At 34.7% G+C, this 72089-nt stretch overlaps 5 protein-coding genes across 9 annotated transcripts in view; 2 read left to right on the top strand and 3 right to left on the bottom strand.

The window, feature by feature from the left end:
• Positions 1-2382, bottom strand: part of LOC116114056 — a 5258-nt gene extending 2876 nt beyond the window's left edge. Inside the window, exons 1-2 of the mRNA XM_031400212.1 lie at positions 2139-2382; positions 1-1063 (exon numbers count right to left, since the gene is read on the bottom strand). The exon at positions 1-1063 is cut by the window's left edge and continues 48 nt beyond it. Coding sequence (XP_031256072.1) covers positions 1-960 — 960 coding nt within the window. The 5' untranslated portion in view covers positions 961-1063; positions 2139-2382. The remainder of the gene's footprint in view (positions 1064-2138) is intronic.
• Positions 2383-16237: 13855 nt separating this feature from the next.
• On the top strand, positions 16238-33901 carry LOC116114020 (serine/threonine-protein kinase EDR1-like). Of its 5 annotated transcripts, XM_031400173.1 has the most exons (18): positions 16238-16410; positions 18014-18410; positions 21103-21306; positions 22848-23036; positions 23192-23451; positions 23583-23702; positions 23871-23960; positions 24560-24655; positions 26054-26146; positions 30889-31006; positions 31120-31166; positions 31248-31420; positions 31568-31691; positions 31800-31819; positions 32059-32215; positions 33134-33422; positions 33515-33587; positions 33680-33901. In XM_031400173.1, the coding sequence occupies exons 2-18, from the start codon at positions 18162-18164 to the stop codon at positions 33760-33762; spliced, it is 2385 nt and encodes a 794-aa protein (XP_031256033.1). In that variant the 5' UTR covers positions 16238-16410; positions 18014-18161; the 3' UTR covers positions 33763-33901. The 5 variants fall into 5 exon arrangements, with proteins under 5 accessions (XP_031256033.1, XP_031256032.1, XP_031256029.1 ...); XM_031400172.1 differs by having other exon boundaries at positions 26060-26146; positions 31120-31420; XM_031400169.1 differs by having other exon boundaries at positions 31120-31420.
• A 284-nt stretch (positions 33902-34185) lies between these two features.
• LOC116114027 (F-box/LRR-repeat MAX2 homolog A) lies at positions 34186-36454 on the bottom strand. Its single transcript, XM_031400177.1, has one exon. It carries the CDS (start codon positions 36304-36306, stop codon positions 34192-34194), a length of 2115 nt encoding a protein of 704 aa, XP_031256037.1. The 5' UTR covers positions 36307-36454; the 3' UTR covers positions 34186-34191.
• Positions 36455-50890: 14436 nt separating this feature from the next.
• LOC116114025 (protein LIGHT-DEPENDENT SHORT HYPOCOTYLS 10) lies at positions 50891-54856 on the bottom strand. Its single transcript, XM_031400176.1, has 2 exons — positions 54165-54856; positions 50891-50928 (listed from the first exon to the last, which is right to left on the bottom strand). The coding sequence occupies exon 1, from the start codon at positions 54716-54718 to the stop codon at positions 54191-54193; it is 528 nt and encodes a 175-aa protein (XP_031256036.1). The 5' UTR covers positions 54719-54856; the 3' UTR covers positions 50891-50928; positions 54165-54190.
• A 14875-nt stretch (positions 54857-69731) lies between these two features.
• On the top strand, positions 69732-70341 carry LOC116114055 (phosphoenolpyruvate carboxylase 2). Its single transcript, XM_031400211.1, has 3 exons — positions 69732-69847; positions 69974-70216; positions 70324-70341. The coding sequence occupies exons 2-3, from the start codon at positions 70049-70051 to the stop codon at positions 70339-70341; spliced, it is 186 nt and encodes a 61-aa protein (XP_031256071.1). The 5' UTR covers positions 69732-69847; positions 69974-70048.
• Positions 70342-72089: the final 1748 nt, after the last annotated feature.

Below are 72089 nucleotides of genomic sequence, written 5' to 3'. Positions count from 1 at the left end.
CAAAGAAATTGGTTCCCGCTCTTGCAGCCTCATCCCAGGCACTGGATTCATAAGGCAAAACGAACTTTTCAAGCAAAATCGAGGAAGTAACCCACAAACTGAAGCTGATGAGCTTTCAGGTACATCATAATCATCTTCATCATCACTTTCTTCCCACCTCTCATCTTGAGCGTGAAAATGTAAATTGTTTGAACTGTATTGTTTAGGAGGCTGTCGCTTACTGATATCAACAATCTTCTTTATCTGTCTTGGTTGCTCACACACAATAGGTTTCTTTCTAGTAGTATAATGTGGTGCTTCTGAAGCAATTGCCTTTGCTGCAGGCAAAAATCGACCCATCATGAAATCCCGAGTCTGCGGATCGGTTGAGAATGTTCCTGTAGGTTTCACTTCTGCATCATCCAACCCGCTCACACCACTTACACTACAGTTCAAGAAGAATGATTCAGTGCGGGAAAGTGTATCAAGTGCATCCACAAAAGCCTCATCACCATCCTCTGTGGTAGAGCTTTCTGTCTCTTCCATCCCCTCTTTGGAACTCTCACGTTTAATTGCATTCTTGTCAGCAAGTGGAACACTTTTAGAAGTGGTTCGAACAATTCCTGTCTGGTAACATTTACTGTTTGTACCTTCAGGAGCTTTGTCCAAAGGCTGCTTTTTAACATTCAAAATCCTTCCAGGTGGAAGCTTTGGGGCAATGGGAGGTCGCTCAAGAGCTCGAGTTTGTGATTTGCTTTCATTCTTGGGCCTTCCTGGCGTTTGCTCCCACACGAAAGGAACAGTTCCTGGGTTCCTGATTGGACCTGATTTCAACTCTGATTTGTAAGCAGGAAGAGGAGGTATTTTGGGAACTGAATTAACTGTTTTTCTTTTAACTTCAGCTTCTGAGGTGGTCACTATTGATGAGAACCGCCTCACAGATAGAAATGGCTGATTAAAATCCAGTTGCTTTTCTTCCATCAAATTCGTCAGTAACATGTATTTCTTTCAGCAGAACACCAATATTGGACCAAATCACAGTCCAAATGTGCAAGATTCAGGTACAAGAGATTATAGATGCACCCTGGTAAAGAATCAAACAAAGAAATTTCTGTGAATTCCATTTCCAGTTGACTAAAAGCCTAAATTCAAATCACTAAAGAAAAACTAGTCAGCAATCAAATTCAAATATATAACCTAATAAAAAGTCAGAAATTTTTATATTCCTTATTTTCTAATAAATCAGGATTAACAGTAATAAAGGAAACAAGTCAAGCAAGTATAAGTTTTAAATTCAACTGAAAACTGGCTCTAAACCAATGAGACATCCTGAAATAAACCTCAGACTCTCCTCTGAACCCTCTAATTGAAGATTCAAAACCTGTGTTTGTTTATTAGAGGAGAGGATTTCTCCCATCTTTTATCTCAATTTTAAATTTTATTTGACTGATGGAGCATTTACACACTTCATCAGAATTTATCTTCATCGTTGTAATTTCAAAACCTCAATGCAACAGAGCACCAGTAGTATTTAGCTTATACAGATAAAGAGTAACATTTGTTGGGGTTCCACATTTCACTTTCGCTAGTTTAATTAGCAATCAAACTGAGGATTAAGCACTGTACCATCAGACTAACAAACTTCCAGATAAACGAAACTCAAGAAAGTGATCTGATTGTATATCAAAGGAATTAATTGCTGGTTCCCTACACTTTAAAGGCCAGTAAGAATCTATAATCCAAGTGACATAACTAGAGCAAATTAACAAAACAGAAAATCAAACAGAAGCCCCGCCAGAATGGAACTAAAATCTTTCATTAGCCACCGAGTTGATCAAAAACCTTCTCTCTTTTTTCCTTTTTGCAAACCTATTATTATATCTATGCTCAAAGGTCACAAAAAGTTCGAACAAACCAACAAACAGCTTTCAAGAACTAACAACTACAAGTCTTTATTGCAGAAACACATATCTCCGCAGATAAGTAAAGAAAGAAATCAAATTCTTGAATCAAACACCAAAAAAGCAGAAAAAGCAGATCTCATTAACACATGCATTCTACTTGATCAAAACAATAAATAAAGAAGCACCAAGAACAACAAGTCATTGAATGAAAGAAACAGTAAAAAAATAAACTGCGGCCAGAGAAACTAAAATTACCTTTTAGAAGTGGTCGATTCAGACAACAGGCAAGGTTAATTTCTCGGCAAGAATAAGCAAACTGAGAGCTGCAAAACCCAGAGAAAGAAGAATTGCCCAAAGAATAAAACCATAAACATACAGAAGAAAGGAGGAAACTTTAGAATAGACACAGAAAGAGAGAGAAAGGAAGGGAGAAAGAATAAAGAGGAGAGAAAGAGAAGAATAGATTTATTTGTACGCTTGTGCTTACTTAGTTCTGGAGCTGAGGTAAGTGTTTACCCGCCCTTAATGGAAATTCTCAGTATTAATTTCTTTTAAAAAAAAAAAAAAAAAATTTGTTACATACTTTTGACTCAATACTTTTTAGTTGTCTTTCTGGAGTAATTTATGTACACTTGTGTTTTTGGATCATGTGAGTACAATTATTAAATGAGTTGGGGTCTTGAATGTCATAATCAGTTGCATCATTTGAAGTGTGAAAATCTTGTGAAAAGTTGAACGGTGGCCCAGCGTTACTCAATTATTGGGTTTACGATATTTGAAAAATCATGTCGAAAGCAAATGATGATGAGATTTTCTTCAATTTTTGCAATTTAAATCAACTTTGGAAAACACCGGTTGCTTTTATAGTGGTACGATATAATAATCAAAGCATCGGGTTCTTTTACATATTCTTTTTATTATGTCTTTCTTTCTAATATTATGAAAGCAATGGGATTGTCGGTTTTGTTATCCAAGTCTTGAAATTCAAAATTTTGTTAAATAATAATGTCTAAATTATGAGATGGGTGGAATGTCATAGTCACTCATTAACTAGATCCTTTGATTTACCTACTTGTAAACTTTTTTTTTTTATTATTATTTTAGATAAATATTCAAGAATAAACCCGTAGTGGATTATCAAAATTTTAAATTTTTTATTTTAAAATATATATAAATTGTATTTATAATATAGGAGAAGTTTGTATTTCCCACATATATCTAAAAGATTTGAGACACAAATGTATGCATGTCTTGACAACAAATCTTAAATAGTAAACTTAGATATAATTGAAATTTTTTTCTCTAAAAAAAAATGATTATATTATATCATGTCATTTGCTCCGTGTTTATCCTTGTCCATGTTTCATAATAAGAAACTAATTAAAATTAGTATCGACCCACCATATTTATTTGTTCATATAATTTAACTAAGAGAGCTCCACCATATTTATTTGTTCATATAATTTAACTAAGAGAAGCTCTACTAGTGAGGCTTTTAATTTTCTCATAATAGCCCAAATTATTAACAACATAAATTGTTCATATAAGTAGTATCAGTGAATGGTACCTCTCAACCATAAGTATAATTGAATGAATAATAGTATCAGTCAAGGCTGGGAAAGCTTGTCAGGACTTTGAATGTTTTAATGGGAAAGAATAGATTCTTTAATTGATAAAACGGGTTGAGTTACAACATACAATATGGGATATATTATATTGTAGCAGCATACTTTCTTTTATTAAAGAAATCCATCGCAAATCTTTTAACTGCATGGCTGTACACCTTGCGTGCATGTGGGCTGCTACTGCTACTAGTCATACATATTTATTCAATGAGTAAACGACCTTTTCCCACCCAAGGTTTGCCTTAACAACTTTCTCACCCAAAAAGTTTTAAAATACCATTTTCCACCCAAAGTTAAAATTCTATTACTATCCAAAGCCGATTCCGGCCGATTCCAGTGGCAAAAATTCTCTTGTCACCATCATTTAAACTTTCAGTCTCTTCTCTATAAAACCCATTTCACTCCGACACCTGATTTCTCGCTGATTGTCGATCATCGCAAAGCTAGGGTTTTCTGTTCTTAGCTGATTTCAGCAGCAAATATTAAATCGGTTACCACCATTTGATCTACTAGCTTCCATTCTATAAAACACATGTAAACGATAAAATTTACAATTAAACTTGTACAGACAGAATCTTGTGATGTGAGCCACTGATAATCTTGATGGACCTGCAGAGGGTGCTCTTGCGGTTGAGGGGGGCTTTAGTAACGTCGGGATATTGTTGGAATATGCAGAGGGCTTGGGAGTGAGAATACTGGAACTTAGGGGTGATTATTGGATGCCTAATGAGAGGGTTTGCCTTTGTTTATATAGTTAACCCAAGAGGTCCGAATCCTGGTAAGACTATGAGTCATACTTAATATGAGAGTTCTCCTTTCTGAAGGAGACTAGATTTCTTACCTTTATTGATTCAGGCTTTCCTATGTGGGTAAGATCTGGGATCTTGTTAGAAGAGGAAATTGCCTAAGATTCTGATCCTTATTGTGGATTGTTGTGGGCGAATGGGTCGGACCCAGTTCAGCTTAACTCGTGGGATGTCCCAACTCATAAAGCAGGCAGTTCATAAGGTATTCTAAGTGTGGGCTCAATCAGGATCGGGCCAAGGCCCTGGGTTGTTACTTATTTATGATGGTATTTGACCTTGTCAGGTTCAATACGATTTTTTGCTCATACAGTTTGTCCCTTACTCTCTAAGTTAAAGGGTATTTAGCTTAGAGAGTAAATTCAATTACTCATATTCTGGATATGGATGATTCATTACTCCTATTTGGAGGATTTGACTTCATGGGTGCCTTATCTTAGAGTGCTTGGTTCTCCACGCATATGGCAGCATTTTAAGCCTCCAAAGCCTGATATTTGTTGTTGCTTTCCTCCACCAATGTGGTGAGAGTCGCAATCTGTGACGTGACATCAGATACTAAAGTCTCTGTGTCATTGGTCATGATAGCCGAATGGGGAGGAGAAGCAACTTCAACAAGTCGTTTTGGAATCGGAAAATTACCATTATAAACGATAAATTTTACAATTAAACTTGTGAAGATAGAATCTTGTGACGCGAGCCACTGACAATCTTGATAGACCTATGAAGGGTGCTTTTGTGGTTGAGGGGGGCTTTAGTAACGTTGGGATATCATCCGAATATGCAAAGGGCTTAGGAGTAAGAATACTGAAACTTAAGGGTGATTATTGGATGCCTAATGAAAAGGGTTTGCCTCTGTTTATATAGTTGACCCAAGAGGTCCGAATCCTAGTAGGACTCTGAGTCCTACTTAGTAGGAGAGTTCTCTTTTCGGAAGGAGACTAGATTTCTTGCCTTTATTAGTTCAAGCTTTCCTCTATGGGTGAGATATGGGATCTCGTCAGAAGAGGAAATTGACTAGGATTTTGGTCCTTATTGTGGACTGTTGTGGGCGAATGGGTCAGACCTGGTTCAACTTAACTCGTGGGATGTCACAACTTATAGAGCAGGTAGTTCACAAGGTATTCTAAGCGTGAGCTCAATCAGAATTGGGCCAAGGCCTTGGGCCGTTACCTATTTATGATGCTATTGGACCTCGTCAGGTCTAATATGATTTTTGGCCCATACAACACCTCTTACTTTGGCTCCTAGTAACTTGTCAAACACCGACTAAGAAAGTGAAGTGTATTTTGAGTATTAACGATATACAAACTTTGGGTGAGAAAGTGTTATTTTGAAACTTTTTGGGTGGAAAAGTGTTATTAAGGCAAACCTTGGGTGGGAAAAAGTTGTTTACTCTTAGGAGGCGTTTGGTTCAGGAATGTTAGATTACTGGAAATGTTGGATTACTGGAAAGATAGATTACCTTGGAAGATTACTGGGAATCTTTAAGAAAATATGTTTGGTTAGTTGGTGGGTATGTTATATTAATATGTTTGGTTATAGGGAATAAATTGGTGGGTATGTTATTTAAATTACTAAATTGTCCTCCTTTTAAATATTAATATAATATTATTTTTATTATTAATTTTTGAATAATTTTTTTAACCCCCAATATTTCAGATTTAGCTAAAACACCCTCGCTTATATAAAACTTTAATTTATGACGAAATCACCCCCACCTCCTGCCGCCGCCTGCCGCCACCGCGAACCACCGCCAGAAAATCGTCGGAATCCCTAAAAAATAATAGATCTGGCCATTTCCGGCCAGATCTGGTCTGATATGGCCGTTTTTTGCCATCAATATGGCCGGAAACGGCCATATCGAAGCCTCCCGGAGTCTCCCATAGAATTTTCTTCTTTTTTAAGGACTCCGGCGATTTTTCGGTGGTGGTCCGTGGTGGTTGGCCCACTGTCGGCAGTGGTGCTGGGTGGCAGTGGTGGTGGTGGCTGGGTGGCAGTGGTGATCTGTAAATAATTTTAAATATAAGGGCATTATTGTCCAAAATTTTAATTAAACAAAGGTAAAATTGAAATAGGATATTAATGTAAATTTGTTTTAAAGTAGGGGTATTATTGTCTAAAATTTTTATTAATAAGGGATAAAATTGTAACAAAAAAAGAGAACCTATGGTAATCTCAGAATACCTAAGAAAATGGAGTATAGATTACCTCAGTATTACCAATAGTAACTACTATTGGTATTTGAAGATTACCGGTATCTATATTACTTGACAACCAAACATGATAATCAAGTAATATAAAATGACATTATCCCAGTAATCCAACTTAACCCCCAACCAAACACCCCCTTTATTATATACTGTTCTTAATCACCTCATGCTTAAAGTCAATTCAAAATGATGCTCCAACCCTAATTATTTATGGAATCAAATGGGAAGGGTGAATAGAAAATGTTTATCATGATTATAATATATTCCACGCTATAACAATTAATCGTGGCAAATAATTCTATGTTTACTTGATGGATTCGATATAATCATCATTAATTTCCATCATGAATTGGTAATAATCATGTAATACAATACAATACTATCAATATCAATAAATTATCAAGTAATTATTAGTGAATTATTGATTGCCTTTCCTAGATTAATCCATTCTTGATTAAAGTGCGCATTTTTAATATTTCAAATTTTCAATCTTTACCAGCTAAATTAACTCGAATCAATTACCAATCTTAAGTGAAGCAAACTTTTTTTATTTAAATTAATTGACCGCTCTTAGTTTGCGAACACTTCTTACATACATTTACGGAAAAAAAAAGGGTTGAATTCTTGGGACTTGGGAGATATTTTTTGCTCGAGATATACTAATAAATTAATAATTATAATAGTAATAAATATGGCTTTGAATTTGGAAAATACGTACTTCTACTTTTTCTCGACTTCCACACACAGAAATTAGTAGCTGTGGACTTAAACTCTCTTGACGCGTTTTCGATGCATCAACTTCAAGAGTCAAGCACACATATTTTTATGGCCATGTTCACCAAAATGAATGAGATAAGCAAATATTTAATTTTATTAAACATGTTTGATGTTATGTCTGTTTCATAGGTTATCATCTCATATACGCTACTACCAGTCAATAACTTATATGTTTACGTTAATAATGTATTAAAGAGGTACCTTTCGAAATCATGATGGGAAAGATGTTGAATCTTGATATTCTCCATTATCTATACTCATACGGTCATACTCCGAGTCGGTGAGCCCAAATTTCGACACTACGACCTGGACTTGTCTACGTGAAAGGTTTATCAATAAAATTAATAGAGGAATATATCGAGGATCGAAGGTCGCGATACAGAAGCTCAAAAAACATCTTCAATAATACTCTTTATTTAAGGAGTATCTTCATTAATTTTTAAATATAAAAAATATAATTTTTAATTAAATTTAATAGATTTTTTAAATTTAATAAATATATTCTTTATTTTTAAGAAATAGATTTAGTAGGAGAGATAATTAATAAATAAAATATATAGAAACTTATAGTTTATTAATTAAAATTAAGATAGAGAGTAAAATTTGACTCTCTAAATATGAAGAGTCAAACTCACTCTCTAATTTATATTTTAAAGATAAAAAATCTGTTAGACTCTTGTTTTTATTGATAGACTCTTTATAATAAAGAGTTTGGGTCATATAAAGAATCCTTTAAAGATGTTCTTAGCATAATGTTTGTAAAAATTAGGCTCCATTTGATTGGTTTTTGTGAATACTATTATTAGTATTCCCAAAAAAGTTAAACAGTGAAATGCCCAAAAACTCACAATATTATCCAATATTATTCAACTTTTTTGAAACCCCTTAAATTTGTTAATTTAATTAAATATCCCTAAATATTTTTTAAAAAATTACAAAAACACCCCTAAACCCACATTATACCAAATTCCGGCCACCACTGTCGGAAGTTGGCCAGAATCTGATATAATGGCGCACTACTGGCTGAATCTAGTCGGTAGTGCGCCGATCTAGCCTTTTCCGGTCAGATCCACGGTGGATCTGGCCGGAAAATGCCATACTAAGGCCAAAGATCTAGCCGTTGAAACGGCCAGATCTTTGGCTGTAACCGACATCAACGACGGCCAACATATGGTCATCGTTGACCATCAACGATGGCCGTATCTTTGGCTATCGTTGACGAGCAAATGCAGCCAGATATGGCTGTCAATGGCCAGATCTAGCCGTAGATCTGGCCTTTACCGGCTAGATCTACCGTGGATTTGGCCGGCAAAGGTCATATCGGCCCACGATCGGCAAGATCCAGCTAGTCATGCGCTGATACATCGACTCCGGCCACCCTCCGGTGGTGGTGGCCGGCTGTGATTATTCAATGGGTAGGTTGGGGGTGTTTTTGTTAACTTTCAAAGTTTTATTATAGGAGTGTTTAGTAAATAAACAAACATAGTAGATATTTTTATTAATTTTCAAATCCTACATCGTAATACCCATCCAATTCAACTTTTTTCAAAAAACTTTTCTAAAAACTACAAAAAAGTGAACCAAACGGAGCCTTAGATATTGATGTTCAATTTGGTTGACTATTTAAATCAATGCCCTACCCTATAAAGTTTCAGCCTTTCATTTGGATGTCAAGATTGCAGGATATCAAGTTTTGTTTTTCGATGTGTTATAAGAAGTCACGTTAAACGAGCAAAACTGCAAAAGCATGATTGATTACCAGAAACATGGCGAATATCATCGAAAGTGTTATTGAAACTTTTTGGTGGAAAGTGTTATTAAGGCAACCGCTGTGTGAAAAAGTTGTTTACTCTTAGGAGCGTTTGGTTCAGGAATGTAGATTACTGGAAATTTGGATTACTGGAAAGATAGATTACCTTGAAGATTACTGGGAATCTTTAAAGAAAATATGTTTGGTTAGTTGGTGGTATTTTTATTAATATGTTTGGTTATAGGGAATAAATTGGTGGGTATGTTATTTAATTACTAAATTGTCCCCTTTTAAATATTATAAATATTATTTTTATTATAATTTTTGAATAATTTTTTTAACCCCCAATATTTCAGATTTAGCTAAAACACCCTCGCTTATATAAAACTTTAATTTATGACGAAATCACCCCCACCTCCTGCCGCCGCCTGCCGCCACCGCGAACCACCGCCAGAAATCGTCGGAATCCCTAAAAATAATAGATCTGCCATTTCCGCCAGATCTGGTCTGATATGGCGTTTTTTTGCCATCAATATGGCCGAAACGGCCATATCAAGCCTCCCGGTCTCCCATAGATTTTCTTCTTTTTTAAGGACTCCGGCGATTTTTCGTGGTGGCTGTGTAAACTTAGATATAATTGAAATTTTTTTCTCTAAAAAAAAATGATTATATTATATCATGTCATTTGCTCCGTGTTTATCCTTGTCCATGTTTCATAATAAGAAACTAATTAAAATTAGTATCGACCCACCATATTTATTTGTTCATATAATTTAACTAAGAGAGCTCCACCATATTTATTTGTTCATATAATTTAACTAAGAGAAGCTCTACTAGTGAGGCTTTTAATTTTCTCATAATAGCCCAAATTATTAACAACATAAATTGTTCATATAAGTAGTATCAGTGAATGGTACCTCTCAACCATAAGTATAATTGAATGAATAATAGTATCAGTCAAGGCTGGGAAAGCTTGTCAGGACTTTGAATGTTTTAATGGGAAAGAATAGATTCTTTAATTGATAAAACGGGTTGAGTTACAACATACAATATGGGATATATTATATTGTAGCAGCATACTTTCTTTTATTAAAGAAATCCATCGCAAATCTTTTAACTGCATGGCTGTACACCTTGCGTGCATGTGGGCTGCTACTGCTACTAGTCATACATATTTATTCAATGAGTAAACGACCTTTTCCCACCCAAGGTTTGCCTTAATGACCTTCTCACCCAAAAAGTTTTAAAATACCATTTTTCCACCCAAAGTTAATATTCTATTACTATCCAAAGCTGATTCCGGCCGACTCCAGCAGCAAAAATTCTCTTGTCACCACCATTTGAACTTTCAATCTCCTCTCTATAAAACCCCTTTCACTCCGACACCTGATTTCTCGTTGATTGTCGACCATCGCAAAGCTAGGGTTTTCTGTTCTTAGCTGATTTCGGCAGCAAATATTAAATCAGTTACCACCATTTGATCTACTAGCTTTCATTCTATAAAACACATGTAAACGATAAAATTTACAATTAAACTTGTACAGACAAAATCTTGTGATGCAAGCCACTGATAATCTTGATGGACCTGCAGAGGGTGCTCTTGCGGTTGAGGGGGGCTTTAGTAACGTCGGGATATCATCGGAATATGCAGAGGGCTTGGGAGTAAGAATATTGGAACTTAGGGGTGATTATTGGATGCCTAATGAGAGGTTTGCCTTTGTTTATATAGTTAGCCCAGGAGGTCCGAATCCTGGTAAGACTATGAGTCCTACTTAGTAGGAGAGTTCTCCTTTCGGAAGGAGACTAGATTTCTTGCCTTATTGATTCAGGCTTTCCTATGTGGGTGAGGTCTGGGATCTTGTCAGAAGAGGAAATTGCCTAAGATTCTGATCCTTATTGTGGATTGTTGTGGGAATGGGTCAGACCCAGTTCAGCTTAACTCGTGGGATGTCCCAACTCATAAAGCAGGCAGTTCACAAGGTATTCTAAGTGTGGGCTCAATCAGGATCAGGCCAAGGCCCTGGGCTGTTACCTATTTATGATGCTATTGGACCTTGTCAGGTTCAATACGATTTTTGGCTCATACAGTTTGTCCCATACTCTCTAAGTTAAAGGGTATTTAGCTTAGAGAGTAAATTCAATTACACGTATTCTGGATATGGATGATTCATTACTCCTATCTAAAGGATTTGACTTCGTGGGTGCCTTATCTTATAGTGCTTGGTTCTCCACGCATATGGCAGCATTCTAAGCCTCCAAAGCCTGATATTTGTTGTTAATTTCCTCCACCAATGTGGTGAGAGCCACAATCTATGCCGTGACATCAGACGCTAAAGTCTCTGTGTCATTGGTCATGATAGCCGAATGGGGAGGAGAAACAGCTTCAGCAAGTCGTTTTGGAATCGGAAAATTACCAAGGCCCCACGGTGGGCGCCAAATTGTAAACGATAAATTTTACAATTAAACTTGTGAAGATAGAATCTTGTGATGCGAGCCACTAACAATCTTGATGGACTTGTGAAAAGTGCTCTTGCGGTTTAGGGGGGCTTTAGTAACGTTGGGATATCATCGGAATATGCAGAGGGCTTAGGAGTAAGAATACTAGAACTTAAGGGTGATTATTGGATGCCTAATGAAAGGGTTTGCCTCTGTTCATATAGTTGGCCCAAGAAGTCCGAATCCTAGTAGGACTCTGAGTCCTACTTAGTAGGAGAGTTCTCTTTTCGGAAGGAGACTATATTTCTTGCCTTTATTGGTTAAAGCTTTCCTCTGTGGGTGAGATATGAGATCTTGTTAGAAGAGAAAATTGACTAGGATTCTGATCCTTATTATGGACTGCTGTGGGCGAATGAGCCAGACCTTGTTCAACTTAACTCGTGGGATGTCCCAACTCATAGAGTAGGTAGTTCACAAGGTATTTTAAGCGTGGGCTCGATCGGAATTGGGCCAAGGCCTTGGGCCGTTACCTATTTATGATGCTATTGGATCTCGTCAGGTCTAATACGATTTTTGGCCCATACAACGCCTCTTACTCTGACTCCTAGTAACTTGTCAAACACTGGCTAAGAAAGTGAAGTGTATTTTGAGTATTAACGATATATAAACTTTGGGTGAGAAAGTGGTATTTTGAAACTTTTTGGGTGGAAAAGTGTTCTTAAGGCAAACCTTGGGTGGGAAAAAGTTGTTTACTCTTATTTAATTATATACAGTTCCTTAATCACCCTCATGCTTAAAGTCAATTCAAAATGATGCTACAACCCTAATTATTTATGGAACCAAATGGGAAGTGGTTCAATAGAAAATGTTTATCATGATTATAATATATTCCACGCTATAACAATTAATCGTGGCAAATTAATTCTATGTTTAGTTGATGGATTCGATATAATCATCATTTAATTTCCATCATGAATTGGTAATAATCATGTAATACAATACTATCAATATCAATAAATTATCAAGTAATTATTAGTGAATTATTGATTGCCTTTCCTAGATTAATCCATTCTTGATTAAAGTGCGCATTTTTAATATTTCAAATTTTCAATCTTTACCAGCTAAATTAACTCGAATCAATTACCAATCTTAAGTGAAGCAAACTTCTTTTATTTAAATTAATTGACCGTTCTTACTTTGTGAACACTTCTTACATACATTTACGGAAAAAAAAAGGGTTGAATTCTTGGGACTTGGGAGATATTTTTTGCTCGAGATATACTAATAAATTAATAATTATAATAGTAATAAATATGGCTTTGAATTTGGAAAATACGTACTTCTACTTTTTCTCGACTTCCACACACAGAAATTAGTAGCTGTGGACTTAACTCTCTTGACGCGTTTTCGATGCATCAACTTCAAGAGTCAAGCACACATATTTTTATGGCCATGTTCACCAACATGAATGAGATAAGCAAATATTTAATTTTATTAAACATGTTTGATGTTATGTCTGTTTCATAGGTTATCATCTCATACATGCTACTACCAGTCAACAACTTATATGTTTACGTTAATAATTTATTAAAGAGGTACCTTTCGAAATCGTGATGGGAAAGATGTTGAATCTTGATATTCTCCATTATCTATACTCATACGGCCATACTTCGCGTCGGTGAGCCCAAATTTCGACACTACGACCTGGACTTGTCTACGTGAAAGGTTTGCAAAGTCATCAATAAAATTAATGTAGGGATATATAGAGGATCGAAGATCGTGATAGAGAAGCCCTGGTTAGCATAATGTTTGTAAAAATTCGATATTGATGTTCAATTTGGTTGACTATTTAAATCAACGCCCTACCCTATAAAGTTTTGTTTTCGAAGTTATAAGAAGTCACGTTAAACGAGCAAAACTGCAAAAGCATGATTGATTACCAGAAACATGGCGAATATCATGGGCTTAAACTGTCTCAGCCAGGGCTTTGGGCAAGTTCAATGGGCTGGGTTGTTGGGTTAAGTTGAGCCTGCAATTAAAACAACTTGACAAAAACCCATTATTTATACGTAATATAAATTTGTTTGTTAGGTGGAGGTGGAGACGTGGAGTGGGCTTTCATTTTGTGTGAACATGATATTCTGTTTTGACCTTCATATCTGGTTGCTATTGTGTCTGCAGATTAAACGTTACGTCTCCATTGCCAATTACACCAACTACAATACTTAAAACACATTTCTAAGCAAATACAAACCTCTATTCTATTCTCCACTCATCACGCTTATGTTAAAATTTGTGCCTTATTATTTCCAGTTGACCAGATTCTGAAGCTTCCTCTATCACCGTGTGAGCTTTTGCTTCATCAATTCATACATATATTTCTTCAAGAAAGGCGCTCACAGGACAGGAATCTTCTAAACTACTCTTATTGAATGTGAAACAGGTTATAATTCTGAACATTTTGAGTTTGATTAATCAGCTCTTTACAGCTTACAATTATAAAAACTGTTGCCAACCAACCTTAGGTTTGTTTGAGCTTAGCCCAAGTTCAATGGCTCCAATTCAGTACATTGTACCAACTTTTTATTCATTATTAAAAAAAGAAAAATGGTGTGATAAATTAAGGAAACAGACAATTAGGGGAGGCGTGTGGGTGAGTCAAAGCCAGCCTGATGAAACAAAGCAAAAGTTAGGTTAGGATTGGCGTAACGTAAGTAACTAATTTCGTGTATACGAACTAGTCTTAAGTTGACTAAATAGTTTGTGTTGACGCAGCTTCTACATGTATAATATTCCCCAGTTCAACACATCAAGACAATTGTGTTTCTATGGTTCATCATCATGGACCCTGCTTTACTGGAATATGTATTCTTGGTAGCTACATGTTTTGAACACATGTAAAATACTATACCACTTTCTGTATAGATTTGACTCGAGGCTCCTTTTGAAATAAGTATGTTACCAAGTACATATTTTACACATGGGGAAGACCAGTAAATTTCTGAAAAAAATAATTAATAAAACGAGGTTCTTTTCATTTTAACTGTACATTTTTACGAAGATGATCAGCATGATGTGATTAGACAGTGAAAGAGTGTAAAATAAGAATTAAATAAATAAATTGATATTATTTAATTAATGTAATGTGTAATATTTTATAGAATTGTATTCAAACCTACTGTTTTGGACAATACGGGTCCTTGATTTCTAGTTAAGCCGTCGTTACTAGTGCTAATTGACAATAAACTTGTTCAATAAAATAAGTTTTGGTCCACATTTGATTAAAAGATTGTCTTACATGGCTTCTTCAATCTTCCATTAGGAAACGAGATTGTCTTCTAACCAACCACTTTGAGTGATTTTTTTATAATTACGTATTTAATGTTGTCTATAAACTTTATACTTATTCGCACATCAAAATTTGAATTTTAAACCTTAAATGTCGCATGCTCATGTTTTAGTACGAAGGAAGGTAGAATTTTTTGACATCCTTAACACCAATGTCTTGCCATGGTGGTTGTTAGCTATTACACTTGTAGCAATAACACATGCTTTGATTTCAAAAGTGTTAAACAATTGAATTTAATTATGTTAAATATCTTCCTTTAGTACAATTATGTTGTATTTGACTATGACACTTAACTTTTGTTAGATGACTGTAACTTATAAAATCGGTTTAAATCACGCCAATATATATTTGATTGAATCTACATAAATAATAATATTTTGAATTTATTAAACATCTTTTAAATTGCAAAGTCAAGTCAAGCCTATGTCAACACAATTAATGTCTCTCTATACCAGTTGTCAAGCCCATATCCCTAAAGATATTATCACCAACTTTATCTCATTTCAAAGAGATGAATGAACGAGAGTCTTCCATGTATCAAGGCAGCTTGTAAAACACTCATTGCATTGAGTGCAAATATGAATAAATTGGCATTTCTCTTCCCGAAGAAGGAAGGCGAGAGGCTGGGCTGAGATTTGAACTTCATTTTTTCATTCTCTCTCTGTAAAAACATTGTATTTCTTCATCTTTGTATGCCTTACGGGCAAAATCATAGAAATAGTCAGAGATCAATAAAATAACAGTGGATGTAGGAGTCGCTTGTTGCATCTGAACCACTATAAAAACCCCCTCTTGCCAATCTTTTATTCATTTTTCTGCAAAATATATAATCTCAGCTCCATATTCAAATCCCATGTATCCATCACGTGTGTCTCCTGAGTTAGTTCAGCGTTTCTCACATGCGAATCGTTGGCGTCCAAAATCAAGAGTCAACAAATACGGTTAAGACTTAAGATATTATATTTATCTCATGTTTGTATGATTAACACAAATCACATCAAAATTTGGTATTAAATAAACCTACCTATCTTAGCAGCTTATATTAGCAATACTTAAATTGCATTATAAATGATGGAGTAAATATGAATTTTAAATTTTATAATTTAATAAAATAAAAAAAGAAAAAAGAAAAAGAAAAAGAGAGGGAAGAGTTGTGATCCACGCGGACGAAGGTGTGGATGTTGGTGAGCCACCCCATGCCAGCTGGCTGTCGGAGAGAGGTCCCCAGATCCCTCCCTGCACGTGACTCACCACCTCTCTCACTCTCTCTCTAAACTGAACAAACAAAAACAAAGAATGCAAAGAAAAGCCCATCGCTTTCTTCATCGATCAAAAATTATATCAATCAAAAAAACATAACATTAAACTCAAAAATCAAATCTCTCTCCCTCTCCCTCCCTCTCTCTCTCTCTCTCTTAATAGTTAATTCTCTCTCTTCACTGTTGATTTATTTTTATATAAATTGTGATTGTTTCTCTCTCAACAAGTGATGTAGAGAGACGAGGCTATTTTATATAATGAAGCGTTGAGATTTAAATGCTATTGGTTGGTGATTCAAATGCTCGGATCTGCTGGTGGTAAACGGTCTTCTTCTTTACCCAAGCTGTTGATCCTTTTTATTCATTTTCATTCAAAATTTATCTTTATTGGTATTGCTGTGATTTCGAATGATTTCTTCTTCTTGTTGATTTTATTGCAAGCTGATTATCAGTATTTTTAGTTTAAGGTGAGGATGATAGTGTGAAATTCTAGAATGTGCCGGTTATTTCATGTAACAATGGTCGAAAAATTTATAATTAGGTTTTCTGTATCTTCTTTTAAAGATCTTGATTTGATGCAAATTTGCTTTAGTTGATTGTTTTCAGTGTGAAATGTTTTCTTTCGATGTTTGAATGCATTTGGAGTTTAGTTTTGATTTTATTGCGAGCTATTTGCCAAGAGTTTTAGTGGAAGCTGAGGAAGATAAAGTTGAATTCAAGGTGTTGTGGATGATTTGGAGAGGCCTAGGTAATAGCATAATTAGGTTTTCAGTGTCTTATTAAAAGATCTTGATTTGGTGTAAATTTGCTGTTTTGATTGGTGCAAGTTGATGAATGACTTCATTTGAAGTTTGGATTGATTTGTAGTTTCAGTTTTCGTTTCTGTGTAAGCTAATTACCAAAATCTCTGGTAGTTGGTGAGGCTGATGAATTGCAGGATGTGTTGGTGATTTCTAGTGACTGCGGTCAAGAATTTTATAATTAGGTTTTTTAGTTTTTGTAGAGTGTATTGTGTTGAAGATCTTAATTTGGTATGATTTTTCTTATTTGATCAGCCTGTAGAGTGTATAATTAGGTCTGCTGGAAGATCCTAATTTTTTTGTTTTATATATTTATTATCCTGCAAATGATGACAAAAGATGCTGTAAAGAAATCCATCCAAAAGAGTAAGTCATTAGGTGAAAGAGCCAAGCATAGTATTAGAGCCATATCAAATACTTAATAGATGTGGGATGCACTAACAAATGTCATATGAATTTTATTACTTACTCTCTCTTTAATATATATGTTAGGGTTCTTTATTAGTGTGGAAATACTTTCTGATTTTCTCTGGTAATATCATTTTATAGTGGAGACATTCAAATATGAATTTCATTGCTGTTAAACTGTTTATGGAAAGAAAAAAAAAGACTTCACATATAGTTATACATGAAAATTCCACATGAATGTATTGGCTAGTGTCAGTAGGATATAATTTTTTTTTAATAATACTTTGGATCCAGGGTATCATATGTAGCTTGTATAAAGTACAAATAAGTTGTGATTAGGGTTGATCAGTGAGCATATAAAGAATCTATATTGTACTAGAGCAATCACAATAAGCTAAACCAAGCACAAGTGAAATTTGCATGCGAAGGAAACATACAGATTTAAAAAATAATAATTTTATTTACTCTTTGGAGGAAGTGTGATAGCTAATCTAACTGATGAAATATTGTAACTAATGAGGGAAATCCCCTCTGGAGGAAGTGCCCTACATGCCTCAGTTTAAGATTTAATTGTTTTGCTCTGTGCATTCTGCTATGATGTTGTTCATTTATTGAAGGTCATATTGCTATAGTATAAAGGCAATTGATTTGTTATATAATCATTTTTGCTTTTATTCCTAAGCCAAGGTTACCATCTGGTCTTTGTTTTTCAGGTCTGATGGCCTCCAGCTTAAAGAATTCAGAAAGCAAGAAGCTTGTAATCCACTGTTTTGTTGTCTAAGAATTATATGTGAATTGAAAGGTCTTTTATGGGGTAAGAATTAGGGGCGAAATGGTTTTACATGTCAAATACTTAAGGACATGGAGGAGACACGAGATGATGCAGGGTCGGTGGAGCAAGGACCTCCAAATGCTACATGGTGGACTCAAGATTTTATGGAAAAATTTGCATCCGTTTCTTTTGGTTCTCAAGAAGAGAGTTTAAGTAATAAAGAATCACCTACAAATTTTGAGCAAGATGGATTTTCATCGCAGACAGCATCACAAATTCTCTGGAGCACTGGGATGCTCTCTGATCCAATTCCAAATGGTTTCTATTCTGTCATCCCGGTGAGGACTGTATTTTATCTTCTAGTTATTGGTAGTATCTGTTGTTGGATTTAGGGTCTGATTTTTGCTGCATTAATGTCATGTGTTTGTTAAGACGGAGTTCACCTTTTATTGCCTCTTTTCCCCACTTTTTTTTATGCATCAATGTTAAATTTTGCACTGAGAGTCTAGGATGTGAATGTATTGCAGACTTACACTTGTCTTTTCGTTTTTGTTTAAGAAATCTACATGCCAGACTTTCACCATCTGTGGAAAGGCACATGTCATTTCTGCTCTCCTTTATATTTTAAAATCTTAATGAAAATACTTTTGATTTCCTTTTTTACCTGTCCAAGCGTATTAGAAACTGTGGTAGAGATAAATAAATGTTTGTAATTTATTTCTTGTCTGTGCTTAGAAATGTGAAAATCAGGACAAAGTCAAGCTGTCTAGAGAAGCATCCACTTAGATTTCAGATCGGCAATCCAATCATAACTGTGATTGTTATATTCTTAATTTATGTAAAGCATAGGAGCAAGGTTCAAACACATGGTTTGTATGGTAGCTGTTTAACTTTATGTAGGACAAACATCCTATCGAAATTCAAGGTGCAAAGTTCTTATTAAGTATGTTTTGGTATTGGGGATTTGCTTCATTGATAATTATACCATTACATGGAGAGATGCCAAGTCAAAGTTTCCCCATATAGGTGTTGACATTTGCTTAGTCATAGTCTGTTATGGGGAATCTGGTGGAATGACTGGTGACAACAATATTAAGCAGAAATCAGGTATTGAGGCAAAATGGACTCAAAGAAAGTATTCTCGAGACTAATCTTTGTGGTTCTAGGTACTTTGATGTTTTCCTTGGATATGCTTTGACAAGATATATCGGTCACATTGGTCTTTGAAATTTTGCACACTTAAATCAATGGCTTGCTACCATATAGTTTGATGTTTGATTCCTTAGGGCTGCATACTTAGCGAATCCATGCGTTTGGTAGGATTCCCAATTTCAAACTTGAGCTTGCCAGGTAGCTTCAGCTTTTGACAAAATTCAGTGTTAAAAAAAAAAAAAAATCAAATCAAATCAAAGGCAGGACATTGAGGAGCCCAATTTAAGAGTATGTATTATTTCTCTGGTGCACTTGATACGGTAATTATTAAGAACATGGTGCAAGCATTAGTTGGTATTCCTTTAAGTTGTGGTCGCAGAATTACTGCTATTGTTTAAGTGGGATGAAAAATTTCAACTGTTTCAAGAATTGCTGCCATCTTTTGGTTGAAAATGTTGGAAGGCTACAAATTTATGTTGTGTTGAATGGCTCGATGTGGCATCCTCTAGTCGTGTTTGAGCAACACTTGAAGTTTTTGATGTATAAACAACAGCTTTGGACTGGGAAAGACATGTTCTTCAGGGTTTCTATTTCTTGCTGGAGTCCGCTTGCAAACTTAGAAATAATGATACATGTTTTAGTTGTACGTATTACTTGTGAAGTTTAGTTGTTTAACATAAAAGAGGTGATTTGCTTAAAACTTGTCTAGAGAAGGTGAGAAAAATTTCATTGCCGAGATTTTTAGACTATGGACTTTATCTTGTATATTAGATTTCAGAAAGAAATTGACTTTGTTCTAGTGATATTATGAAGATGTCAAAGGTTCTTTATTAGTTTGTTAAAGAATGACAGCTCTTTCTCCTTGGTGTGTAATTGATTTCCAAACATTTGTTTCTTACAAAGGAAGCTTCGTTGCATAGGTTTCTTGCAAAGGTTTGTTGCATAGGTTTTAATTTTTTAATCAAGTCTGAAATCATCCTCTTTTCTGATTTCTAGGTTCTCCTAAAGTTGGAGAACCAAGAGGTTTGTTTACAGCACCTGTTAGTTTCCAGTTTTATAGAGGATACGGTTTTCTATAAGTTAATTAGGAGCTGGAAATTTCGTTAGATCTTATAGAACTGGAACACATATATATGTATGCGCATATGCATATTTTCTTTTTTGTAACTGATGATGAGGTTGCCTATTAGTGATTTCTTGATGTTTCCTACACTTAACAAGTAAATTATGTTTCAGATTTACATAAGTCGGTTTTCTCTTTAGCAGGAATAAGACTTCCTCACAGTTTCATAAACTTTTGAAGTGATGAAACAATGTTAACTTGTTCGAAAGTGTCTGGTAATTCATTATGCCAGGAATGAGTGATTTGAAGTTTCTATTTTTTCTCGCCCTCTTATCTGTTGTCTTGAAATTGAAACTCCATTTTGAAACTGCAAAATTTTTGTATTTGCTGTTTGAGCAACACATGTCCTGCCTAATTTCTATTCTAGACATAGTATATGTCGTGATATGACTTGATATGTGTACCACACATCGCTTGTCAAATTGACCTCTACCATCAAACTTTTGCCAAGTTACTTTTTGTATCTTTTATTTTATACCTCCATATATGGAGAAGGAATTCCCGCCTTGCACCGTCTTCAGAAAAATTATTGTTGTGTGTATCTTTCAACCTGTATCCTACCTTATGTATTTGCTTTTCTGTCTGGTCAATATCCTGAAGGGGGATTTTTTTTTTTTTTTTTGTGCAGTAATATCTATATCTAGTTTTGTTAATATTTGTCTCATGGAAATCACATACATGACTGGTTTACTTGATTCTGTGACTTGGTTGAACTTTAATTATGATTTAACTTGGTAATATTTTATTATATGCAGGATAAAAGGCTGAAGGAACTTTTTGATAATATTCCTTCTCTAGACGAGCTTCATGCACTGGGGGCTGAGGGCTACAAAGCCGATATTATTCTTGTGGATGCTGAGAAAGATAAAAAGCTGTCCATGCTGAAGCAGTTGATTTTGGCATTGGTGAAAGGATTGAACTCAAATCCAGCTGCTATGATAAAAAAGATTGCCGGATTGGTAAAAAGTAGTTTAAGAACTCCTGTTTATATCTAGTTATCTCATTGTAGGTCTTTGACCTTGTGGATTGCATGTGAGTTTTGCCTTGTGCACTTTACTCTGACAATATTACTCTTGTTCTTTATCAATTATTTTTAAACTACAACACTAAAAGTATTTTTTAACTCTTTTGTAATTAAGAAAAGGTCTCTAACATTATCAACTATAAATTAAAAGATTACCCCAGAACAAGGAGAGGCGGAATTGTTTGTGAAGATATGCATGTGAATTTGAATTTTATGAAGTTTTATTATACTCTGCTCATTTGATTTTTTTTTTGGGTGTTTAAGATGAAGTCATAAAGTTAACTATCACTGAAACTGTCTACCTGACAAAGTGATTCTGTTAGTCCTCTTACCATACACCACTTCGAATGGTTACTTCCCCCCTTACTTAACATAGGTGGTACTAAGAAAGCAAGAAAGTTCATGGATTAAAAAAATAGATGAAGAAAATGAAAAGCATGCTGATTTCATGTTAGAGGGAAGAGAGAGAGGGGGGATATTTCTAGGAAAGGGAGGAGGCAAAAGGTACAAAGAAAAAATGTTATAGTTTAGGTTCGTGAAAAAAACTGATATTAGTAAGTTCATTCTCTAAATTTTGGAGTATAGTACATGTGCGAGGAAACAGAGAGCATGAATGTAAAGTTATTAAAATAATGTGGTTTTTATGTTAAAAGCTTAATATTAGTAGGAAATAATGGAGTTAAATAAACATAATGATAAATAGTTGGGGACCCATGTATGTTGTGATATTATGATTTGTATCTGATAATTTTTTTTAAGGAGTTTAATAACTTAAAAATCTTAACATTACACATAAACACACACACACAAAAAAAAAACTATGTATCTCTTTGCTTTACCTAATACTGGTGTTAGACTTTTTTTTCTTATTCAAAATAATCCATTTTCTTGTATATGCAAATGTGCACATATCAGTCATGTTTCATTCAACAGCTCCAAGATGTCAATCTAAACATCCATGCTTCAAACACCAACTAGACGCTGAAAACTATTTACATTGTTTCTATAGTGATATCGTTGCAGCTAGTAACTTTAATGAACTATTGTTTTCCAATCAATGCAGGCAATATTTCCTGCTTAGAAGAAATTTGGTATGTTAAAGGGACTATGAAAATAGATAAGAAAAGGATATTATTAACAAATGAGATTATGAGATTTGAAGATGTACTTGTAAGTGAACTAGTTGTCTCACAAGGTATGGAAAGATAAAGATCAAGAATCTAGGTACAAAAAAACAGCCCAACTATGGCCATGCAAACTAAAATCAAAAGCTGAATCCCCACTCAATGATCATGAAGGAAATGAAAACTATAAATGTTTACTTAATTGTTCATTTATTGGAACTGCCATAGTAACTGTGAATTGCACTATTGGAAATGTAAATTTTGTCTTTTCTTCAAAATTCCTGCTCTGCATTGACAGGGTAAACATTTACTAGCTTTTCTTTTGGTTTAACTATTTCCATTGCCTAAACAGGTATCTGATTTTTATAAACGACCAAATTTGGAAAGTCCAGCAAAAGCTGCACTTGAGGAAAACTCCCATATGTTTGAGACTCGAGGTGTCCAATTGCTAGGGCAAATAAAACATGGTTCATGCCGTCCTCGAGCTATCATGTTTAAAGTTCTTGCAGATACTGTTGGTCTAGAAAGTAGGCTCATGGTGGTAAGCTAACTTCATTTGTTGGCTTAAACTGTTCTATCTTTTAGTTTTAAGTGTAGTTAAAAGAAAAGAAAAGAGTTTCTTAGACATTTTTGATTGCTTGTCATAATATCTAATTGCTGATCTATTATGCCTGCGTTTCAACATTTTCTTACCAGGGGTTACCAAATGATGGAGCTGTTGAATGTGTAGACTCATATAAACACATGTCTGTTATAGTTGTGTTGAATTCTGTGGAGTTACTGGTTGATCTCATGCGATTCCCTGGTCAGCTAATACCTCGCACAACCAAGGCAATTTTTATGACCCATGTCTCAGCTGCAGGGGAGAGCGATTCTGCTGAAAATGACTCCTGTGATTCACCTCTAGAGCCGAACAGTCCTCTATATGGGTTTTCAGAGAGAGTGGATCCTGACAGGTTAGAAGTGATGTTTGACTAACACTGTGAAACTATCTATAACCACACATTCACCTATTTTGCATGATGTCTTTAGTCAGTAAAGTTTTATAAGGTGGTTAGGTTAAATGTTATTTATCATTTTACTGCAGTGCTGAAAAAGATGAGAGCCTTCAGTTCCATCGGAAATTAGAAGCATCTTCAAATATCTCGGGTCCTTCATTACGAAATATGATGTTGCGACCCACCACCTCCATGGAAAGGAAATTGAGGTAATAGTTTTTTGTTTTGTGAAGTTCCTTATATTTAGAAAAGCCTTCTTGTTTCTTATTTTTTATCTTTCAAACTCTTTCTTATATTGATTGAAACATCTGTATTCAAAATCTATCGATAGTGTAATTTAACTGCTGTTTATTTGGATTTCTTTGTCACTTACCCAGTTTATCACATAGTGAACCCAACATTGCTACTACATTTTGGCGGCGGAGCCGGAAAAAGGTCATTGCTGAACAACGGACTGCTAGTTCAAGGTTTTCCTTAATTTCTTCTGCTTACATTTTGTTTCTTGTAATCTCTACAAGTAACCCCCTATACCCCTCTAGAAAAGAAATGGAGAAAATGAGAAAAGTCCTTGGCTTTGTATCAATGGGGGCAATTGTTGGTCAAGATTTCCCAGCAGTATGTGTTGCATGAGAATTTGCATTTATTTTGGATAGTTTTGATTATTATTTTCTAATTTTCTACGATTATCAATTCCATATTTTGGTTATAGTACACAATGCTAGGAATATGTTAGAAATCTATATTTTGTACTATCGTCAACTAGACAGAGATTTCCATTTTAATGTAGGTAATGTAAATTTGATGCTTGGATTGCACTCAAGTTTTCATTGTGTAGTTTCCTTATGGTTCTGACATGTGTGCATATATTGTTTTTAAGGAACAATATCAATCTTCGCTGTTGCAATGACTAAGTGATGATATGATATCAGTCTCTTTTTATCTCTGCTCTCTCTCTCTCTCTAGCACAAACACATACACATACACATAAAATCACAATATATATATATATATAGGAAGCTTAAATATTTTTGTACAATTTTGTTTTTTAAATGTATTTGTTTTGCAGTCCAGAGCATCCTTCTTTTCGAGCACGTGGACGATCCATGCTTAGTGGAGACAGAAATTCACTTGGAGATTTCTCTGATGAAGTATCCACATCAAGGTTCTCCCACTTTTGATCCTATGTTTCTATTTACTTAAATATTAATAATTGAAGAAAAAATAAATCCAAGTTGATGTACTTAATGTCCACTTATGTATAATGCTTTTGTACTGAAGATAAGGGCGCATCAGTTTTGGAGGCTTTTATGTGCTTGATAAAAAATCTTATAAACCTTCTAGAGTCTTATCTGTTGCTTAAATTTCAAATATCATAGTTGGTTCTATATTTATGTTTCTCCTAAGAACGGCTAGATGAAATTCTTTTTTGGCCAAAGAAGCGAAAGGTGGTGAGGAAGTGTTATCTACTTCACATACAAGGATACCTTGAAAAGTTTGATCATGAGCTTAGGCATTTATGGTAATCATGTTACCAAGATATTCTACCTCTTGTTTAAACTTCCCACTCCACATATGCTTGGCTTCAAATGTTGTCTAATGAGTGTTGCTGGGTGTATTATATCTTCTCATCTGTAAAGCCCTTAAGTAATTATGCTTTTAATGTTTCTTTAGCAACAGAAAAGGCCGAGCCTCACTCCTCTTATAATGTAGAAAATTTGGCATTTTTTTATGCTCTACTTCTGGTATTTGCAATCAGTGTTGTTCTAACTCACGCCTTAGCTTCTTACAGACTGATGGTATTCTCGTGTGGCAATTGACCTTGTGCTTCCATGAGTCAATTCCATCAGTTTTCACTCGATCTCTTAGTATACTTCCACCTGTACTTGGAAACCTTTTTACAGTCAATTGATGGTTCAAAGCACCCTGGACTCCGTCACTTGTAGATTTTACGTGAGCTCTGTATTGGGAATGGGAATAGTAATTTTTTAACCTTATCTTTTGCAAATGCATAAACTCTGAACTTTCTCCATAAGAAATCCAGTTTAAAACCTTCATCTTATTTGGAAATGAGTTTAAATGTAATTGTGACCAATAATTAAAATTTATGAATTAGACATCTATATAGTGCATATCTGTATTATGGCTTATCACATGCTTCTATTTTTACAAGATATTTCATTTTTATAATGGTTTTAAACATCTAAAGTTTTTAATTGGCATGTGTCTACTTCGTAGAAGATTTACATTTTTGTTTGATGGTTAAGTTGTGTTTTGTTTCCATCTTTAAGTCTGAATTGCTTTACATGGTAATGCTGTTCATGGGAATGGTTAATCAAGACTAATTATACATTTTTGTGTTATGTTGTGGTTTTAAATGTAAATGTGTCTTTTTTGGATCTAAATCAGCAAATGCAATATAGTAAATGATTTTGGTTCTATCTTTTAGTTGGAAATGGTGGTAGAGTAGTTTTGAACATCTTTTCTGATTTTATCTTTTGACTTGTTAAGTAGCATAAAATAATGAACTAAAAATTGCTTTTGTATTCAACCTTAATTGTAGCTACAGGTCAGAAGGCGCGTCAACATCAGAGGCTCGTAGAATGAGAAGAAGAAGCATTAGCATTACCCCAGAGATTGGTGATGATATCGTAAGGTTGATATTGTTCTCTCATGAATTACTTTTATAATTTTTTCTGCACTTTGTACTGCAAATATTATTTTCTTTTTTTGCACCATGATAGATTTCTTAGGAAGACAGTTGTAGTTAGTCAATCTATGTTTATTCGTCATAGTCAGAGCATTATTCAATTATTCTTGTAGCATACNTTTCTTCTGCTTACATTTAGTTTCTTGTAATCTCCACAAGTAACCCCCTATACCCCTCTAGAAAAGAAATGGAGAAAATGAGAAAAGTCCTTGGCTTTGTATCAATGGGGGCAATTGTTGGTCAAGATTTCCCAGCAGTATGTGTTGCATGAGAATTTGCATTTATTTCGGATAGTTTTGATTATTATTTTCTACAATTATCAATCCCATATTTTGGTTGTAGTACACAATGCTAGGAATATGTTAGAAATCTATATTTTGTACTATCGTCAACTAGACAGAGATTTCCATTTTAATGTAGGTAATGTAAATTTGATGCTTGGATTGCACTCAAGTTTTCATTGTGAAGTTTCCTTATGGTTCTGACATGTGTGCATATATTGTTTTTAAGGAACAATATCAATCTTCGCTGTTGCAATGACTAAGTGATGATATGATATCAGTCTCTTTTTATCTCTGCTCTCTCTCTCTCTCTAGCACAAACACATACACATACACATAAAATCACAATATATATATATATATAGGAAGCTTAAATATTTTTGTACAATTTTGTTTTTTAAATGTATTTGTTTTGCAGTCCAGAGCATCCTTCTTTTCGAGCACGTGGACGATCCATGCTTAGTGGAGACAGAAATTCACTTGGAGATTTCTCTGATGAAGTATCCACATCAAGGTTCTCCCACTTTTGATCCTATGTTTCTATTTACTTAAATATTAATAATTGAAGAAAAAATAAATCCAAGTTGATGTACTTAATGTCCACTTATGTATAATGCTTTTGTACTGAAGATAAGGGCGCATCAGTTTTGGAGGCTTTTATGTGCTTGATAAAAAATCTTATAAACCTTCTAGAGTCTTATCTGTTGCTTAAATTTCAAATATCATAGTTGGTTCTATATTTATGTTTCTCCTAAGAACGGCTAGATGAAATTCTTTTTTGGCCAAAGAAGCGAAAGGTGGTGAGGAAGTGTTATCTACTTCACATACAAGGATACCTTGAAAAGTTTGATCATGAGCTTAGGCATTTATGGTAATCATGTTACCAAGATATTCTACCTCTTGTTTAAACTTCCCACTCCACATATGCTTGGCTTCAAATGTTGTCTAATGAGTGTTGCTGGGTGTATTATATCTTCTCATCTGTAAAGCCCTTAAGTAATTAGTGCTTTTAATGTTTCTTTTGCAACAGAAAAGGCCGAGCCTCACTCCTCTTATAATGTAGAAAATTTGGCATTTTTTTATGCTCTACTTCTGGTTTTTGCAATCAGTGTTGTTCTAACTCACGCCTTAGCTTCTTACAGACTGATGGTATTCTCGTGTGGCAATTGACCTTGTGCTTCCATGAGTCAATTCCATCAGTTTTCACTCGATCTCTTAGTATACTTCCACCTGTACTTGGAAACCTTTTTACAGTCAATTGATGGTTCAAAGCACCCTGGACTCCGTCACTTGTAGATTTTACGTGAGCTCTGTATTGGGAATGGGAATAGTAATTTTTTAACCTTATCTTTTGCAAATGCATAAACTCTGAACTTTCTCCATAAGAAATCCAGTTTAAAACCTTCATCTTATTTGGAAATGAGTTTAAATGTAATTGTGACCAATAATTAAAATTTATGAATTAGACATCTATATAGTGCATATCTGTATTATGGCTTATCACATGCTTCTATTTTTACAAGATATTACATTTTTATAATGGTTTTAAACATCTAAAGTTTTTAATTGGCATGTGTCTACTTCCTAGAAGATTTACATTTTTGTTTGATGCTTAAGTTGTGTTTTGTTTCCATCTTTAAGTCTGAATTGCTTTACATGGTAATGCTGTTCATGGGAATGGTTAATCAAGACTAATTATACATTTTTGTGTTATGTTGTAGTTTTAAATGTAAATGTGTCTTTTTTGGATCTAAATCAGCAAATGCAATATAGTAAATGATTTTGGTTCTATCTTTTAGTTGGAAATGGTGGTAGAGTAGTTTTGAACATCTTTTCTGATTTTATCTTTTGACTTGTTAAGTAGCATAAAATAATGAACTAAAAATTGCTTTTGTATTCAACCTTAATTGTAGCTACAGGTCAGAAGGCGCGTCAACATCAGAGGCTCGTAGAATGAGAAGAAGAAGCATTAGCATTACCCCAGAGATTGGTGATGATATCGTAAGGTTGATATTGTTCTCTCATGAATTACTTTTATAATTTTTTCTGCACTTTGTACTGCAAATATTATTTTCTTTTTTTGCACCATGATAGATTTCTTAGGAAGACAGTTGTAGTTAGTCAATCTATGTTTATTCGTCATAGTCAGAGCATTATTCAATTATTCTTGTAGCATACATTGGTGGTGACAATATGGATTATACAATTTTATATGAAAGATTTGAAGATTTTACAATGTTTCTTAGGTATAGAGGTTGATCAGTTTGACGAGGATATTGCCTACATTTTCTTTTCTGAGAAAAGAGGGTAATTGCCTATTCGGAAAGGGAAATTTGTGACTAATCTTTAGAAGATTAAACTAGTTGATGCTCCGATGGAGTTCATTTGAAATTTATGACAGAAGGGGTGAGACGCTTGAAGACTTTGAGAGTTCAAATGTTTGTGATAAGATATATTTTTGCAGTGACTCGAGTATCACATTTGCAGTTGAATTTGTTATTCAATTTGTACAGAATTCAGCTCACTTGACCAAGATAGCTTTTCAAATGTAGGTTTGGTATAGATATTATGAATAGAAGATTGAATTCAAGTCTTTGCACTTTCGTTTATGGAAATATTAGTTTCTTAAAAAGGGCCAAGAATCAAAATGCAGTGGCTAGATCAAATGCTAAAGTTATTATGGAGCCATGACGGCTGTTGCATGTGGACTGATTTGGATCAAGTATCTTTTGGAAGAAATGGTATTTCAAGTAATGAATCAATGATAATATTTTGAGATGATCAGATAACGATGCTTTTGCGTCTAATCCAGTGTTTTATGAAAGAACTAAGCACCTATTGAGGTAGATTGTCATTTTATCAGAGATTTGATGAAAGAGTAAGCTAGTTGTAACACTGTATGTGAAGTTAGGCATCTGATAGATATCTATTCTACAACTTGAGGGAGAATGTTGAAATATCTACATTAGGTTTTATTGCAAGGGATATGCGAGGGTATTTTAGTTAGTGATGAACAAACATTGTGTAGTAGTCAGAATTCTTCAATTTTCTCAATCAATTTTTTAGTGATTATGCTGAAGTTAATAATGAGCATAATTAGAATTATTTATGTATGAAATAAGACGGTTGAAGTTTGAAAGAAGATTCATTGAACCTTAAATAAAAAAAATTGAATGTATATGAAGACTTAATTTTGGTTCAACCATATTAATTTTGGTTCAACCATATCAAGAGTGACAATGAAGTTGAAATCAAGAAAGGAAATTACCATGAAGTTGAAATCAAGAAAGGAAATTACCATGAAGTTGAAATCAAGAAAGGAAATTGACAATGGAAGTTGAAATCAAGAAAAGAAATTTAACTATATCAAAGAAGTAATGATCTGTGGATTCTGCCACAAAAAGCTACCCACACGCACATATAGTTTTGTATGTGAAAGGCATAAAAGAGTTGGCAATTAGAGATAAACAAGAGGTGGACCCACATATTTCTGTTCTTTTTACAAGCAGAAAAAGAACTTTTACCTTGTAAACCATATGTTAAGAATATTTGACTCCCTTGGCAATTAGCTTCACCTAATTGGTTTCAAACCTGTGAAAAATTCAATTGATGGCATTTTTGAGTCTGCTATGCTAAAAGGAAGATGTTTGACAGTATGCTAAAAGAGAATGACTACTACCAACATTCACATTTTCATGGGTTAAACGCATACTGCTTTTGAAAATTCTGTTTTGAAGTTTTTTTAGCCCATCGGAAAACTTCCCATGTCAGATTTTTGTTTCTTTTCAAGCGAGCCATATGTCCTTACCTTGTTAATTTGGAGAACCTTTCTGTGGTTTGGACCAAGTAGGTAACATGTGGAGATACCAATCTTGCATGTCGTTCACGTGCTAACCAGTTTCAAATGGCTTTTGGTTGTGGGGTCCACAGTTGATTATCTATTTATTTTAATTGACTGAGCTTCCTTTCTTGCTTCTGGCTTCACTTCTATGCTTGATTTGGCTGAATCAAATTGAAATTTTGGTGAATTCCATTTTTTCTTCTCAAGGTCCAATAATTCTTCTTCTTTCAAGCTTTAAATTTCTTTTACTTGTTGCATGAATAATAATTGTGATTAGTTTATATTCTATGTGAGTCAATATTGAAATAACAGTAGGTTTTTAGAGTGGGATTCTGACCAGTTCAACTAGATGGTTCTGTCCAGGTTTTGAGACAGACAATGTTCAGATTTTGAGTGAATCGAGTTGGGCCTTGAGTTTCTTGTTCAAGTACACCACAAATTAATTTCTTGGATAATTAAGACATTGATACTGATTAGCCAGAATCTCATTTTGATTTCATTGATTTTGGGAATCCAATCTTTTTGTTTGTTCATAGGGCATTAACTCTGGATGTTATTTTTTTCAGGGCTGTGCGAGCAATGAATGAAACCTTGAAGCAAAATCGTCTTTTGCGAGAAAGGGAGGATGATAGGTCCTTCACCCATTCTTCGAATGATCGAGACAACCCAGATCTTCAAAAAAATGTATGGTTTTTCCACCTTTGTGAAAGATGACCGGATTTTTGCTTTAGATATTCTATATAACATCAATCTGAATTATAACATGATGAAACAAATCACTTTGTGCTCTATTTTAGGTAACAAATTTAGCTCTCAGCGGTCATCATGATATATCTGGTGGAAGGTCTGCATTATATAATTTTTCCTGTAACCAAATGAATTCTCAGAAGGCTATATCATTGCCTTCATCTCCCCATGAATATAGGACTCATGCTTCTGAGAGAGGTGGACCTTCTGCCTACATGGTAAATGCTGAATTGGTCTCAACATGGAATAAAATTCTTGAATCTCCCATGTTCCAAAATAGGCCGCTGTTACCTTATGAAGAGTGGAATATTGATTTCTCTGAATTAACTGTTGGGACTCGTGTTGGTATTGGTAAGCATTACTTATTATTATCCTCTGCACTGCTTTTTTAGGGCCTTTGATATTGTTAAACATAATGCCTAACTAATATATTCATTTGATCATATTGTAAAATGGACTTTTTACTATGTTAATACCTTTTTATATCTTTAATGATAGGGTTTTTTGGAGAAGTTTTCCGTGGTATATGGAATGGTACAGATGTTGCAATCAAGGTTTTTTTGGAACAAGATCTAACTGCTGAAAATATGGAAGATTTTTGCAATGAAATAACCATTCTTAGGTATCTTTTTATTGATATGTTTATGATTTTAGTTTTATTTTACTCATATATCTCTCTAACTTTATCCTTTTTATTTTCTTGTGTGTGTGGGTATTTCTCTACCTCCAGCCGCCTTCGGCATCCTAATGGTACTCCACTTCTCCTGCCACTGATTTTAACATATTTTTTTTTCAAATTTTGTCTGGAAGCTTAATATGATACTTATCTTTTGTTAGAGAAAATCAATTAATAGAAAATGCTTTTTTTTTTTGTTATTTTCTTTTTCTATATATTATTCCTGACAGAGAGCCTTAAGAAACTCTGAGGGTGAGTAGCATTTCTCTGTCTTTCTTTATTGCTGGTGATTCAATCTATTTTCGTGTTGCAGTTATCTTATTTTTGGGTGCATGCACGAGGCCTCCACGCTTGTCAATGGTTACTGAATACATGGAGATGGGATCCTTGTATTATTTGATCCATTTGAGCGGTCAGAAAAAGAAACTTAGTTGGAGGAGAAGACTCAAAATGCTGCGTGATATATGCAGGTGTGTTCATCTTGTCTATCACTTCGAGATGTTTTTTTTTTCCCTTCCTCTGTCTTAACGCTTAAGGATACACTGCTTTATGGCACTACACAGCATACTTTTAATTTAAAGAAATCAACATTTATACCCTAAATACACCGTTGTAAGTTGTAACTACAAATTGTGAGGAATTAAGTTTAAAAGTTTACTAGTCATGAGAATTAATATCCACAATACACATTTATTTGAAGCTGTACGGTGACAGTTGGAACTAGAACTGAACGCATTTCTATCATTTTATGCCTGACAATAGATGACAGAATCAAAGGAAGTTAGGTAAAGATGTTTTGACCTGCATAATAAGGACTAGCTTTTGCACTACAAGGTGCTGGCATTGCCTTTAATATATGTTCAGGATAGAATGGCGAAACAATATCATGCAGCCAACTTGAAAATACTACAATTGGTGGTGCCCAGCTAAGTTTTGGGTTAGTAGCAGATAAACAATTTGAACACTTAGTATTTTAATGAATCTGCAGTGTTAGGAATATGAAATGGTTGATATGCAAAAGACATTCTTTTGGTCCTCCCAAGGGGGATAAATTTTGGTCGAAATTTGTAGAGAATTATAAATTCCATATCACACTTATTTACTGCAATGAACATATACTTTTGTTTTCTTTAAATTTCTGTTTGGATTGGATGCAAGGAGACCGTTAAATGTGCTAAAGATGTTATGGTATAACACTTTTTCTTTTTAGTACTATTTTTTTTTCTTTTTCCTCGTTGGTTGAATAATAATCTATCCATTTATCCAGACATAACCATATATACAGTCACTATATTTAGATCCAAGTGCCTCAATCCAGATGTCAAGGTTAAATTAGTATCATGAAAAGTTTCTTGTGTGTACTGACTGGAATTTTCTGCTGGTGAAAGGGGATTGATGTGCATACACCGGATGAAGATTGTTCACCGTGACCTGAAAAGTGCAAACTGCCTTGTGAACAAGCACTGGACTGTGAAGATATGTGATTTTGGGCTCTCCAGAATAATGACGGACTCACCCATCAGAGACTCCTCATCTGCAGGAACTCCAGAATGGATGGCTCCTGAACTTATTCGTAATGAACCATTTACAGAAAAATGTGATATTTTTAGCCTTGGGGTGATAATGTGGGAGCTATGCACTCTAAATAGACCATGGGAAGGTGTACTTCCGGAGAGGGTATGTTGGCATATAATTCTTTGTATATTTGGTCTCTGAATTTAAGTATTTTAATTTTTTAGGCACAATAATCAACTCTTGGTTCTCTTCAGGTTGTTTATGCTGTTGCAAATGAAGGTTCCCGCTTGGATATTCCTGAAGGTCCTCTGGGCAGGCTGATTTCAGGTTTACTACATTTACAGTAGTCTTAACTTTAGTATAATTTATTTTATGTAGAGTTTAAATGGGCTGACGACATTGTTATGTTTTTATTGCAGACTGTTGGGCGGAACCACAGGAAAGACCGAGCTGTGAGGAAATACTTTCTCGTTTGTTGGACTGCGAGTACTCACTTTGCTGAGAAAATCTCCTTCTGTATAGAAAACATGGTAGAGTTGTTACAATGTATTTCGGCTTCGTAAGTTGTAAACTATCATGATTTTCCAATAATTGTAAAACAGTTTTAAGGCATAGAATGTTTCGTTTTTCAGTTTTCGTTGTATCCAACTCTTCAATCTTTTTTTTGGGCAATCATATCATATCGAGTCAAGTTGAATCATTTCTCTCTTTAATTGTTTGGAATTTAACATCCTGTGTGTTACACGCTTAGTTACATCGGTTATTTAAAAAAAAAAGAAAAAAAAAAAAACTAATATAAGATGATACACCATGTAAAAATAAATAGACACAAGATGCCTTTGAAATTCAGTTTTCAAAAATTATTTTATCCTATGCCGGCTTACAAGTTCTTCATACAATTCAAGCGTCTCATATGCTTGTTTATTATGATTCAATCATCTATGCGTTTTCTATTAAGCGCGTCTTCAAAGCGACAGCAGGAGTCCACCCTCATTTCAGTACTCATATCGGTCTCCGGTGCTGGATAGTAATCTTCTCTCAGTTGAACATCCCTCAGATTAGGAATTTCAGGAAGGAACATCATAAAATGTTCATGAGCCGTTCCGTGGATAAATAGCTTTCTCAGCGTGCTACACTGTGCAAGCAATCCAGCTGCCGGTAGTGACAGACTCCTGTGATTTACATCCCTATCTTGTGGTGGCCAATAATCAAGCTCGTTAAGTCTCAATTCCCCAATTCCTTTCAAGAAAAATCTCTCCCACAAGCTCAAATCCATTTGTCCCGATGGCGCTGTTAGAGCAAAACCTATTGTTTCACCACAATCTAGTTTCATCCTTGAAAGCCGTGGATACACTGCTAGACAGCCCAATCCAAAAGCCTGCTCCGACGGTTTGTACCGTCTCCGGCTATCTCCTTCCACCTTTATAAGAATCTCTTCCAAATTTGGACAATCATCGAGACCCACCTTCGGCAATGGCGTTAAGAGCTCACCAACTTCAATCCAAACTGAGAGGCTCTTCAAGCTTTCCCATGTCTTGCACCAAGATCCATTTCCATTACTTTGCATAGAGTAACCCTCCCCATCGAAACAGTATTTTCTTTTCTTCTTGCTCGTGTTAGTGTCAGTATCTTCATCTTCAGAGAATGAACTACCCTCATCATTCACTACATTGAGTTCAAAACTGAGAACATCTGGATCTGAATTATCGCTCTCTTCCACTCCATTCCATACACAATCAATATGCAGTTTTTGAATACGATCACGAATCGGCTCCAAAGCTCTACAGGATGCCACAGCATCAAGGTTCTTACAACAAGAAATCCCCACCTGAACCAAAGTCTTTCGAAGCAAACAAGCCATTGTCCTCAATCCCCGGACTGTAATATTTTTGCATCCTTCAACTTCAAACTTAGCCAATCTACAACACCCTTTCCCGATGGCTATCAAACCCATATCAGTCATGTCTCCGCAATTCTTTACAGACAAAGACTCGAGACGTCCACACAACGCAACCCCATCAAGCTGCCATCCAATAGCCAAACAAATCCCATGAAACTGTCCTAACTTAAGTGCTTTGAGATTCGGACACTTAGACTTTAGCACCTCGAGAGCAAAACCGCTATCTCTTACATTCTTACAGACATCGAGAACCAACTCCTCCAGTAAAGGCAAGCTATTGAAAAACTTTATTAAAGTCTCTCGACTGATTCTTGCGTCCTCTGTAGTAAAACCATCACTTTCTGGATCTCCTCTCAGATTAGCCAAGGACGACGTGTCGGCTAGGTGGAGAAGCGACAGTTTAGGACATTTGGTTGCGATAGCCAATAAAGTTTCGTCACCGACGAAACCAATGTACCTCGGATCAAACATACACGCAACTAGAAACTTGTTCAGATTAGGACAGGCGGCAGTGATATCTTGAATCTCCTGCGACTTAAAACCTTCCATAAACGATGTCGTGAGAAGATTCAAGTGCGTGAGATTCGCTGATATATTTGGAAAAGCTTGGAGAACCGGAGGGAGATCTTCTGTCCAGTAATAGAAACTGGAAACATCAAGAGAGGTAAGTGACTTACATTGTTCAAATAAAGGATAAAAATCAGCTCCGATATCGGACTGCGGGCGTTGATGCCAACGGACTAATTTGACGTGGCTCAATCTGGGCCACTGAGGAAGTAAAATCTGGAGAGTGGCGGGTGATCGGCAGTAGAGAGTGATAGAGGTGACGGAAGGAAAAGCCTGTCGTAAGCGCTGAGCCAACAGAAGATCAGACGGCAAAGAGGAAGAGAGAAGGGAGTGGCCCCACGGAGAGAGAAGAGAGAGGTCTAAGTTGGTGACGGATCTGAAACCGTTAGGGATCAAGAAGAGGTAACGAGCGTTGCCTCGGAGCGTGAGAGAGGTGCGCGTGATCCTCTCAAGCAAATGAAACTTCTGGCTGACTAAAGAGAGGGAGTTACGAGAGCGTGTATCAGTGATGGAAGCGAAAATATTAGAGAGAATAACGTCAGGGAGATCAGAGATGGAAGTTGTAAATGCCGGAGCCATCAGAGGAAGTGAGCTCAGGCTCTTTGGTATAGGAGAGGGGGAGAAGAGAAGAGACGAGAAGTTTCGAAGAGGTAAATGTGAGTTGAGAGGTGAAGAGGCGTGGTATGGGGAGGCACGTGACAAGGATGGGTTTGTTTGGTAGTGTGGAAGATAGATAGGGGTGGGGGGATTTTGAAATGAAAACAAAGTTTTGTTTTGTTTTAACTTTCGATGGGGCTTTATTCGTTTTCTTTTGGGCTTATAGCTTTTAAGAAGCATTTAAGAGTTAAAAAAAAAAAAAAAAATGAAAAAGCCTTGGGGTAAAATATATTGGAATCCAAAGAAGAAAAGAATATGGGCCGGGGGAGGGCATTTTGGGAAAAATACCGTGAAAGGCAAGGGTAGTACAAAGTGGAAGTGGATGATTCTCAATTTATCATTGTAAAAGGCATATTTTGCTTCCAAGTGAAAAACAGAGGGAGTGTTGTTGCATATTTTAAAATGTGTTAGTGAAAAATGAATGTTGATAGATGGTATGGTCTCATTGTTTTAGATGGATTAGCTTTACAAATTCTTTGCTTTAGACATTGGCAGTGGGCACAATGATTAGAATAAATTTGGGTGATTTTCGTATTCTTAACCTTACTTTACGTTATCAAAAAGATATAAGATTTTTTTTTTATTATTTTAAATAGGGTTGATTTGTGCTCTACTGCCAAATAATATAAGATTTGTAGGCCACACATATCTTTTGGGATCCATATCAAATCTACAACTGGCTGCCATATCATTAACTTTAGAAATTTGCTTTGTAATTATAATTAATCCCTTCCCCACCCACCAATAATTGTTATTATATTAAAAAATATGTTAATTCGTAATTAATCAATTTGTATGTGTCTTGTCTATCCAATAGTAAATCCCACCTTATAAATTATTATCATATAATATATGTTAATTAAAGATGTTTATGACATTAATATTACTGTTATTGACAACCACAAGTAATATAGTCCGTTTCATGCTACCTTCAATTTACGTGAACAAGTCAGCAAATGTGTCCCTTCGCTATGACATGGTCAACTTTTAATCCATCCACTTGGCATCAAAGCTTCAAAGTAAATCCTAATCGTACGTGATGATATGACTACACTCAAGACTACCCCTGTGGAAAGGAACCAACCACGTGTCCCAAGAAAAAAAAATCAAGAGGAAAAGTCAATTACTCATAGTCATGACAAAGACGTTAATAGTGGGTGAGAACAAAAAATAATTAATTAATTGTTAATAGAATCATCTGATATTCTATGTGATTAATGTCCATATTAGCAAAAAAAGGATTATATTTATAGGAATTGGTCCAGTTTCAAACTAGAAATTAAATATTTTTCATAAATATTATGTGGTAAAAAATTATTCTATGAAAATTTAATTTTAATTTAAAATTAGTTAATCACATAATATTAAATGAGAAATATTATATGTATAATAATATTATTATTATTTAATATTTATTCAAACTAACTTGTGCATCTGGTTTTACCAAATATTAATATAAAATTCCCACTCAATTTTCTATCTTCTATCTTCTATGGTCACCAACCACCTTATAACTCTATATATATTATATCTTATAACTGGATTTTGGTCTCTCTAATATATGTTTTGTTCATTAATGCTCGCTGCCACTTTTTCTTTTCTTCTTAATTTATTATACTATCAAATGTATTCTTAGTTGTAGTTTAACTTTATTATTATTTTATATATTATAACATCTCCATATATTAATTCCAAAATGTAATGGAGGAGATGTCTTTACAATTTCTTCCTTCTCCAAGACTCCAAGTCTATCCACAAAAATAATTTCACTTTTTTTTATTATTATCCATTCACATAATTGGTTGGCTTGCTCTTGGTTAAAAGAAGAGGATGGCCCAAAGCGAGTTCCATGGAAAAAATAATTAATAATTTATAAGTGTTAACGACTTTTTCCCACCTAAATAATGGTTTTATCTAGACTGTTAGAGTTTTTAAAGAGAGAAGGATAATAAGTCATTTGGTGGTTGTGATCGATTAAAATTTGACTTGAGAGGGACAGTTTTACAAACCATAATCACTTGATTGTCGGTGATTGGAGAGGTCGACAAGAGTAGGGTTTAAAAAATTTTAGTAAGTGATGATAGAATAAGAGAATGATGATAGTGTGGGATTGCAACATGCTGGAATTGGAAACAGAATATAAATTTAAGTAATAAAATGGTATTTTAAAAGTTTATGCACTATGTGGGTGGAAAAAAGTAGTTTACTCTAATTTATAATAATAAAGTATATCATAAAACAAAAAATAATGGTATTTAGATAATAATAAAAAGTAATACTATTCTTACAAAGAAATTTTACAAAGATTTTTATATAAAGTAATGTGATAAAAAATGAATGAAATAACTTCACTTTTTATGAAAATGTTACGAAAATCTTTATAAATATAGTATTATTGAATAATAAAAAGCTTATAACCTTATCTTAAAAGAGGGGTGGGGATTCTGTTTGGATGAGATTGGACCCTACAGGATTGCCTTATTTAGTGTTGATTGATTTGAATAATAACGACATTCATTATCACAATTTGTCAATTCCGATGCCACCAATTTGTCAATTTCCTTCTGGGCTCCAAATCCTAAGTCAAAATTGGGCTTTGGCCCCTAAATCAAATTTTTATAATTGAAAATTTCGCAAACCGACACACTCTGATCTGGATTAATATATATTTATTTAAATTTGTACAAAGTACCTAATTTTTTAAAATTTCAAAGTGATAAGATGGAAGGGGTCCTTGGATTGTAATATTTCACATGGCAGGACTTGTCAAAATATGACATAATCGTTTTGAGGCCGTCACTCTCAACCCATACTTGTATTTTCACGTCACGTTTATTAATTACTAGTACGAACACAATTCTTAATGGCTATCGTCCTAGATGGAATGTTTTTCGTAGTACACTATTAAATTATAGTTACACTAATAAAATCTAACAATCTAATCTTAGGTTGATTAAATTTCAGGGTGTAATACTAATAAGATGAATTATTATATGATGATTTTGCTCTATCCTTTTCATACATTTATGTGATGTAGTTGAAGCACGTACATTCCCGTGGTGTTGGCAGGGTCCTTCTGGAAGTCCAAGTACACATGCACATCACATGTAGCTTATGAATAGGATATCGTGGTTGCCTTACACTACGCCCTCCATCACCCATCACGTGATGTGTTTCTTTCTATTGATACTCTGCTTGCTCACGTGTCCTCGCTCTCTCCCATTCCTCTCACTCTCACCTTGCCACCTCTCCTGAGTAGTCTAGACCTATTAAACATAAATTGTTATGCCTGAAAATATAAGGCTTATTCAAGGCTCAGTCAGCATAAAAAGTCAAAGTTTAGATAGACTCACAGTCAGTTAGAGACCGTCATGTCGCGTGATGATAGGAGCAACACACTCATGTCAGTAAAGTAGGTGCGCGTCAGACCTATCAGAAGCTGTAGTGACTCTACGTGTCCAATCCCTGCACTAAATCGCGTAAATCACTTTAGAAGGTGGGCAATATGACATAAAGAAGGATTTGCACGGATAATCCTACAAACTCGCAGATTTAGTAATGATAACCTTAATCCATCCCACTATAAATAAAGAGCTATTCTCTCATTGATGGGATTCGCTACTCTCTCTCTCAAAAATATATAGCATTCCCTCCCTTGTACAATCATTTTTAAGTCAGTCCGCTAACGCGATCTGACCTCTATCATTAATACAGGAATCAGTGGATGTAGGATTCGCTTCCTTAGCATCCGAACCACTTTAAATGTTGTTTTCCATTGCATTTACTCTCATTTTTCACATTCACATGTGTCTTCTGAGCCTGCTCAGCATTTCACACGTGCATTTGGTTGGTGTCAAAATCACGCATCAACAGTTTGGTGCTAGAAGGAGGGGTCTGATTTAGTATTCGTCCTTCATCAGGAGAATCTCTAACTTACTGGCCCTACAATAGCAAATGGCCTGCCAACTTGAACCTGAGCGAACCAACCAGGGTGCTGGGGAGATCCCCCAAGTCCAGGACACCTCTTCCGAGGTACCTTCGGTTCCGCAAAATGTCGCGGGGGATATCCCGTCAAGTTCACAACTTGACTCTGCCATCAAAAGCTACTTTGAGAGGTTCGACAATACCCTCCAGACGGTCAATCAAAGGTTGGACCGTTTGGACCAGGGCGTGCCACCCGAATCAGCTGGGGCAGTGCAACCGCCAAAAATACCTGTAAGTCGCGCGAAAGCGCAGCAAAGGGCGATAGCCCGTGCTGCGAGCACTGCAGCGTGTTGAAGAAAGGGCAAGCAAGTAGCGAAAAATGGGCCTAATGTAATAGCCTCTTTCTACTCATATACTCATAAAAGATACATAATGAAAATACATGGAAAATAACATAAATAGTTGGACCCAAAATTTTCTTTCATTAAACATATATATGTATTTAGATATTCTTTACACAAAAATTGTATTATGTACAAAAGTGATCAAAAACATGGTGGACAGTGTAGCCATTTCCCTTCGCTTGCCGACGCCCATCCAACCGTGTCCTCACCTAGATCCTGCAAAACATAGGAAACAACGGGATGAGCACTAAAACAATGCTCAGTAAGTAAATCCTCTACTCATCTAACCCCGTAACTCTTTTTCTCTAATTCTTTCCTTACAATTCTCATTTACTCTTTCTCTTATACTTCTCTATATTTTCTCTTTCTCAAAACTCTTTTCTACTTACTTTCTTTAATAAGTCACGACCTCATCTTACCGGAGGCAAGGCCGGGACTCGCTCCCACTCTACGTGACTTCTACTCATTCTAGCCGATCGGACTCGGTTATGGATGGATTCGGAACTCTTGGTCATGTGAGTGTATAATCTCTCTCTCTCTCTCGGGTACTCTCGGGTATAGCCCTCATCCGCATGCACTCTCATGGGCTACAACGCTTCTCTCTCTCATACTCATGCCGCTCTCTCAACGGAGAATAGAGATCAAACCCGAGAAAATCTAAGCTTTCCTCGACATGAAAAGCTCGACCAGCAAAAAGCAGGTCATGAGCCTTAACGGGCAAATAGCGGCGCTAAGTCGCTTCATATCGAGGTTAACAGATCGCTGCTTGCCGTTCTTCAATGTTCTAAAGGTCAATAAAAAGTTCAAATGGACTCCCGAGTGCGAACAGGCATTCCAAAGTATTAAAGAACACCTCGAGAAGCCACCTCTTCTGTCTAAACCTCTCCCGTAAGAGATCCTCCTCCTGTATCTGTCCGTCTCTCAGTTCGCGGTCAATGCAACCTTAGTTCGGGAAGAGGATAGGGTCCAATGGTCAGTGTATGTCGCGACCAAGCATCTGTTGGATGTCGAAATATGGTATCCAGAAATGGAACAATTAGCTTATGCCCTGCTAATCGCTTCCAGAAAGTTGCGACCTTACTTCCACACCCATACGATCCATGTAATGACTAGTTACCCGCTCAAGCAGGTCCTCCAGAAGTCGGAGGCATTGGGTAAATTACTTAAATGGGCCATGGAATTAAGTCAGTTCGATCTAAAGTACAGACCGAAATCAACTATCAAAGGGCTGGCTGTTGTCGACTTCATATAAGAATTCTCATATCTTCTGACGAGTGAGTCGGAACAACAACCCAGCGAAGTCATTCAGGAAACTGCTCAAAATCTATCGACCTGGAGCCTCTACGTCGATGGATTATTGAACAGAAAAAGGGCTGGTGAAGGTCTTCTCCTTTTGAGTCCCGAAGGGGCTCGCATTCATGGCATTCTCTGGTTCGGTTTTAAGGCAACCAATAATGAGGCCGAGTATGAAGCTCTGCTCGCTGGATTGCGGTTGGCCAGAGAAATGGGCACAACCGCGATCAGTATCCACAGCGACTCCATACTGGTCGTTAACCAAATTTTAGGGGAATATCAAGCCAAGGAAGAAAATATGGTCAGCTATCTGAAGAAGGCTAAGGCGGCGCTCGAGCCATTCAAGCACTTCACGATCACTCAAATTCCTAGTGATAGTAACTCAGTGGCAAATAGATGTCTTAGAAAAGATAGCCTCGTCATTAGACTCAGATGCACCGGATAGCATCCCTGTTCGATTCATCGAGGCCCCCAGTATTAGCTTGATCGAATAGGCGTGAATGTAACAGAATCAGATTCCTGGATGACCCTCATCATTCAGTACCTCAAGGATGGGACTTTGCCTAATGACAAGGTTGAGACAAGGATTTTGCGAACAAGATCTGCTCGTTACACCCTCATCGAAGACCAACTGTACAGGTAAAGGTTTAGCGCCCCTCTCATCCGATGTGTGACTAGCGAAGAGGCAGATTACCTCATGAGGGAGATACATGAAGGGATCTGCGGTAATCACACCGCCGCATGATCTCTCGCTAACAAAGTTGTTCGTCAAGGGTACTACTGGCCCCTAATCCAAGAAGACACCTACAACTTTATCAAAAGGTGTGATAAGTGTCAGCGGTTCGCGAACATACCGCGAGCTCCTTCCCACCAACTGATAACCATGACCAGCCCCTGACCATTCTCCATGTGGGGAATCGATCTCATCGGTCCAATACCAGTTGGTAAAAGGGGAGTAAAGTATATCGTGGTTGCGGTTGATAACTTCACCAAGTGGGTAAAAGCCGAGCCGTTAGCCGCGATTACGACCAAAAAGCTCAAGGACTTCATTTTCAAGAACATTGTGTGCCACTACGGGATTCCTCATACCCTCATTTCAAATAAAGGTAAACAATTCGATAACAAGGAGTTCAAGCAGTTTTGCGACGAGCTGAATATTCATAAAAAATTCGCCTCAGTCGCGAGACTGCAAGCAAATTGTCAAATTGAAGCTGTCAACAAAACCATCAAGCACACTATGAAGGCCAAACTTGGCGCAGCCAAGGGGAATTGGGCCGACGACCTTCCCGAAGTCCTATGGGCATACATGACAACTCCAAGAACCTCTACCTCAGAAACCCCTTTTTCGTTAGCATACGGTTGTGAAGCGATGATCCTTATGGAGGTAGGAACCGATTCACTACGGAGGGACTTGTACAATGAAGCGCTTATGAGAGCAAGTCTGGATCTTGTTGAAGAACATCGCAGCAAGGCTCTGCTAAGAATAACAGTCTATCAGCAACACGCGAAAAGGTTCTTCGATTCTAAGGTCAGACGAAGAGACTTCCAAGTCGGCGAGCTTGTATTGAAGGAAGTTCTTCTCAACTATATAAGGGACAGTCTAGAAGCTTACTTGGTGGGGGCTTTAAAGTTGCGTACTCGTTGAAGAAGCCATACTTCCGTAAATTCTCGGTTGTCACAAGCAACCTTGCGTCTCGACTTTCCTTGGGCAGAAAACCGAATGAAACAATTCTATTCAGGTCCACGAGCAAGTTCAAACTGGTCGTTCTATTAACTGTCAAGGAAAATAAACAGCTCGTTAGCAAAGAACGAAAATCAAGTGAGTTCAGAAGGAAAGAGAACCTACTCGGATCCCGAAAGCGGCTGATGCCATCATAACTAAAAAAGAAAAATTTTGTGTCGTATGGTCCTGCATTGCTCGGATAGCTATGTATCCCCACTTGTATTGAATTTTGCCTAGACAAGTACCAAGAATCCTTGTCCTTGCTCTTTTTTAAGACGTACGAGCAACCGAGCTCAACCGCGGTTAGCTTGCCCAATCGGTTCTCCCGACATGCGATGTACATGGCAATGGCGATCATGTACGCGTTCGGGGCCGAAGTGATCGCGGACCGACCTAGTGAAAGGGTGGAAAGGGATCAACCCCCCACCCTTGAAGATATCTTCCGAGATCGCGGCCATCCCACGTGGCGGATCCCGGGCAGTATGCACCCTGTCGCGGAAAACGTCTACGCTGACAGTGAACTAGTTAACCACCCTTTGCAGCTCATCGACTATAAGCGCCGAGTAAATCTCTCGAGTGGGGCCCGCAGGGGCATCCTCTACGGGCGAGCTGGCTCCTTCATCGGCTATGTTCATTGGGGGGTCCATTTTGCAATCTACAAAAGCGACAAAAGGATACCATTCAGTCTTCGTACATTTTCGTACGATGACATGGAGGAAAGTTTTTCCTCCTTAAACCCAGAAAAGCCCTAATAAAATACTTAAAAGAGCCACCACCAATGGCTCCAACCCGACGGAGAGTATTTCGTCCCCGATAGGCTACCGACGGACAGTTATCGCATGGTAACTATCAAAAGCAAAAAACATTGAAGATAAAAGAAGAGAATCATCTTTACCTCTAGGAATGAGAAAGATTGACTCTTCTGTTCCAAATATCGAGCGAACGCCAATATGAAAGGCAAAGAACCAAAACTGGCAAAAGTTTCTTGCTCTCTGAGAATGAAAATACTATGGCTTTGCCTGAAGGGAGCTTGGGCTTTTTATAGTGAAGGAAATGACGCTTTGGTTTCCCGAAATCAAATGACGTTTGGGCGGTAAACGCATCTGACCGTTGATTGCGACCACGTGTCACGAATCAACGAGGAAGAGTGACCGTCACATCTCAGGAAACCAAATCGTCAGCCCCTTTCCGTTGAAACGCTCAAGCGACAACACTTTTTCCCTCCACATTTAATGCGCCCACAACTGCATTTAATGCTCTAATAAGGAACGTCGTTTCAGCATGACTTGCATTTAATACGCATAGTTGACACTTATTACACATAAGACACGTCTGTCAGAGCAAATAGCATTTCATTTAATGCACCCACTGTGCAACGGATAATATCTGAAGAGATCGTTACCAGAAACACTCTTCGTCATCAGTTGCGAAGCAACGCGACTCCGAACTTTTTGTCAGTCGCGAGGCGACGTGACTCTTCGGACTTCTTATCAGTCGCGATGCTACATGATTGTTCGACCTCATCTCACGTCAATCGTGAAGCGATGTGACCGACTACGAAGCAGGATAGCCATAACTTAAAAAGTTGCCAAGTGAGAAAAGGTCGGGATCATCGCTAACACTGGGTGACCGCGACCAGGTCGCTGACCCTAAGGTCGCAAGTCATCCTAGGTCGCTTATGGAAAGATGTCCTCTCGATCTTCTTTACAATCAGGTTGGATCGACCAACATCTCTTCAAACACATCAAATCGAGGCATTTATAGTTTCCAAGGTTCGATTCTCAAACTTTAAAAATTAGGGGACTTCTGTTATGCCTGAAAATATAGGGCTGACGCAAGGCTCAGTCAGCATAAAAAGTCAGAGCTTAGGTAGGCCCGTAGCTAGTTAGAGGCAGCCACGTCACGTGGTGACAGGAGCAGCACACTCATGTCAGTAAAGTGGGTGCGCGTCGGACCTGCCAAAAGCTGTAGTGACTCCACGTGTCCAATCCTTGCACTAAATCTCGTAAATCACTCTAGAAGGTGGGCAATGTAATATAAAGAGGGATTTGCACGGATAATCCCATAAACTCGCAGATTTAGTAATGATAACCTTAATCCATCCCACTATAAATAGAGAGCTCTTCTCTCATTGATGGGATTAGCTACTTTCTCTCTCAAAAATATATAGCATTCTCTCCTTTGTATAATCATTTTTAAGTCAGTCCGTTAACGCGACCTGACCTCTATCATTAATACAAGAATCAGTGGACGTAGGATTCGCTTTCTTAGCATCCAAACCACTTGAAACACTGTTTTCTATTGCATTTACTCTCATTTTTCACATTCACGTGTGTCTTCTGGGCCTGCTCAGCATTTCACACGTGCGTTTGGTTAGTGTCAAAATCACGCATCAACATAAATGAAGCCCAATTATCATTAGGTGGTTATTATTTGTTGAATATATTTTAAAAGTTTTTAATACATAGTTTAATTAATCAATTAAAATACCAGATTTATAGAATCTGTCTATAATTTGTGAAGGATAGAGGAGTCTCACTAATTGGGTTTAGTTTCCTTGTGTAGCTCCCTAGTCCAAAAAACTCATTTTGGGTTTGGAGGTCTCAGCCCATCAAACTTTTGGTGCTAAAAAGAGTGACCAGTTGACGTCAAGATACAAACAAACCCTCTGGGGATTATTCTTACATTAAATACAATGCATAGCCGTAAATCATAATTATACAGGCTCTTAAAATTGCAAGTATTGTCACTTTGATGTTATACGGCACGACATGAAGCCCTTAAATAAACGGAGCTGGGTATCCTGTGATCAGAAATGGAGTAATGGATCACTAATTACAAGTGTCTCCAGAAATTCATAATTACTTCTTCTCCCTAAGTTGTGCCCGACGTGTTTTAATTTTCACCAGCCAAACTTAAGTGTACAGAAATAGTGAATGCTAGAACATATTATGCAAAGTGTCTGAGCTAGATCGCAAAATGCTAATGAACCAGAATTAAGTCACAGAGGTATATAATGTGTTATAGTCCTGTGAATCCTTCATATAAAGCATTCGAATCTGAGTGCTTCAATGATATTTTGTGCTAACAGTTGGACGCATAGCCAGTGGAATGGATTAATTAATAGCTCTTTAATCATTTTTATGTTTATGCAACCGCATCTTTCATATGGCAATTGACCACACACAGAACAGTGCAATGTTTGCCTTGAAACTCTTGTGAACCAAATAAGAGAAATGCATCATTCAGTAAAGTATGAAAATATCAAGATTAATTCATATTATTGATTCAAATAAATTTTATATACGTGTAACATTACGAAAATATTTAACTATCTTTAAGTGACTATTGGATGTATTACTCAATAGGTCATAAGTTCGAGTCTCTACTCAGTTGTTAATAGAGGTAACCACTAAAACTATTCGTTTTAATTAGTATTTTAGATTCTTGTGTTTTAGAAATATATTTGGTGGTAGACATGGTATTGAAATGTCAATTTTTACATCTTTTCTTAAACATCATTGAGGACCGAATGAAATTTGAAAAGAAAACAAACATTTTACTATGATTAAGGCAAAATCATAATTAATTTATTATAAATTGGAAAAGAGGATAGATGGATGATGTTAACAAGATGTAGAACTTAGAATTAATATAATACTTAATTTAAATATGGTTTAAGAATATTCATAATATTTTTCTTTGTCAACATCATGGGCCAAACCTACCCCTAAAAAATGATTCGAGACAACCAAATCGATCCAGATTCTCTTTATCATGACCATGTATATATATAATTGGTTTACTATTAGAATCATACGAAGAAAATTGTGGAATTTCCTCTTGGTGTGAGCGCAGGTTCGCCCAAAAACACAATATTTTGCAGATATATTCGTAAGATCAGACATATAATGTAATTTGAAATGTTAGGAACAACAAATTAAGATGAAGATGATGGTTAAGAGCAAAGGATTTTAAGTTTTAAAACTTGTAAACTTGAGATAGATAAAGATGTATAGTTTACATATGTTACAAAATCTTGCCAGAAAGAATTAATTATAACATACGGATCAAACTATACAAATAGTATTTTGGATGCATGTTAAGTGAAGCTATAGCTAGCATTCATTAATGGCGATGTTAGGTCAAGGGTCTCGATTCCTCTTTTGCATAAGGTCCCTACAAGTAAAGCTTTAACCGATCATTAGACACTAAATTACTTGGGTGAGAACGAGAATAATCATGTGCAGACAAAAGGCAACTCAGTCTTGAGAAGACAGCAGAGAGATTCATTGAATGTAATGAGATAGCGTCATTGAGATGCTAACTTCTTTTTAAATCCTTTTTCCATAATTTGCTCTCCAATTTTTTGAATTGCTTTTCAAGCTTTAGATCTATATTCTCTTTGATAGCAACTTCTAATCTTTCTCTAGCTGGAATATTGAAAACTCTCCAAAACCAGATTTTAGCTAGGGCCTAGGGCATAGACTCATGAAGGAAGTACCTCCCCATCATACTAAAGTCCAAATTAAACAGAAAACTTTCCATTTCTATATGTTTAGATCGACTGTTCCTCTAAATGATTAGGAGACACACACCCTACGATACAGTAAATCTTTTAGGGCTTCCACTACAAAGAGAAACTTTTTTTATGCCCTAATTTGCCATAATGCATGCAATATACATTTTGGGCAATTCTTTGTTCCCCGACCGAGTAACATATCATGTCATACACCCAAAAATTATTTTTCTAGTCATGTCTCGAGGCATGGAGTGTATTTCAATTAATAATTATTTTTCAAAAAGAATCACAAATTTATGATAAATAGTGCAATAATAATGCACCTTTGGATCTGTTTAAAAACTGAGATTTTCGCCCATCACACGACAGCAAGAATCACCCAGGTTCTATTTTTCTTTTCTGTTCAATATTGATCGTTCCTTTCTTTTTTTATGATATTATTATTTGGATACTGTGACTTGCATTCCTATTTGTTTGAGATACTGTGATTCCCTTTTCTATTTGTTCTAAAATTTTACGTCTTTAGAAAAAATATTAAATAAAGAATACAGTAGTAAGTATGAATGAAATTATGAGGGTTTTATTATGAATTGAAGTATGTATCCTATTAGAAATAGAATGTCTCACATACTATCTATAAATATAAAGGTGAAAACCAATTGAAGGTTATGAGAGAATATGAGAACACAAAATATTTGATGTAATGGTTATTAAACACCACAGGTAGCGTGTTTTCGCTCTAGGTACAGGATTGAGCATGGTTAAAACACTGAGATTGTTTCCATTTTAGATACAAAGTTGAGCGTGTGATTGTTTCTAATCTAGGTACAGGGTTAATCGTGGTTGGAAACTAGCCGTTAATTGTTATAGTGTTGTATACTCTTGTATATTATGTTCATCATGAAATTATAGTGGATTTCTCTTATCCGTGAATATAGACAAGTTATACTGAATTATGTAAATATCGTGTTCCTTCAAGTTATATGATTTTATTCTTACATTATTAATCTCAAATATATGTTTTCCACTACCTGATTTCCTAACAATTATAAATATGGTGTGTAAATTGTAATAGTCATTTATTTATCTTTGTGCGATGAAAACGACTTTGATTTATGCGTTCCTCATCAAGAAAGAAAATTGTGATCAAGAGAAATTTTTTTCTTTCCTTTTTTGTTTTATCCTCCAATACTTAGGAGGCAGGGTTTTCTGTGGAGTGCTAGGGTTCAGAGAAAAGAATTCAGAACCGTGTGTTGATTTTCTTTCAGCGTATTCACTAAACTACACAGAACTACAGTCAGCCGGCCGACCCCATTACACTACCCAAAAGAACAAAAGAAAAAAAAAAGGTTTAAAGCATGGAAAAGAAGTTGATAAGAGAGCTGCTAGGCAGTACTAAATATGCATGAAAGTCTTAACCTTTTTCTGAATAGAAGAACACTCAACAATAAGAATCCCATCGTAGAAATGCAGGCTATAGAACACCAATCAAGGAGAGACAGAGAGCATGTTTACAAGTCGACCATACGTACGTAGGCGCGTTTGATTTTACAAATATAGTTGCACAAAAACCCCGAAATTTCGATGCCTTGTACAAGTATCCTCATTCAACAAAAAGTTTTAAGTGAGTATTTGTTTTCTAAATTTATAGTTTCTTGTCCAAATGGACTGTCTAGAGCCTCTAAACTTTTTTATAATTCCTTTGCACTTGGAGGTATAGTTATCATTTGCAAGAAACCGTTTCGTCTGTAGATGTAAACAAATAATAGGCACCAAAGATAATTTAATGGATATCAAGGCTAAGTATAGTTAGGGTTATAGAAAAATTCCCCCCTTGAGGTTTGCCAAAATGTAACATTCATACTCAACGAGAAATAGGGGAAATTGTCTTTAACCTCTATAATTCAAGAAAAGAATTTTCCTGCATAATAAACAAGAAATAATAAATAAATAAGTGGGGCCACATAATATAGTTCGTTTTCAAAAATTCTTCTGTTTTTACATAATAATTACATTTAGAAAAACATAATCTAAAGCCACAGAATCATTCCAAAAACTAGTATTAAACTAAATAACTCCTGACTGAAAGATTTTTTTATGTTTTCAAGAAACAAGGTCAGAAAACACATAAAAAGTTTTCGCTCTACTTCTCCAAAAGAGCAGTAAGAGACAAGTATTAAACTGAACACATTAATCTCAAATCTTAAGAAAATAAATTTAATTTTTCAAAATAATTTTGTAAACAAAACCATAAATATCACTTTGTGCTTACCGTTCTACACTTCATTGCATCAATTCTATAAGAAATTAAGAGAAGCTCAAGGAAATGCTAATGTTTTATCATGACCAAATGATGATGATAGCTGAAAAGCTAGAGAAGACAGAATGATCTTATTATATTACAAAAATAGTACGGATTTTACAAGTAGCAGATTTAAACATAACCAACACAATTACATATAAAGTTTTTGATCTATTAAGCGCTTACAATTTCCAAATGGCAGAAAATAACGGAAAATACTCTTAAGATCGCCATCCCAAGAGAGCCATGTAAATCAACTCCCTCGATTACAGCCATCCGCAAGTAGAAAAAGCTGAATTCAACGTAAACCTGCAACAGTGCGACTTCAATAGATTTTACCTTCTAATAATCCCTTTCATTCATGCGCCACATGATCCTGCGGAAAATCATATCATTATTTTCAGAATTCATGCAACCAAGCGAAGTTTATTCTTCAGATCTTGATTATTTCAAATAGATATTACGACTAAAGAAAAACCAAGTATGAAGTTAAACAAAATGAATTTGGTAGTGAGAACTTGTGTACTGTGTTATAGTTGAGATGCATATACAGCAAAAGCAACACAAAAAGGACTGTCTGGATGTAATAGGATTTGAATCCTCAAATTATCTGATTTTTGTTTAATACTTCACTTTATTTTTACTCTCTTATATTAGCAACTAGACCTATATATATATAATGAGGTATTCGGACACAATTATGGCATACCATGGTAATTGTATAATTGTGATAGATACTTTTTCTAAGACTTAGAACATAACACCCTGTGTATAACTAACTACAATAACTAAAGAGTTTGTCATCCGACCACAAAAGAAGAGGTAAGACCCATATTTTTATTATTGCTCAGATAAGAATCAGATTATGAATCTCCATCCATATTAATGATATGGACTATAAATTTCAATCTCCTGGTTCCTGTAAACCCATTAACGATTAAATGAACAAAGAGAGACATGAGAAATATACAGAGAACTCTTACCATATCCCGCTATTCTAAAGAAAGATAAGTCTTTTGAAGTGTATGTTATGATGTGCATGAGATATAAAGAATATGATCAACTCCTTAAACCCTAATATTTTTAGTAGCCAAATTTGATAATGGATGTGAAGTAATCGCTTGTCTAAAAGTTTAAGCAAATGTGTGTAGGAACCTAATATTGATATGCAAGATGCCTTACAAGTTCTTGCACATGTAATGCAGATTAGAAGACCACCAAGACAAGCAAACCTTTAATATAAAAGCTTTGTAAGTAGGTAAGATAAGATATTAATATTTAAGATATAACATCAAGATTAATTAGAAGATGCTATAACATATGGTTTAGTAAAACCTGAAGCCTGAAAAAATTAATGTTTGTAAACACTTTATAATCAATAAAGATTGACTCATAATCCAATTTTATAAACTTTCTTTTACAACTTCGACGTTGTAACTTGCAATTTGTCAACTTGCAATTAGACAGATGAGATTTATTGCGAGTTAATCAATTGTGAGTTACCACGTTAAAGTTGTGAGATTGAGCTGTAATTGTAGTTTTACTCTTTTATATTCTTTTGTGTGTTATCTTATAGCTAGCAGGGTGAGATTCAGTCACAGTCCACTATGAATAGTTGAAAACTATTTGCTATAGGAGATCAGTTTACAGCAAAGGGATGTATATAAATACGTCTAACAGCTGTTCCCTTATTCAACTAGGTTCTTGGTGGTGGACGCTCGACGCCAGTAATGATGAATTATAGCCAGAAAACAGATATTTTGGTGAGTGCATAGTGAGAAGTGAATATGCTTCTCCAAAAAAGAAAAAAGATAATAGGATAATTGAGTGTGTGTATATATATATATATATGTACAATTGGGATTGTAAAGGAAAAGCAAACTGTTTGGGTTGAGATTTTGAAGTGACACAACTACAGAAGCCTTTCCTGATCAATGTCAAGGATTGGGAAAGTAAATCTTTATTGTTGATTTCTCCATCAAATGTCTAGAAAATTGAAGCAATGTCATTTCAAGGCTGACAGGATGCTAACTACATTTTCCACGCTATATAAATAATGTTGGACTATAACCTACACTCAGAAAGTTCATCATAATATCTCTCAAAACAACATCATTCTAAGAAGTTGATTCTATAATCTTCAACTATCTAACTAATAATCAACCTATTGGAGTACTGATCAAATCCATTTCAGCTGGATATATGAAGAAGCAGGTGATGAAGAGCAACAAGTACATGTGAGAAGTGAGATGTTAGGGCTTTGAGCATGTAGAAACAGAAAAATGTCAAGAAAACAAGAATATGTATTCTTTTAAAGCCTAAAAAAGCTCAGACATTTGGTCATTTCAAGAAAAGTCATACATCAAAGCAAATCTATGATCCAATATCACAGCATTGTAATGGAATAAACTTACTGACCCACACAATCTGAATTTGACGACATGGAATCCAGTGAAGGTACAAAGGCTATGACAATGCAGACAGAAAATTTCAAAACTGCCCTTGCAAAGATCTTATGCACTAAGGAAAAGCAATCAGTGGGACATTAATTAATTGGAGATGTTGTTCACGTAAACCAAACAATCATATTTAATTAGCATTAAGTTTCTATCAAATAATTGAGATTCACAATTATATCTTTGTTTATGTTAGAAAAGCCATCTTAAAGTATGAAAGAACACTAAAATAACAATTAAGGAGATTTGTAAGAAACCTTAAACATTGCTATCAATAAGTTGTTTATTAAATATACATCTACATGAAAAGTTTATGATACCTCACTTGACCATTCATGGGGCACAAAATCTGCAGAATCTTAAAAGAGAAAATTAAATTAGGGAAAAGCTAACGTGCATTAGTAAATATTAAATTTTTGTACCAGTAGCACTGTATTATTTTGCATAATGCACGTTTGATTGTTGTGTGTGTGTGTGTGTGTGTGAGAGAGAGAGAGAGTGTGTGTGTGTGTGTACGGGAGTGTGCGTGTTAGTATTTGTGTGTATGTGTGAGACTTACACAGGAATTAAAGAGAGAGAGATCCCCAGAAAATACAACTATCTCCTGTGTTTTTTTAAGACTGAACACGTCGTTTACAATGTCAATAGACAATTAGCTCCTGTGCTTTTAGACTTGTACCACATTGTCAGAATCGCATTTAGTGACTTGAGAATACTAATGTTCAGGTAGAGTTACTGATGCATGGTTTCATTTTTGAAATTCAGTCTCTATCTTTTAAGTAACAGATGTAGAAAAATTAGGGTTGGGGAGTACTATGGCTCTCTGGTTACTTAAACTAAGTGTGTAGGAACTAGGAAAGAAGATAGACTCAAATTAAGTTAATTAAACCATTTAACTATCACATAATGCTAGTATCAAAATGATAATAGTTTACTCGATAATTATTATAATTTCGTTTTATGTTAGATTTTACGGATCAAATATACATCAAGGGGATCAGATAACAGTTATTAAATTTGGAGTAATATTCGTGATTTGATGACTGTGTGTTCGATAAGATTTCTAGATTTAGGGTGTGAAAAACGAAAAAAATTAAAAACAAAAACAAATCTACATATAAATGATAATAAAATTAGATAATGAAAATGAAATTACCATATTGGAGAGAAAAACCAAGGGAATCAAGAAAAGTGCATTCCGGAGCTGGATTCATCATTCCCCTTGCTTTGATTTGGCTTCTTCTTTTTCTTCTTATACGGGATCCCTCTTGCCTTAGCTTGACACTCCCTCACTTCCCTTAAATAAACACGAATAGCACCACTAGCAAAAGGATTGGTCTCTGGCGAGCCTCCATTTTCTTCATAGGCAGCTCGAAGCCTCCCGATGAGTGCATCAAGGCTTCCCCAAGCTTGTCTAAGCGGGCAAGTACAAGGAGCAGGCGGCTCAGGCTGTCCATAAAACATGCATCCTTGAAGATGAACCTTAGTCTTTCCAAACTGATCGAGATATCGAAGGAAATCTAAGACATGGTTGCAATTGCACTGTGAAAGAGGAACTGGAGGCCTTTGATTCTTCAAGTACTGGCCAAAAGTGTTCCAGTCCCTTCTTTTTTGAGACTCATAACGGCTAGGCGTTGGTGGTGACTGATGATCACTGGGACTACTCCTTGATGATCCTTCAGCCAACTCTTTTCCTCTTTCACTTGACATCGCTGTGATCGATGAAGATTGTAAATTTTGTTTTGCTAAATAAGGCAAGATATCAAGGGGTGAGAGGTGAAAGGAATAGGGGGAGAAGAGAGTGGAGGAAGATGAAGATCACATCGTGGGGGCTACTGACTAGACATCCCATGGGCCATACCAATTGCTTTCTGTATATTTTCTTTTCTCCCTCTTTCCATTTTTTTTTTCTCAAGGGCTGCTTATTCCCATTAGCTATACGTTTTTCCCTGTAACACTAACACACAATTATTGTATGTCTTTTGTCAACGTAACCCTTATCATTTAATTGACCCAAATTACCCTTGTACTATTTATTAATTATATATACCTAGATTCATGAAATTACTTATGTCTATTAAATTCTTTAATTTCTATATATGCCAACTGACATCATTTCATGTTATCTATTTATAATTTATGAATTAATTAATAATCCCATGAATAATTGTTTATATTAACTAGAGTGACATGAAGGTAAGTAACAAAAGAAGATCTAGTATGATGTTTTCAAGTTTAAGTCATCTTAATGGTAAAAGAGCAAGAGTAGGATCTATTATGGTCTCTAAGTTCGAGTCATCTCGAGAGTAAAATAGCAAAAGGATGGTCTAACATTATTTTTTGAGTTCGAGTCCTCAAGGTTATTAATAAGAGTAACCATTAGAACTCATACATGATCGATAATTCTTGGGTTTCGAAAGATTAACTGAGATACGCGTAAACTGACTTGGACGAACCCAATCATTAAAAAAAAAGAAAAAAATTCTGTTTATATTTTACTTGTCAAGAAGAAAGAGTTGATGTGAAACAGATCTAGTATTTAGATTTGCTATAGCAATACATTTTTACTAGTCATTTTCAAAGAGACCAAATGCTTACAAACAAACCATAGAATGCAAAGGATAATAAGATACGCGGGAACCCTGTTCTAGAACTCACACTTTTATGCTGGTTTTATGTCAGGATTTCGGAAGCAAATCCTATATTACGCCAAAAATAATGGCTTTTCTTTCTTGGATGCANCCTTGATGATCCTTCAGCCAACTCTTTTCCTCTTTCACTTGACATCGCTGTGATCGATGAAGATTGTAAATTTTGTTTTGCTAAATAAGGCAAGATATCAAGGGGTGAGAGGTGAAAGGAATAGGGGGAGAAGAGAGTGGAGGAAGATGAAGATCACATCGTGGGGGCTACTGACTAGACATCCCATGGGCCATACCAATTGCTTTCTGTATATTTTCTTTTCTCCCTCTTTCCATTTTTTTTTTTCTCAAGGGCTGCTTATTCCCATTAGCTATACGTTTTTCCCTGTAACACTAACACACAATTATTGTATGTCTTTTGTCAACGTAACCCTTATCATTTAATTGACCCAAATTACCCTTGTACTATTTATTAATTATATATACCTAGATTCATGAAATTACTTATGTCTATTAAATTCTTTAATTTCTATATATGCCAACTGACATCATTTCATGTTATCTATTTATAATTTATGAATTAATTAATAATCCCATGAATAATTGTTTATATTAACTAGAGTGACATGAAGGTAAGTAACAAAAGAAGATCTAGTATGATGTTTTCAAGTTTAAGTCATCTTAATGGTAAAAGAGCAAGAGTAGGATCTATTATGGTCTCTAAGTTCGAGTCATCTCGAGAGTAAAATAGCAAAAGGATGGTCTAACATTATTTTTTGAGTTCGAGTCCTCAAGGTTATTAATAAGAGTAACCATTAGAACTCATACATGATCGATAATTCTTGGGTTTCGAAAGATTAACTGAGATACGCGTAAACTGACTTGGACGAACCCAATCATTAAAAAAAAAGAAAAAAATTCTGTTTATATTTTACTTGTCAAGAAGAAAGAGTTGATGTGAAACAGATCTAGTATTTAGATTTGCTATAGCAATACATTTTTACTAGTCATTTTCAAAGAGACCAAATGCTTACAAACAAACCATAGAATACAAAGGATACTAAAATACGCGGGAACCCTGTTCTAGAACTCACACTTTTATGCTGGTTTTATGTCAGGATTTCGGAAGCAAATCCTATATTACGCCAAAAATAATGGCTTTTCTTGCTAGGATGCATATATACAATACAAATGCATGCATAAATTTCTTCTAAATTTTTAATTTTCTTTTTGTAATGATAAATTTCTTTGGGTGCATGCATATGCATATGCAATATCATGCATAAGGTCAGCTTATATATAATATGATGTTTTACTTATTGATTTAATTAGGGAAATTAAAGCTCACCTATCACTAAAATTGAATTAATTAGGTTGGCATGTGATAAAAATTTGTCATTAAACCTAATGCGGTTTGATGTTGCCGATAACAATTAAATTCTTGCTTGCCATGATTTAAGAGTGAGGAAACCTGAGGCACACGTCAATTAATCTGATGGAGATGACAGCTGACCAATCTCATTGGGCCCCACTATAAGATACCCCTACTCTAACTCTGATCATATTGAAATTTTAGTGGTTCTTAATTTATTATATTTTCCAACAGTCTAGAATCATTCTACAAGTATACGTATGTTTCAAAAAGCTTTTCCTCTCTGTAAATTAATAAATAATTATATTTTCCATTTAAAGTTCTTCTTATGATATTATACGTACTAAATTAAATACTATGTATCTGTTCATCATACTGCCGCATCTCCAGAGAATACTAATTAATCGATGTAGAAACTTTCACAAATTTGACGAATTTCTATGTATTTTTCTCTTGTCTTGATTAATCATTCTTTTCCGTATTTATAATCATCACCCTCTTGCTATAGTTTAACTTCTAACAATTAGGGTTAAAGATGACGTGAACATGAAGCTTGTCGGATAGTTCGGCCAATTTAATTATGCCTGTAAAAGCAGATTTGTTTTTTTGTGAGCAGTTTAAACTGCACCACCCCGGGTAAGTTTTGTCACATCTAAGCAGTACATATATAGACATTCTACCAGATCATTGTCCACTTCTTACCCCGTAGCTTAGTTTTAAATACCGCGGTATTGAAATGTTAACTTGCAGGAAAAAAGAAATTGACCCTTCCACATTAGAGTTTCTGTCAATAACTACTACTTGAACTTCCTTTGAAATCTTACGCTCCGGAGAATTGATTCAAAGAGTTTAGTTTTTGTCTAATTGGTTCTAAGAAATTAAACCCGTATCCAATTTTATTGAAGTCATAGTTGTTGAAACTAAAACCAAATGCGTAATAAGTAAAGTATAAAATAAAAACAGAACATGATAATTTATCTTGACTCGTTCTAATTAAGGAATTACGTCTAATATTTAAACAGAAAATTTTATTGAGTATCAAAACTCTACAACAATTATAACGACAGCTCACTCTTACTTTCTATTCTCACCTTAGGTTTTTTACTATTATAGAAAATACAAAATAGAAACGAGAGTCTCAAATGAGTCCGTCAAGACTAAGAGAAATATATATCATATCGAACAATAATAGTGACTTGTTATGAAAAAAGTGATGAAGCAATATTTGAAATAACATATAGAGCATATCATACATTCTATTCAATTGTACCTGGAGTTTGTTACAACAAAAGCAAATCATTATCTTTAGAATTGGTTTCATGAACTAGGCTTCTGAAGTAGGATGATGACTTTCAACCAAAGTCCAATTAAGGTTATAGCCTATTTTCAGTAAGATGACAGCAGCATTTCTCTTACAATGGTGATGATATTAGATTAAATAAAAATATATATAGAGAGAAAATGAGAAAATCTATATATTGACAGGTCACCCTGGGGATAGTAATCGCTAACCTAAATTTTAACCTTTTTTGTTTCACTAACTCTTGATGATGTGCTATATATATGTATTCTACTGCCGCACTGTTGTTTCTGTTAAGTGTCAATTTTTACCCTTTCTTAGCGCATTTCAACACAGCTTTTGGGAGAGGCAATATATTAACATGTTGATATATATATTCGATGTGTTCCATCATATTCCCTTGAATAGAGGATGTCTGCTTCCTGCATGCTAGCTGTGGGCAACCCTTTTATTTCTCCAGTAATTATAAGACATTTAATTGTGTTGGTGGTAGAAATTAAATATGAAGCAGCAGATGATGATATAATTAATTAAAATTTTAATTTTCTTAAAGTCATTTACGCCCAAAGTTTCTTCTTTTGGCCACTTGTTGGATATGGTGAAATTTGACCCGGCCCCTACAATTAAGTTCAACAATCTAAAGAGATCTATTTTCCCTGTCATTGCTACAGTCCATTCATCCCAAAAGCATTTTTCTTCCAAAGAATTTTCCCCGCCTGAGTTTGAATTTCACAGTAATTTCTAGAGCAAATTAAGGCGGGATATTTAGTGTATATAGGAGGAATATTATTTAGTGTTTGTTTCAGCCGGTCAGCGTTTGTTTTCCTATCTTATTCTTATTCCAAATTAAAATATATATTTGTTTTCTTATTCTCAAAATCATATATTAAATTATTCAACTATTTTTAATTTACAAATCCTACCTCGTAATAGCCACCAAACTCTACCTAACAATAATATTTAAAAAATACTTCAAATAACTAAACAAACGTTTGTTTCACTATCCTATTCTTATTCCAAATCACAATACATATTTATTTCCCTATTCTCAAAATCTTATTCTAAATTTTTCAACTATTTTTAATTTGCAAATCATACCTCGTAATAACCATCAAATTCTACATAACAATAATATTTCAAAAATATTACTCCAAATAACTAAGCAAACGCACCATTTGGTTGGTAAGAAGATTAGTAAAAGTGCAAGAAAGTTCAAAGAAAATAGAATATTTTTAGAAAAGTATATTCTTCATTTATCGTTTCTCTTTAGAGTAAACGACTTGTTCCCACCTAAAGTTTGCCTTAATGACACTTTCCTACCCAAAGTTTATATTCCGTTAATATCCAAAATACACTTCACTTTTTAGTCGGTATTCGACAAGTTACCAAGAGTTAGGTGTTTTATATAGTGAATGCTGATGGATCGAATGGTGGTGACTAATTGAATATTTATCGTCAGAATCAGTTAAGAACAAGAAACTCTAGTTTTGCGGTGGCCAGAAATCGACAAGAAATCAGGTGCCAGAGGAGACCAGAGGTTCAAATAGTGGTGACAAAGAGATTTTTTGCCGTTGAAATTGGTCGAAATCGGCTTTTGAGAGAAATGAAATATTAACTTTGGGTGGAAAAATGGTATTTTGAAACTTTTTGGATGGGAAAGTTAATTAAGGCAAACCTTAGGTGGGAAAAAGTTGTTTACTCTTCTCTTTACTGTATCCTTGTTTATTTTGGTACATAACACGTAATTAGTTGACCGAGACTCTATTTCATATTCTCCTAGCTGATGTTCGTGTTCCTACAAAAATGAATAAAGCTTTTTTAGACTTAACAAAACTTGAAGAGGATTATATGTATTGCTTTTCAATGTTTTTGATGTGGTGTGACCTTTCTAGGTTATTCATTTGCCCCTTTTTTTCTGATGTATATACACATCTTACTTTTAGTGTCGACGCTTGTTTCTTTTTTGACTTTTGGACAACTTTTGAAACCTCTTAAAAGATACCTTCCTTGTAGAACTAGATTGAATTGAACCATGTTCCATAATTTTTAAAAACCAAAATATATTGTCAAATTAATAAATATACATCAATATTCGACAAGACCTTTTGTTTTTACAAAGGAACTAGATCAGGTAATTGATTAATTATGTGATCATCATCACTTCCTATTTCTTCTAGGTTTAATAATCTCAAGGAACATTTCAACTTCTAATTGAATCATGATTTTATTTATATTTTTAACTGAATTAAAACCAAATTAGTTTTGGAAATAAATCTTAGTCGTGTAAAATTAATGTCTGCATATGTATAACAAAAGATACTTAGGCCTTTGGTATTAGAAGAAAATCTTGATTTTTTTTAATTAATTAATATGAAACTTAATTATCATGCATGCGTAAAAACACTGTAAGAACACGTTCATAGAATTAAAGACATGCCGATAAGTCAACAATCACATCAAAAATGTGCATGATAAAATCAAAATTAAAACCAAAAATTAAAAAATTGACAAGACAATTTTTTTTTTTTTTTCTTTTCAAATTAGAGAGCCGTAGAAATCTCCATCTTGTATGTCACTTCACAAGTTAGCTGGAATTAGGTAACCATATCGTCACTATCGTTGATTGGATCTCGATTTTTCTTATGTAGTACAGCCACTTGAACTTATTATATTATAAGATCAGCCACATTAGATAACTAATTTCTCGAGGCTTCCTAATATGTACGGACTTTACTATTAGTCATAACTAATCAACTGCATCATCTCATCTAACTAATTATAAACAAGCGTGCTTAATTAATGAACACCCGTCATTTTGGAGCAGTATTTTGAGACTTTTGCTCTAAAAATAAATAAATTAAATGATAGTAATAGTATTTATCGAAATCTCTCGAACAGTATTGCTCCATTGTAATTAGTTTGTAAATGTTGGAAATTCAAGTCCCCTTAGCAACAAGCTTAATTCTCTTTATATAGTGCTCTGCATGTGTTCTCTACATCATCTAAAAAGAGAATTAAGAAAAGATGTGAATGATTATAGAGTTGTTTGTTGTTAGGTGACACAAGCATGCAAAATTATAATCATAACTTTCTTGAAATCCCCAGCTCATTCAATAATTAAGGTTCTAGTAATTGCAAAGGTTTTGGAACCACCAAGGCCGAGCTAATGGTGTAAACAAGCCGAGCCGAGCCGATTCGAGTATCTGACTATTTGAGTTCGGCTTAACTGTTATAATGTTGAGCTCAAGCTTTTCCTCGCGCTCGGCTCAACTTACATCCTTACATTAACCTAGAGTCAATGAGAATTGTAAAGAAGTAGAGGTAAGAATTAATTTCCTCATAGCATAAAAATTAACCACATCATTATTTATTCTACAGTGACACATAATTGAACCCTGGAGTCTACACTTCGAGGGATTTCCTATGCCAAAATTCATAATAATCCCGTATGAAGTATTCTGTCGTTAAGTCATGAGAAAGAGGAAAAATGTCATTAATTAGCCATGTGAGATGTGTTTAGAATTCCACAATTCCTAAAATTAAGAAATTAATTATTACTGTAAAGTAAATGAATTATGCTGGTTTCAGCGAAAAGTTTAATCAAAGAGATCAAGAAAAATCCCAGCTCACTGAATTTATTAGCTACACATTATTATAAATTTTTCTTGTTCACATGCATATTACTATATGTGATTGAGATATTAAAAATAAATATTAGGCAATTAATCAATTGATGTTGTGTGTATATATATAGCAATTTGATTCCTGGAAAGTGACATAACTTGTATCTTTCAGCTAGTGCTTTAATTGGTTCTTTTCTTTAAATTACTAATTAAAAAAAAAAAAATGAAGATAATATTTGCAATATTTCTTTGCCATAGTACTTCCAGCTGTAATTATCTCACAATAAGTGAAGATCATATGTACATCACCATACTTTCTTTCAGAATTTCCCCCCCTTATATGCTAGAAAGATATACCATTGAATTGAGTGACTGTGTATAAAGAGAGTAAATTTCTTCTTCAGTAACAATAAAAGAAACTAAACACTGTTAAGTCTGTGGAAATGACGAGACGACAACCATTTAGAGGTGGCAAGGGTGAGGAGTTATTAAGAGTTATGGAAGCAGAGAAATGGTAGTGATGATGCAGAGCCAGTTTGGGGTCTGTTTAGTGTTGATTGTCTTCATCCCTACCGACTAACGAAGAGACAACACGAGATGTCGTTTTCAAAAGTTAAGTGCTATCTTTTGTTTTCACAAAATAGAGTTGTTGTTGGGTGTCCTTAAGAATATTTTCTCTTGGCACTAAGCAGGTAAGTTGGTATAAGACACATACCCCACAAATATTTTTTGCCCTTTTTGTTGACAGTGAACCCTCCCCACACTAACCCTTTTTCTTTACATGATTGGACAAGAATTGATATTATGATGCCATTTTCACTGTTTCTTCCTTTGTAATTTTTGTTTGTTGCTCTTCCCAGATTCCCTTATATATTCTTACTTCCCCTCTCTTTCGCTGGAATTACTTTTCATTCAATCACTTTTGTTTCCCACTGCTTCCCCTCCAAACTTATATGTTGCTTCACTTTTTTTTTTTTTTTTTTTTTAAAGAAACAAATAAAGCTAATCTATGTTCTTTTTCAATTTTAATCTAAAGTATTTAATTACTTAGGTAAAATTAAAACAAAAGAAATATATAAAAGTAGTAAAATTTGGGATTTTACTCAATACTGTACTTTAACCTAAACGAAATAAACAAACCCCTTGACTCTATTTTACATTTCATTTTGTCGTTTAACTTTATTTTAATTATTCCTTTTCTGTCAAATTTAATGTCGTGTACTCTGTTTCAAAGATAAAAACATGAATTTAATGTCGTGTACTCTGTTTCAAAGATAAAAACATGAATTTAATGTCGTGTACTCAGTAGCTGAGAAGGATTCTCAAGATGCAGAACTGATGGCTTAACTATTTTAATTAAAGTTCTCTTTCATAACGCAGAGATTTGTGATACATATAAACGTATTATATATGAATTCTTTTTCTAAATATTTGATTCATTATTATAGCTGTATGTTATTGGTTCGTCGGTATCTGGTCTGATATGTAGATGTAAAGTTTTTTGATGTTTGATTTAACTTTACAATATACATGTGGCTGTGATGTGTTATTTGTAATTTAATTGTGAAATCTACACTATTTTAATAAATTTAGGCGCACCATAGTTATACAAATGTACGTGTAAGGATTATGTTGTATGGCTAGAAAGTTTGGTGAAGAGTTTTTTAATAGCTTATTTCTAATAAATGCTTATGCTGATAAAAGGGTTAGAAATTCAAGTATCAGTCAGTATCATTTACTTGTATCTTTAATATCTACAATTAAATCTTTTATTTCATGTAATATGATCATGGATATGAAAATATCATATTAATATTATTTATCACATTACCTTACTTCATATTAGTATATATAATTAAGATACAAAGTTATATATATATGGATCACTTGAGCAAAGGAAGGTGGATCAAACTGTTGTTGGATGTTAAAAAGAAGAATAATATTGAAAACGACAAGAAGGATTTGTCTTTAGATAAGTGTTGATTGAAGAAGAATATATATCTCTCAGTCTTCCTCGATCTTATATAAAGGCCTTGACGATACCATTAATTCTTGACCAGTTGACCCCATAATTATAAACTGATGATTTGGATTTGTTTCTTTCAAGAGATCCTGTTAATTAGTAAGGAGCTGGTACAAAGCTGTAGCCAAGCATTCATTTCTTTATAATTTGTGAAGTGGTGTGCGCCTTTTAAGTAACTTGTTGGGATGATATAATATATGTTTTTAATTTATGCGCACGGTGAAGGCCCAATATTAGAGGAGACAGCGAGACCACAAGGAATCAAATCTAATAGTCTTTAATTTAACAAATACTTTTAATAAAGCACCTTTCATTCGAAGAAAACATTCTTAAATGTATTCTAAATTTCCTACTAAAAGAATTGGACGAAGATGAGATTGATGACTACACCCAGACAGGATGAGCATCAGCTTTGCACTTTTAGGGTGTTTGGTAATTCGATCCAATTTATTCATTCCTGTTCCATTCCAAAACCTTTTTTTTTTTTTTTTTTCCTGAAATTTAACCGTCTGAATCGAGATTAAATCGTGTTTCAAGATATGAATCTTTTGAATGGAGTTTTCATGGATTACAACTTTAGCTTCATTGATCTAAATTCAGAGTAGAGTGGGCCAAGCCTTGTAAGGAAAATGAGGATTTGGGCAAGGAAGAGGTTCTGTGAGTCCGCCTTGTTAAAGCCCAAAACAGATTGGTTGGTGCACCAAGGCTAGTTTTTCAAAGTTCAACAGAGTCGAACCAAATTCATATTGTGTAGACATGCTTTTGTAATTCTGTCGACTATACGATACTCTTGAGTCTATGCTGATAAATGTCGCAATGGTAGAATAACAAGAGAAGTTGTATATTGATACTCCTGAGGTTTTTTATGAGACACATCACATAACGATAACATAGCACCACAGACCAAACCCAGTATGCCTCCTTGTAGAATCAAAATGCAAACAAAATCTTTGTCCTTTCAAAATTTATAAGGCCAATGACTTTTTTACTAAGTAATTTATCTTCATAAATACAAAACAAAGAAAAACTCTTTTATTTGTTGAAAGATATTATGAAGATTTCCGGGATTCTGGAGAACTAGTGGATGCAAGCAGCTAAGGGGCAATGCAAACATGCGATTGTGAGGTGCATAATTGACACAGTGAGCTGGAGAGCCTTCAACCAGAATGTAATAGGAATACGACTTTGCCGAAATTCATTTTTCAATTCTTTAAAAAGGCCCCCAAATTAGTTTGGGCTATATCGGGCCTCCAAATCATTTAAAATATATTTTCTACATTTTCAACTTTTTTAAATCCCTTCTCCTTATTATTTTAAGAGCAAAAGCCATCAGAATAAATTAGTCAAGCTAATTACTGTATTTTAGAGACAACCCTCCCCTTCTTCTATCTCAAATTATTTATATTTAAAAAAAAAGGACCAATATTTTATTTGGCACTGCCTTGTTGGAAGCAATGAAAGGCCAGTGTATTTGAAACAGATGTTACATGAAAAAAGAAGATGAACATTACCACATATATAGTGGCCGAAATATTTTTGGTCCTTCTTAGCTACCCAAATTGGATTTAAGTATCAGAAACGTCCATGCATAACCAAAATCAACAGTGGTGGCCCTCGACTGCACAAATGCAATGTGTACATGTGTATGGCTCAAAGTTTGGCATGCTCGGGAATGTTTCTTTTTAACTTTTTTTTCTTTGTTTTTTATTTTTCTCTCATTGGGAGTATCAGACCAACTTGCACATATCTCAATTAAACTCTTAAGACTCTAAAACTGTCAACCAATAGTCATCCTTATTAGTAGCTAAGAGAATTCGAACTCAAAAACTCATTAAACATTCTTTTACTCTTTTACCATCAAGACACTTAATAGTAGTTGAAATGTTTCATCTCATTTTATAGTGTTTTTACTAAAAACATTTAAAACAATGTTAATATTTTAAAAACATATGAATTAAAACTCAAAGGACAACACACTTAAGAGCATTATTTATCTTAAATTTTGAATAATAAAATAAAATATGTTGGAATAGAAAGTGATTTTTCTTAGCTTATCTTTCTAAACCAAATTTGAAACATGAAGCATCCCTCTTTTTTCTGTTGCAAGCAAATTAACAAGAAGAATCGAATTCCTCATCTTAAACTTTGATGTACCGCTGATAAGAATCCCAGGTCCCCTGGAAATTTGAAGTAATACTTATAATAAAAGAATCTACTTTAATGGGGGGAAAAAAGAAAACAAAGAGGAGATGCTTCCTTCATAGGCATATTCCAAGTCAATTTTCTACTCTCTGGAGTCTAGACTAGTGAAGAAGTGTAGCTAAAGATGGAAAAATAACCCGTCCGACCCAACCCAGGGTGGGTTAAGCCAAATTGCGAGCCGGGCCTAACCCAACCTGCCCTGGTTAGGCTCGCCTCTTTGGTCAGAAGGGTTGGCCCAACCTGGCCCGTCAACCCTAACCCGGTGGGTTTTTGTGTGGGCTAGGCCGGAATGGTCGAATTTTTTTTTATTAACAAAAAAAAAAATTAATTCAATTTTAATACAATTAAATTGTAATATAAGAAAAATTAGATTTATTCATTTATCAAAAAATAAAATAAGAAAAAAGAAATTACAATAATTATTGGCTTGTTAAAAACCTTACCAAGAAAAACCTAATTGGGACAAAAACTTGGTAGGAAAAATGAATGCAATAATTGATAGTTAATTTACAAATTATAAAGTTACAATTTACAAAACAACTAATTTGAAGGTTGATTAGGACCTCCCTCATCTGTAGCATCTAAATTACAAAATTGAAATGATTATATTAAAGTATAGCCGACAATCTCGTATTGATCTTGATGGCGCGATCGTTCCCAATCTCAAAGACATGCGAGAACTTCAATCAATTTTGGAGAAAATTTAGTGCTCCTATCATTTAAAATTCTTCCACTTGCACTAAATGTTTGTTCGGATGAGACGGTTGAGACAGATACAGAGAAAACATCTAGAGCAAGTTTTGATAATATCGGGAAAATACATTTTCCAGTTTTCTAATATTCTATGACATCAAAGTTGACTATTTGTTATGGATCTACTGGTAGCACCTCGGGGGTTTCCAAATATTGGTGAAGCTTATTACTCTGTAGCTGCATAGAGGACAATATATTTGTTGTTGTTTCTTCTGAAGAGAAGGCTATACTTCGGGTTCAGGTTCTCTTTGGCCTATTAAGTGCACTCTAGGAGTCGAAATCTTCATTTGTGTCTTCTGATGCTACTTCTTGGGGTATTTCGCCTCTTCACTGGTTCTCATACCTGTTTTCATATTGCAAATATATCTCTGCAAGACACTGTCTTATCTCTCATACTTGATTGACATATGCTTCGTCTCGTAAATTTTCACTTAACGTGTCTAAACCATTTTCTAAACCCACTAATTTAATTTTAGGATCAAATATGGTAGCTAAACAAAAAAGAAAATGAATGGGTTTCCAATATTTTTTAAATTTTAATTCCATTGACTCTATCGATCCCGCTAAAATTTCATTGTTTATGTCTTTTTTTTTTTTTTAAATAAATCTAAAATTTTTATAATTGTATGTGTTATCAATGGACTAGTAGGATAATATACAAAAAAAAAAAGTTTTAAAAATCTAAAATTTTTATAATTGTATGTATTATCAATGGACTAGTAGGATAATATACAAAAAAAAAAAGTTTTAAAGTGGATTGATAAATTTTTTTAAGAAAATAATGAAATTTTTGAGCTATATGCCAATTACTGTCTATCAAATAATGAGGACCCCTATCATTTGCTACAAAATACTAATTAAATTTTTATAAGATAAACATGAATCAAGTATTAAATAGGTATCATTCTATCTAACATGTATGTTTAATGGAAAAGTTCTAAGAGACATATTTGATTTTATACAAGTATCTTAAAATTCAACATTTCTTCTATTATTACTAGTAATCCAAATTAACGAATCCCTAATTCTATCAATATTATTTCTAATTTTTTTATATGACTTTTCACAATTAAATTAATAATGTGACATGCACAACGTTGGTGAAAAAACTTCAAATTGTCATAAAAAAGAAAATTACTTCTAAAAACTTCTATAGCTCTACTATTAGCACTTACATTATCTAAAGTTAAACTTATCACTTTGTGAACAATATCATAATCTTCTAAAACTTCAACAATTTTATTATAAATTTGTTGACCACTATGATCCACATCCATTAATCTAAATCCCAATAAAGATTTATTTAATTTACATTCGTTATCAAAATAATGACTAGTCATACAAATATAATCTTGTTTAGCTATACCACTCCAAATTTGTCCTCCATGCAGCTACAAAGGAATGAACTTCACCAATATTTACGAACCCCTGACGTGCTACCAGCAGATCCACAACAAAGAGCCAACTTTGATGTCTTAGAATATTGGAAAACCAGAAAATATATATATTTTTTGATATTATCAAGACTTGCCCTGGATGTTTTCTCTGTTTCCGTCTCAACTGTCTCATCCGAACAAACGTTTAATGCAAGTGAAAGAATTTTAAATGATAGGAGGACTAAACTTTCACCAAAATTGATTGAAGTCCTCACATGTCTTTAAGATTGGAAACAATCGCGCTATCAAGATCAATACGAGATTGTCAACGATATTTTAATAGAATTATTTTAATTTTGTAATTTAGATGATATAGATGAGGGAGATCCTAGTCAACCTTCAAATTAGTTGTTTTGTAAATTATAACTTTATAATTTGTAAATTAATTGTCAATTATTACACTCTTTTTTTCTTACCAAGTTTTTGTCGCAATTGGGTTTTTCTTAGTAAGGTTTTTAACGAGGCAATAATTGTTGTAATTTCTTATTTTATTTTTTGATAAATGAATAAATATAATTTTTCTTATATTACAATTTAATTGTATTAAAAATTGAATTAATATTTGAAATATTAACAAAAACAATTGAATTGAATTGAATTATTGATATTTGAAAAGCTAACTCAAAAAAATTACATAAAGAAAAAAATAAAAAAAACTCCGAGCCAGTTCGGCTTGCATAAAAACCTGTCGGATTAGGATTGGCAGACCGAATTGGGCTAACCCTTATGGCCAAAGAGATGGGTCTAACCAAGGTGGGCCGGGCCTAACCCGACCCACAGTTTGACTTAACCCGCCAAGGTCAGACCAGGTCATTTTTCTACCTTTATATTTGTCAACTAAAAGCATGCTCCTTGGTAGTTACATACAATGATGTATACATCTAGAAAAAGAAAAGATTATTTATTTCTATTCAATGAGATCACATCATATCAGAATCAGATTCCATATAATTTATTTTGCTTAAAACAAATCATGAAATACCAAACCTGTCTAAAGTATTAGCATGATTTAGGTAGTTTTAAAAGGTTAAATAATCTAATATATAAAAAAAACAGAGGGTCTATTATAAAAGATAGATAATTTTTAATATATTATTCAAGAGATTATGAGATTGAATGTCTTTCTTTTTTTTAGATGTTAATAAAAATAATGATGATAGTATTACTTGACTGATAATTTTAGAGCCTCAAAGTGTAATGAGACTCTTTTCCTATTTATACTTCTCGGATGTTGAGAATTAATTACGGTTTACCAAACCTAACTGCCCAATAAGTCGGTTAAAAAAAAAAAAAAAAAAGTGAGGAAAGATTGTACCGTATCGCTGTCCATAAATATAAAGTACTGGAAAGGAAAGTGTTGTTGAGTTTTGGTCTTTCACTTGACATCAGAACTCTCTCTCTACAATCTTCTACTGGCTGTCACTTTCTCGTGTGGAGCTCATAAGCTATCCATTTTCTTCCCATTTTTATTCACCTGGAAAATCACGAGTTACACTTCACTCTTCACTCTTTTTCCTTTAAACAATAATTTTTTACTTTCTTTTTTCTTTTCTTTCTCAGCATCATAATTCGCTTCACATTGTTACTTCGTGATTTAAGCTTTTTGTTGTTCAGTTGCTTGATAAATTATAACACGGAGTACCGACTACTAAAAGGTTAAAAACAGAGCAAAAAATTGAAGGTTGAGAAATGGCTGCTAGAAATCTGGAGAAGATGGCGTCAATTGATGCTCAATTGAGGTTGCTGGCACCGTCGAAGGTCTCTGAAGATGACAAATTGGTGGAGTATGATGCTCTATTGTTGGATCGCTTTCTTGATATTCTTCAGGATTTACACGGGGAAGATATCAGAGAAACGGTAACCTTTTCTTTGCGGACGTATATGTCATCCGTTAAAATTGATTTCTTATCATGTTATTAGACTTTTATTTTGGTTCTGTTTTGTCTTTTGTGTGCTATATTTAGTTAATTGTGCAAACTTGAAGCTATAGTTGCAACTTGCAAGTTTAGCTTTCGTGATTATGCTCATGGATCGATAGCTTGTTAGAACAGTGAATTTATGAGATAATCAAATCTCTCGAACAATATTGCTCCATTGTAATTAGTTTGTAAATGTTGAAATTCAAGTCCCCTTAGCAACAAGCTTAATTCTCTTATATAGTGCTCTGCAGTGTTCTCTACATCATCTAAAAAGAATTAAGAAAAGATGTGAATGATTATAGAGTTGTTTGTTGTTAGGTGACACAAGCATGCAAAATATAATCATAACTTCTTTGAAATCCCCAGCTCTCCATAATTAATTTCTAGTAATTGCAAAGGTTTGGAACCACCAAGGCCGAGCCAAGGGTGTAAACAAGCCGAGCCGAGCTGATTCGAGTATCTGATTACTTGAGTTCGGCTTGACTGCTTATAGTGTCGAGCTCGAGCTTTTTCTCACGCTCGGCTCAACTTACATCCTTTCATTAACCTAGTGTCAATGAGAATTGTAAAGAAGTAGAGGTAAGAATTAATTTCTCATAGCATAAAAATTAACCACATCATTATTTATTCTACAGTGACACATAATTGAACCCTGGAGTCTACACTTCGAGGGATTTCCTATGCCAAAATTCATAATAATCCCTATGAAGCATTTGTCGTTAAGTCATGAGAAAGGAGAAAAATGTCATTAATTAGCCATGTGAGATGTGTTTAGAATTCCACAATTCCTAAATTAAGAAATGAATTTACTGTAAAGTAATGAATTATGCTGGTTTCAGCGAAAAGTTTAATCAAAGAGATCAAGAAAATCCCAGCTCACTGAATTTATTAGCTACACATTATTATAATTTCTTGTTCACATGCATATTACTATATGTGATTGAGATATTAAAAACAAATATTAGGCAATTGATCAATTGATATTGTGTGTATATATATAGCAATTTGATTCCTGGAAAGTGACATAACTTGTATCTTCAGCTAGTGCTTTAATTGGTTCTTGCTTTAATTACTAATTAAAAAAAAAAAAAAAATGAAGATAATATTTGCAATATTCTTTGCCATAGTACTTCCAGCTGTAATTATTACACAATAAGTGAAGATCATATGTACATCACCTTACTTATATGCTAGAAAGATATACCATTCAATTGAGTGACTGTGTATAAAGAGGTAAATTTCTTCTTCAGTAACAATAAAGAAACTAAACACTGTTAAGTCTGTGGAATGACGAGATGACAACCATTAGAGAGGTAAAGGAGTTATTAAGAGTTACGGAAGCAGAGAAATGGTAGTGATGATGCAGAGCAGTTTTGGGTCTGTTTAGTGTTGATTGTCTTCATCCCTACCGACTAACGAAGAGACAACACGAGATGTCGTTTCAAAAGTTAAGTGCTATCTTTTGTTTTCACAAAATAGAGTTTGGTTGGGTGTCTTAAGAATATTTTCTCTTGGCACTAAGCAGGAAGTTGGTATAAGACACTACCCACAAATATTTTTTGCCCTTTTTGTTGACAGTGAACCTCCCCACTAACCCTTTTTCTTTACATTGGACAAGAATTGATATATGATGCCATTTTCACTGTTTCTTCCTTTGTAATTTTTGTTGTTTGCTCTTCCCAGATTCCCATTATATATACTTCCCTCTCTTCTGTATTCTTTCGCTGGAATACTTTTCCTTCAATCACTTTGTTTCCCACTGCTTCCCCTCCAAACTTATATGTTGCTTCACTTTTTTTTTTTTTTTTTTT

The sequence above is a fragment of the Pistacia vera genome, unplaced genomic scaffold (assembly GCF_008641045.1).
Source record: "Pistacia vera cultivar Batoury unplaced genomic scaffold, PisVer_v2 Contig7, whole genome shotgun sequence".
Lineage (NCBI taxonomy): Eukaryota > Viridiplantae > Streptophyta > Magnoliopsida > Sapindales > Anacardiaceae > Pistacia > Pistacia vera.
This window is presented reverse-complemented; position numbering and strand designations above follow the sequence as displayed.

Bases quoted from the DNA above. Each gene is read 5' to 3' on its own strand.
- LOC116114055 (XM_031400211.1), top strand. From the start codon at position 70,049: ATGGCTGCTAGAAATCTGGAGAAGATGGCGTCAATTGATGCTCAATTG.
- LOC116114020 (XM_031400169.1), top strand. From the start codon at position 18,162: ATGGAGGAGACACGAGATGATGCAGGGTCGGTGGAGCAAGGACCTCCA. The intron at 24,656-26,053 runs GTTCTCCCACTT...CCTTAATTGTAG, and splicing joins GATGAAGTATCCACATCAAG to CTACAGGTCAGAAGGCGCGT. The intron at 31,692-31,799 runs GTATCTTTTTAT...CTCTACCTCCAG, and splicing joins AATGAAATAACCATTCTTAG to CCGCCTTCGGCATCCTAATG.
- LOC116114027 (XM_031400177.1), bottom strand. From the start codon at position 36,306: ATGGCTCCGGCATTTACAACTTCCATCTCTGATCTCCCTGACGTTATT.
- LOC116114025 (XM_031400176.1), bottom strand. From the start codon at position 54,718: ATGTCAAGTGAAAGAGGAAAAGAGTTGGCTGAAGGATCATCAAGGAGT.